The sequence below is a fragment of the Chenopodium album genome, chromosome 13 (assembly GCF_948465745.1).
Source record: "Chenopodium album chromosome 13, dcCheAlbu1.1, whole genome shotgun sequence".
NCBI lineage: Eukaryota > Viridiplantae > Streptophyta > Magnoliopsida > Caryophyllales > Amaranthaceae > Chenopodium > Chenopodium album.
In genome coordinates this window covers 52,997,592-53,057,967 of record NC_137846.1, presented here as the reverse complement: position 1 = coordinate 53,057,967, position 60,376 = coordinate 52,997,592, and the positions used below count along the sequence as shown (strand labels likewise).

At 35.5% G+C, this 60,376-nt stretch overlaps 8 protein-coding genes across 8 annotated transcripts; 1 reads left to right on the top strand and 7 right to left on the bottom strand.

The window, feature by feature from the left end:
* Positions 1 to 16,145: 16,145 nt before the first annotated feature.
* Positions 16,146 to 16,967, bottom strand: LOC145575764 (uncharacterized). Its single transcript, XM_081633572.1, has one exon. It carries the CDS (start codon positions 16,965 to 16,967, stop codon positions 16,146 to 16,148), a length of 822 nt encoding a protein of 273 aa, XP_081489698.1.
* Positions 16,968 to 18,093: 1,126 nt separating this feature from the next.
* LOC145575763 (uncharacterized) lies at positions 18,094 to 18,950 on the bottom strand. Its single transcript, XM_081633571.1, has one exon. The coding sequence runs from the start codon at positions 18,948 to 18,950 to the stop codon at positions 18,159 to 18,161; it is 792 nt and encodes a 263-aa protein (XP_081489697.1). The 3' UTR covers positions 18,094 to 18,158.
* A 2,730-nt stretch (positions 18,951 to 21,680) lies between these two features.
* LOC145575761 (uncharacterized) lies at positions 21,681 to 23,504 on the bottom strand. Its single transcript, XM_081633570.1, has 2 exons — positions 22,767 to 23,504; positions 21,681 to 21,995 (listed from the first exon to the last, which is right to left on the bottom strand). Exons 1-2 carry the CDS (start codon positions 23,502 to 23,504, stop codon positions 21,681 to 21,683), a joined length of 1,053 nt encoding a protein of 350 aa, XP_081489696.1.
* Positions 23,505 to 24,733: 1,229 nt separating this feature from the next.
* On the bottom strand, positions 24,734 to 25,471 carry LOC145575760 (uncharacterized). Its single transcript, XM_081633569.1, has one exon. It carries the CDS (start codon positions 25,469 to 25,471, stop codon positions 24,734 to 24,736), a length of 738 nt encoding a protein of 245 aa, XP_081489695.1.
* A 2,184-nt stretch (positions 25,472 to 27,655) lies between these two features.
* Positions 27,656 to 28,393, bottom strand: LOC145575759 (uncharacterized). Its single transcript, XM_081633568.1, has one exon. The coding sequence runs from the start codon at positions 28,391 to 28,393 to the stop codon at positions 27,656 to 27,658; it is 738 nt and encodes a 245-aa protein (XP_081489694.1).
* Positions 28,394 to 32,345: 3,952 nt separating this feature from the next.
* LOC145575758 (uncharacterized) lies at positions 32,346 to 33,083 on the bottom strand. Its single transcript, XM_081633567.1, has one exon. The coding sequence runs from the start codon at positions 33,081 to 33,083 to the stop codon at positions 32,346 to 32,348; it is 738 nt and encodes a 245-aa protein (XP_081489693.1).
* Positions 33,084 to 37,437: 4,354 nt separating this feature from the next.
* Positions 37,438 to 38,175, bottom strand: LOC145575757 (uncharacterized). The gene has a single exon (XM_081633566.1). It carries the CDS (start codon positions 38,173 to 38,175, stop codon positions 37,438 to 37,440), a length of 738 nt encoding a protein of 245 aa, XP_081489692.1.
* Positions 38,176 to 54,343: 16,168 nt separating this feature from the next.
* Positions 54,344 to 55,081, top strand: LOC145575756 (uncharacterized). The gene has a single exon (XM_081633565.1). It carries the CDS (start codon positions 54,344 to 54,346, stop codon positions 55,079 to 55,081), a length of 738 nt encoding a protein of 245 aa, XP_081489691.1.
* The last annotated feature ends 5,295 nt before the right edge of the window (positions 55,082 to 60,376 follow it).

The window sequence follows — 60,376 nt, the reverse complement described above, 5'->3', positions numbered from 1 at the left end:
TTATGTTTTGAACATTGCAGCTTTCAAAATTGGTTCGATTTGATGTATTCTTATTGCTTTCTATTGAGCCATTTAAGAGAATTTTATACTTAACATGATTAGTCATCTAGTTGCGCACTTCTCATGTTTAAGGGTCCTCATAGGCTTATTTGGTGTCCAGAACCATCGATTATTTTTATATGCAACTTTGTAATACTCCGCATTTTTTATCGCATAAATAATACTCCAAAAAGTTACATATAATCGAATGTAGTATATAATTCATATATGTACGTCTTCCTAGGCTTATGATAATTTTATTCCACATACTATATTTTTATCATAAGGATCCACTTTTATTCATTAAAATTAATACACTCCTTAGGTTGCATAATTAAAACACTCCATAGGTTGCATATCTATAGCAACCAAATACAAGATTAAACCTTAATCAATACAAACACAACTACACAACCATTTGTTCTAGCAGCATGGGAAAGGAGGACCCATATCAACACAAACTGCATTGTAGGGACCCGACGCACACACAACTGTACTTCCACTTTTTTCACAGCATGGTACGGACCCCCAACAACTTTCACCCACCCCTGCGCAGCCTAGTGACCCCGCCTTTAGCGGCGGCTCCTCCACGACCGCCACCACTTCTCTAATAATATCCGGCAAAGCATTGAAACCTTCTTTTTCCACCTTCACTACTTCTTCTAGTATTTCCATTTTGTTGGTCGTGGTAACTCCCTTCCTTGCCCTTGTTGGCACTACATATAATTAAAAGAATAGCATATAATTACAATATGTTATATATTGATCAAATAATGTGTGACATATTATGTTTATGTAGGTTATTAGTAAGGAAATCATGCATGCATATATATATATATGCATATGTTTATGTAACACTTTTGTTTGTTCGTAAGTAAATTATGGAATCGAAGCTAGGTTTATGAGAATTATCGATACATGATAAAAAATGAATACATTATCGAACATATTAATAAAGTTAAGCATTCTCAACTTTAATTTTGTTGGAAGAGATTAATAATAATACAAAAATTGCGCAAGTGGAGTTAGCAAGTGAGAAATTAAAATCAATAGTGAATTTGTGCTTGTGGTGTTTGCATGAGAGGATGACAATAATAATAGTGGCTATTTACTTAAGCAAAAAGTGTTGTAATTAATACTTGCAAATATGAGATGAATTGAAAGTGTTATGCAATATGCCAATATGGATAAGTATGAACCTGTCAAAGTTGCAAGCAATAAGATGATGGCAATCATGGTCAATTTCTCCATTGTTTGCGTGTAGATAGTATGCAGTATTTGATTGCAATAGATTGTGATTTAGTGTGTGATTAGCCGAATAATCTTTGTCGTATTTATAATGCACAAAATTGTTATGCTAATACTCTCTCTGTCCCTTATTTTTTGTGCTGCTCCATAGCTAATATTTGGGTCAAACTTTGAAAACTTTAATTATGAATTCTTGTGAATATAAGAAATTATATATATAGTCATATGAGATCTTGTTGGTTTTATTTTATTGTATACTTTATTAAAATCATGTTTTTTTTTTTAATAATTTTTTATATATGAAAATGGAGATATATACTACATCCGTTAAATGTTATGTGCAATTTTGGGGTATTATATGTGAGATATAAAATATTTCAAAGTTGCACATAATATCTAACGAAGGTAGTATATATGTTTTAAAACTCGCATTGATGACATAAATAATCAAATAGGGCAACATTATAAGGAAAAAGGGAGTACTTTTAAAAAAATATGGAGTATTTGTTATGGTTATCAATCAATATGCTAATAAACAACTTTAATTATTAGGTCCCACAAAAGCTTCTTTCATTCAATGTGACTGATATGTAGGACTCATTATCTTCAATTAAATTAAGATACTTATTTCGGATTTTTATTCAGATCAAAACTAATCATACCATACCAGAAAAATATCGATCAAACCAATTCATATCAGATTGCTTGACTTATTAAATAATGACATGAAAAATCATTTAGACCAGATAAATTTAGACAGATTCAGATTATATTTGAAACATTTATACTAGACTAGTCACCTTACCTCAGGTGAAGAGCGTAGTTTTTTATTTTGATCAAGTTAGACTTCTTGTTTCCTTGTTGGTAGTGTTAGCTAGGACTTAGGAGTGAAGTATTTTCTTACATAAACTGTAGTTAGTATTATTTTGTAATATGTGATACCTCGATCGGATTATTACTTCGACAATAATTAATGATGAGATTTTAATATTTTATTTGTGAAAAGTGAAATTCATGATTAGTTTATTTTTCTTGCAATAGTTTGATTCCTACACTATTTCACTTTAACTAGCTTTGATGATCTATAGCTAAGCATAAATAAAAGAATATGTGATTAAATTAAATTCGTCTCAAATTATTTTAAGTACTAGATGTTTTGTTTCCAAAAAAAAAAAAAAAAAAAAAAAAAGTACTAGATGTTTAAAATTTTTGCATATCGCTTATATATTTACATGCTATTATTAAGTGTATTATTTTTATTTTTTTTCAAGCAACACTTTATGTTTTTTTACATTATTTATGTATTCTAGGTTGACTAGGTTTGATGATTTATTATGTACTAGTGTGTAGATATATAGTTAGTTAAGGAATAAGAATTGAGGTAAGAGTGTAAAAGAAACAATAGTGTAAATTCGATCAAGTGGTAGTAAATAATTATTTTGGACGGCAACTAACCTTTTTTTTTTCCTTAAAAAAAAAAAAAAATGAAGGAACATGATCTATGTCAATCCTTATTCGAAATTAAGAAATTGAGACAATCTATTATAATCTTCAAGATGTGACCTCCGAACAATAACAATAATTTTTTTTGGTTTCTAAAAGTTTAATATGCATGATTTTGGTGTTTCAAGTGATGAGATCAGTAATTTTGGTTCCAAGTCAAATTTACCTACTTCGGGTCCCATCTAGTAATAATTAACTTATCGTTTCAACTAAAAGGAGCTACACCTTGTTAGGAAATAGGGGGATTTTTCTGTGCGGCTAGTCACATCGTTTGACAGGGTTACTCGAGTTGTTGGGGTTATTTAGTCTAGGGTTACTTGGCCAGGAGTTATTCGAGTTGTCGAGGTTACTTTGTCAAGAGTTACTCGAGTTGTCGGGGTTACTCGAGCTGTCGAGATTACTCGAGTTATTCGGTCCGGGGTTATTTGGTCAGGAGTTACTCGAGTTACTTGGTCAATCAAGGTTTACTGGAGTTACTCCTAACCGACTAACGTAACCCCTCAAGTAACCCTTGACCGAGTAAACCCTAATCGAGTAATCCCTCAAGTAACCCTTGGCCAAGTTACCCATGACCATGTAACCCCTGAACGAACTCCTCAAGTAACCCCTGATCGAGTAACTCTTGACCGAACCCCTCAAGTAAACCCCTAATCCAGCAACTTGAGTAATCCCTGACCGAGTATCCCTTAACCGAACCCCTCAAGTATCTAATTGAGTAACCCCTGACCGAACCCCTCAACTAAATCCTGACCGAGTAACTCAAGTAGCCCCAGACCGAGCCCTAACCGAACCCCTCAAGTAACCCCTGACCGAGTAACTCAAGTAACCCTCGATGACCGAGTAACTCGAGTAACCCCTGATCGAATAATTTGGGTAACTCCTGCCACACGGTCTGGCCAGCCACTAGGGGTGAGTACAACCGGGTACCCGGTTGATTTCGACGGACCCGGTCTTGGAACTGGTTGTACCGGGTCCTGTATACTTGGAACTGGTCTTGGAACTGGTTATACCGGGTCCTCAAATTTTGGACCCGGTATTGGAACCGGTGGGTACCAGTTCCAAATCCGGGTACCCAATTTCTTTTTTCTTGTTTTACTTACTATTTTACTAAAATTTTAACCTGCTATTTGAACTTGTCTTGTCTACTGTCTAGTGTCTATAGCTTGCATTGCTTCCTGTAATCTCCAAACTTAGAAAAAAAATAAAAATTGAAAAAAGGTTTTATAGCCAATTACAAAGTATAAATTAAAAGTTTTATTTTCAAAGTTCCTAAACATAATTAATAAAATAATAATGTCTTGTTAATAAAGTTCCACAAAGTCCATACAAACATCATCAAAATTTCAAGTTTACAACAAACTGACATAAAGTCCACAAACAACATAAAAACATCCTACTTTATTACAAGGTGAGATCTCTTGATTCCAAACATGAAGCACACACTTCACAAATTTCCTGTAAACAAAAAGCACATATATTAAAATATTAAATCATTAGAGTATATATATTAAATCACAACCAAAATTTGAGAAATAAAATATAAAAATGAATATTACCACATCAATTATTTCCAACAATGTCATTAACTTGTGGGATTCCACTATCACCCAATTCTGAAAAATCGTAAACAAGATAATTTAAGTAATAAACTTAGCAAGAGAAATAAAATATAAAAATAGATAATAGATGATAAATAGTAGTACTACCTTCTTCATACTTCTCGACATCCTCTAAAAAGCGCTCAATATCCACACAAATATTAGAAGCTCTTAGCCAATCTTGAGCACAAACTAAAGCTTCCACCGTCTTTGGCCCCAAACTACTACGAAATTGATCGAGTACTCGGCCGGATGTACTAAATGCGGACTCACTAGAAACGGTAGAAACTTGAATAGCTAAAATGTCCTTAGCTATTGTTGCTAACACCTTGTATTTGTCACTTTTTTCCTTCCACCATTGCAAAATATCAAACATATCCCCATCAACCCTTTTCTCCCTAACTTCTTCAAGATAGTTATCCAACTCACTTTTTTCAATAACCCCTCCTCCACCGTCTTCCTCATCAAACTCATCATAAAACTTTTTCATTTGCTCATTATTTGGTGCTATTGAGCTTTCTTGACCATTAACATTCATACTAGAATGATTAAAATCATGAACAACATTCTTGAGAGAAGAGGCAAGAATTGCATCATAATAGTCAAACAACTTTCTAAGAATGTCATACAAATCGTCACACATAACATCCACCTTAACAAAGTCACGAGGAAATTAAAAAGCTTTTTAAAAGAGTACTTCACAAACCTAAGCTTATATCGAGGATCTAAAACAACCGCAACTAACATCATGACATTTGTCTTAGTAAGATCTCCATAATACTTATCAAACTTGTCCCTCATTAGCTTACCCATAACACGAATATCTATATTTGAAGAGTTTTCCCATTCTAACAAAGAATTCAATACACCCAAAATCTCATGAAAATGCATGTTTAAAGTGACATACAAACTTCCCGACATCTTCTTTGTAGACTCATAAAATTGCTTTAAACACAAAGCCAAAACTTTAGCATTTCCCCAATCCTCTTTTGTTGGAACTCCATCCTTAAGTTCCTTACTAAAATCCGGGTCATCTTCCTTAAATCTATTAAAAGCTTTTTCAAATTTCAAAGCGGTTTCAAGCATGAGATATGTAGAATTCCATCTAGTTGACACATCAAGACATACCGAGCTTTTACAAGAAACTTTCACAAGCATAGCAGAGTGTGCAAACAATTTTGCTCTAGAAGGAGAGCTCCTCACATATCTAACAGCACTACGAATATTAGCAATCGAGTTTTTTACCGAAGATAAACCATCTTTCACAATCAAATTCAACACATGACAAGCACATCTCATATGAAAAAATGAACCCTCCAAAACAAGTTTATCAAGAAAATTAGCTTTCAAATAACCAATTGCCACATCATTTGAACTTGCATTATCAACCGTTAAAGACAACAATCGATCCTCAATTCCCCATTTAAGAATGCATGCTTCAACAACTTTTCCAATCTCCTTACCTTTATGACTATCCATTAATTGAAAATTCAAAATCCTTTTTTGCAACTTCCAATTATCATCTATGAAGTGAACAGTCAAACAAAGATAGTTAAAATTTTGAATAGAAGTCCAGCAATCAGTTGTTAAAGATACTCTTGATTTTAAACATTTAAGTGTATTCTTCAACTTCTCACTTTCACAAACAAATAGATTTTTCACATCTCTTGCAACAGTGAACCGTGAAGGTATATGAAATTGAGGAACAACAACATGACAAAAATATCTAAATCCTTCACGCTCAACTATAGAAAATGGTTGTTCATCAACAATAACCATTTTTGCTAAAGCAAGTCTACATGCATCTTGATCAAACTCCCAATTAGACATCACAGTAGAATCAGATGGAGAAGCTTTAAACATAGAAATGAGTTTTTGCTTATTGTCAATATATGTAGGGTACTTTGGACATGACTTAAGATGCTTCTTTAATGATGAAGTTCCATTATTAGTGTTACCTGTTAAAATTTTGTCACAATATTTGCATCTAATCTTGATTATTTTTTTGGTTTTCGGATCTCTAATGTCCCAAAAATGGCTCCAAAACTCAGACTTCCTCTTATCGCCAACTGTGGTTGGTTCGCTTGTTGCATTCCCAACACCGGCATCACTTTCATCATCCATAGGTTCATGACGTTCATGATCCATCACTAATATGAAATAAAATTAAAATTATACATTGATATATAAATAAATAGGAGAGTAATAATGTGTACATTCTAGCAAGTAGGTTCGGCCATTACTAGTTTACTACTAGCTTCTTAAGTAGAGTATACATTATTAATCAAATTCATTTTCATAATTAAATTCTATTTTTCTCCTTACTGCAATGCACTCACCACCACCTCCGACCACTGTCCTGACTTACAGCAGACGACAGAAGGTCAGAAGCAGCAGCAACATCAGAACAACAACAATAACAAGCCATGTTTACAAGGGACTAAAGCAGCAACATAATTAAAGTAGTACCGATAGTAATTAAGGCCTTATTGCCATTTCTATGTTGTATTGGTACTTTGGTAGTATATATAGAAGTAGTTTAGCAAATGGGACTAAAGCAGCAACATAATTAAAGTAGTTTATCGTTTACAAGTTGGTAAGCTAATCAAACATCAAACTTTCTGCCTTAGATCACTGTCATTTACTCATTTACACGCTTATTCGTTGCACTTACTCAAACTAGCAAGTAGAAAACTAACTACAAATTGACAAATTTACGGTATACATATTTACAAAAAAAAAAACACAAATTTTTAATCTAAAAAAATAGTACAATTAATCAATTATCATAAACATGCGAAACTCAAATAATTTGCGAGTAAAATAACAAAAAGAGCTTGAGAGGAGAAGAACCTTTAACAATATGAGCAAAATCTGTGAGATCTGAGAGCTTCAATCCGAGTGGTGAGAGTGTGAGACCGTGAGAGCAAGAACGGAGCCATCGTGATGGAGGGGTGACCAGTGAAGGGGTGTTTTCTCTGTTGAGGTGAGAGAGTATGTGATTCAAAGTGGAGGCTGTGAGATTTTAGGGTTAGTGAAGTGAGAAAGAATATGAGTACATTAGTATGTTGGGCTTATTTTGATTTGGGCTCTAAAAAAAGATACAAGTATTTGAACTATTCAGCAAATTAGCTCTAAAATGTCCAGTTCCAAGACCGGGTACCCGGTTATATTGGTTCCAAGACCGGGTACCCGGTATTGGAACTGGTATAACCGGGTACCCGGTGGGTACCGGGTCCAAAATTTTAGGACCCGGAATTGGAACCGGATCTAACCGGGTCCTATATTTTGGACCCGGAATTGGAACCGGTACAACCGGGTCCGGGTCCGGACCCGCCGGGTCCTAACCGGTTCCAGTTCCAATACCGGGTACCCACAGTTTTTGCTCACCCCTACCAGCCACATACAAAATTTTGTCTAGGAAATATGAGGGTAATTGCGTTTGATTAATATAGAACAAATCAATAAATAATAAGAACGAGTAAAGCAATAAAGATCATAAATAAAAAATATAAGTATTTACATTACTTGGTTCAGTTAATTTAGACTTACATTTCCCGTCAAAAAAAAAAATTTAGACTTACATTCGTTGAGCTTCTTCACTATAATAGTGAAAGAATGAGAGAATAATACAAGCAATACTTAATATTAATGGCTTAAAAGCTATAATCTAAAAATGATCACTTAAGAGGGTCATTTTATAACACAAGAAAACCACGACAAAACCTAGAATACTCCACTAATATGGCTAGAGGTGTCAAAACCGAACCCGAATTCGATCCGACACGAAATAATCCGGTTAAACTTGTTTTGAATCTGATCCGAATTTCTCCGAACCAAAAGTGAACTGATCTGGAGTTATTTCGACCTATATCCGACCCAGAATCGATTGACTATGACCCGAATTTGATCCGATCCGAATTTGACCCGACCCGACCCGATCCGAGTTAAAAGAATAATTTTGACCTGAATACATCCGATCCAAACAGATCCAACTCGAATAGACCCGACCCGAACTCCATCCGATAATCCGAATTGACATCTCTAAATATGGCTATTATAGTCATTATAGAAGAGATATAGCGGCTTTTAGAAACATTCCTTACAACATAGATGCTTAAACATGACTAAAAACACCCATCCTCAACCAAGCATGGACGTGGCAATGCCCCTTCCAATAGGCTGAGGCAGAAGCTCAAATTCTGAAATTTTTTACTATGCACAGGCGTGGCAGATCGTCAGCAAATTTGATCCAGCTTTGTTTGTTCTTTGTAAAATGACTATAATTTTCTCGTTTCTTATCGAAATTGGACATATGATCTACCGTTGAAAAGATATTGAAACAAGATTTAATCACTTTAAGATTACTTATAGATTTAGAGATATTTGCATTCAGAGTCAGCCTTAGAGAAAAAACACATGTTTTATAGGATAAAATACAAGTTTACTAGCTAATTTGATAATCAAAATAAATTAGTGAAACTGTCAACAAATCATCAACTTGTATTTTGTAAATTACAGCCATTTATAAAAAAAATTACAAATTACAGCCTAAAAGTTGTTATAAATTATAAATTGCAACCCAATTCAATTTTTTTATCGGTTTGCGTGTTGAAAAATGTTCGGTTAAGGTTTTAGGCGGCCAATTTAGCCCTTAAAGACTCAAATTGAGTTTGAAATTGACAAAAATTAATGTAAGTGCCTATGTGTTAGAATCCAACTCCTTTTGATGTATTTAGTTCCCTTTAGATGCTTTCTTAGAGTTTAGTTTATGTTTTCTAGGCCATATGTCCCATTATTGTGTTACTGTCAGTTCAGTGTTCACTAGGGATTCTATGCATGTACTACATTAAGCTCTTTAGAGGGCGAATGATTAATGAAATCTTAAAGCCTTCTACCAAGTGTTGCCTTGCTTTTATGCTTGTTTGTTGCTAGACCTTTATAGATATTGTGTCTTACTTGCATATTAGCTCCCCTCCAACCCAACTTGATGCGTTAAGGACTCGTGGTTCGGACCCGCTTGTGCCCGCTTTGAAGTATCGGCCGTCACAAGCCCCGACCACCAACACTCCGTCGCCCAGATAGACGCGAGTGCTCCTAAGGTTCTATTGCCCGCTTGTGTTGCTTTGTGCTCACAAGTCCTTCTTCCGCTCAAGGCTAGCGTTCTTGCCGCCAAAAGGCTAGAGCGCGCCGCACGTTTCGGGGCCCAAACTCCCGGACCGTGACAGTTGGTATCAGAGCCGAGGCTCAAACCTCGTCGCAAGCAACCTGTGTAGGCACCAAGGAGGGCTACACGAAGATGGAATTCGTAGAAGAAAGGCTCGCTTGGCTCGAGGAGAAGGCGGATAAATGGGCCGAGCTCCAAGTCATTGTACACGAGCAAGCCGAGCAAATTGTGAAATTGATGGCTGATAGAGATGCCCTCCGCGAACAATTGCAATTTGTTCAAGGACAAGCCGATGAAGCACTTGAGAAATGTGCTACCTTGACGCGCATTGTGGGAAGAGACGCAATGGGTGTTGGTGTGGCGAAGATCAAGCCGCCCAAACCCCGCGACTACAGTGGCGCTAGAGACGCTAAAGATGTTGACAACTTCCTCTTCGACATGGAGCAGTACTTCCGAATATGTCAACTCAGTGACGATCAGAAGGTGGATACTGCCATCATGTACTTGTCCGAAGATGCTAAGCTGTGGTGGCACACCAAGCACGCAGATATCGAAGCAGGAAGGATAAAGATTGATACATGGGCGGAGTTCAAAGAGGAACTCAAAGAACAATTCTACCCCGTCAACACAGCATTTGTTGCGCGGATGAAGTTGCTAGAGTGCCGTCAGAAGGGTTCTCTTCGCGACTATGTTAAGGAATACTCGGCGATAATGTTGGACATCACAGATATGAATGAGAAAGATCGTGTGTTCAACTTTGTCAATGGGTTAAAGGATTGGGCGCAGCGAGAGATTTTGAGGCAGAATATTGATACCCTCGCTGCTGCTATGTGTGCTGCTGAGAGATTGATGGACTACTCAGTCGGGAAGGGTCGTCAATCCGAGAATGAATCAAGTGGGACGTCAACACGCTCAAACAGTCCGTCTCCAAGCTCTCCAAAGGGTACAGAGAATGGATCACGAGTATCGTCCAACACCATTAATACATATCATAGAAGAAGTGGAGGAGGTGATGCCCAGAGACAAACATCTACCCCCTCCCACAACTCAGGAAACTCAAAGGCCGCCGCATCCTCAGCGAACACAAGGGCGATAAACTGCATACTTTGTCGAGGTCCACACAAATGGTGGGATTGCGAGCATAAAGGAGAACTTGACAAGATCCAAAAGAGATTGTCATCCATGTCCGTTCAGGAGGCCACAGAAGAGACAAGCAGCGATGAGGAGCCCACATACCAGATGGGGTCCATACGACGCCTAAGTGCTATGAGAATGATAGCACCTCAAGAAGAACCAGAAGTCCGATACCTTTCGGCAATGCGATTGATGGAGCCTGAGAAGAAGGCAATATCGAAGAAACAAGCTCGCACCAGAAACCCAGAGAAGCGGGAGATGAAGCCCATGGAGTTGGCAACATCCCAGATACACACCCGCCAAAACCAGAATCAGACATCCGGTTCAATGCAAAGAGCAACGAGCCCAGAGACACCAAAGAGACACCGAAGGAGAACCTCCCAAGAGAGAGAGAAAACAGTGGTTGAGCAAACAACGCAGGTCAGGTGCAAGGGATCACCAAGAAAATGGTCACCTAAGAGGCACCAGCCACAACTCGAAGCTCTCCACCTTAGTCTTCAAGAAGCTGCTCCCCAACAGATGATCGAGGAGGCAGCTCTCCATCAAAACCAACAAGATTCAGCTCCCAGGAGGAAATTCAGAGATGAAGCTCTCAGCATGTTGTTCGAGCAGTGCCACCCCAAAGACAAGCTCCTCAGCAACAATGAAGATCCAGCTCCAGAGTCATCGAAGATTCAAGAAGCCAGCCGCATCAACGGCACACCATAGACTCAAGATAGTTAGGATTTTCTTATTTTGGGTTGTAACTCTTGTAAGTCGACGAGGTCGTCGACAGCTTAAGTGGGGGAGGATGTTAGAATCCAACTCCTTTTGATGTATTTAGTTCCCTTTAGATGCTTTCTTAGAGTTTAGTTTATGTTTTCTAGGCCATATGTCCCATTATTGTGTTACTGTCAGTTCAGTGTTCACTAGGGATTCTATGCATGTACTACATTAAGCTCTTTAGAGGGCGAATGATTAATGAAATCTTAAAGCCTTCTACCAAGTGTTGCCTTGCTTTTATGCTTGTTTGTTGCTAGACCTTTATAGATATTGTGTCTTACTTGCATATTAGCTCCCCTCCAACCCAACTTGATGCGTTAAGGACTCGTGGTTCGGACCCGCTTGTGCCCGCTTTGAAGTATCGGCCGTCACAAGCCCCGACCACCAACACTCCGTCGCCCAGATAGACGCGAGTGCTCCTAAGGTTCTATTGCCCGCTTGTGTTGCTTTGTGCTCACAAGTCCTTCTTCCGCTCAAGGCTAGCGTTCTTGCCGCCAAAAGGCTAGAGCGCGCCGCACGTTTCGGGGCCCAAACTCCCGGACCGTGACAGTTGGTATCAGAGCCGAGGCTCAAACCTCGTCGCAAGCAACCTGTGTAGGCACCAAGGAGGGCTACACGAAGATGGAATTCGTAGAAGAAAGGCTCGCTTGGCTCGAGGAGAAGGCGGATAAATGGGCCGAGCTCCAAGTCATTGTACACGAGCAAGCCGAGCAAATTGTGAAATTGATGGCTGATAGAGATGCCCTCCGCGAACAATTGCAATTTGTTCAAGGACAAGCCGATGAAGCACTTGAGAAATGTGCTACCTTGACGCGCATTGTGGGAAGAGACGCAATGGGTGTTGGTGTGGCGAAGATCAAGCCGCCCAAACCCCGCGACTACAGTGGCGCTAGAGACGCTAAAGATGTTGACAACTTCCTCTTCGACATGGAGCAGTACTTCCGAATATGTCAACTCAGTGACGATCAGAAGGTGGATACTGCCATCATGTACTTGTCCGAAGATGCTAAGCTGTGGTGGCACACCAAGCACGCAGATATCGAAGCAGGAAGGATAAAGATTGATACATGGGCGGAGTTCAAAGAGGAACTCAAAGAACAATTCTACCCCGTCAACACAGCATTTGTTGCGCGGATGAAGTTGCTAGAGTGCCGTCAGAAGGGTTCTCTTCGCGACTATGTTAAGGAATACTCGGCGATAATGTTGGACATCACAGATATGAATGAGAAAGATCGTGTGTTCAACTTTGTCAATGGGTTAAAGGATTGGGCGCAGCGAGAGATTTTGAGGCAGAATATTGATACCCTCGCTGCTGCTATGTGTGCTGCTGAGAGATTGATGGACTACTCAGTCGGGAAGGGTCGTCAATCCGAGAATGAATCAAGTGGGACGTCAACACGCTCAAACAGTCCGTCTCCAAGCTCTCCAAAGGGTACAGAGAATGGATCACGAGTATCGTCCAACACCATTAATACATATCATAGAAGAAGTGGAGGAGGTGATACCCAGAGACAAACATCTACCCCCTCCCACAACTCAGGAAACTCAAAGGCCGCCGCATCCTCAGCGAACACAAGGGCGATAAACTGCATACTTTGTCGAGGTCCACACAAATGGTGGGATTGCGAGCATAAAGGAGAACTTGACAAGATCCAAAAGAGATTGTCATCCATGTCCGTTCAGGAGGCCACAGAAGAGACAAGCAGCGATGAGGAGCCCACATACCAGATGGGGTCCATACGACGCCTAAGTGCTATGAGAATGATAGCACCTCAAGAAGAACCAGAAGTCCGATACCTTTCGGCAATGCGATTGATGGAGCCTGAGAAGAAGGCAATATCGAAGAAACAAGCTCGCACCAGAAACCCAGAGAAGCGGGAGATGAAGCCCATGGAGTTGGCAACATCCCAGATACACACCCGCCAAAACCAGAATCAGACATCCGGTTCAATGCAAAGAGCAACGAGCCCAGAGACACCAAAGAGACACCGAAGGAGAACCTCCCAAGAGAGAGAGAAAACAGTGGTTGAGCAAACAACGCAGGTCAGGTGCAAGGGATCACCAAGAAAATGGTCACCTAAGAGGCACCAGCCACAACTCGAAGCTCTCCACCTTAGTCTTCAAGAAGCTGCTCCCCAACAGATGATCGAGGAGGCAGCTCTCCATCAAAACCAACAAGATTCAGCTCCCAGGAGGAAATTCAGAGATGAAGCTCTCAGCATGTTGTTCGAGCAGTGCCACCCCAAAGACAAGCTCCTCAGCAACAATGAAGATCCAGCTCCAGAGTCATCGAAGATTCAAGAAGCCAGCCGCATCAACGGCACACCATAGACTCAAGATAGTTAGGATTTTCTTATTTTGGGTTGTAACTCTTGTAAGTCGACGAGGTCGTCGACAGCTTAAGTGGGGGAGGATGTTAGAATCCAACTCCTTTTGATGTATTTAGTTCCCTTTAGATGCTTTCTTAGAGTTTAGTTTATGTTTTCTAGGCCATATGTCCCATTATTGTGTTACTGTCAGTTCAGTGTTCACTAGGGATTCTATGCATGTACTACATTAAGCTCTTTAGAGGGCGAATGATTAATGAAATCTTAAAGCCTTCTACCAAGTGTTGCCTTGCTTTTATGCTTGTTTGTTGCTAGACCTTTATAGATATTGTGTCTTACTTGCATATTAGCTCCCCTCCAACCCAACTTGATGCGTTAAGGACTCGTGGTTCGGACCCGCTTGTGCCCGCTTTGAAGTATCGGCCGTCACAAGCCCCGACCACCAACACTCCGTCGCCCAGATAGACGCGAGTGCTCCTAAGGTTCTATTGCCCGCTTGTGTTGCTTTGTGCTCACAAGTCCTTCTTCCGCTCAAGGCTAGCGTTCTTGCCGCCAAAAGGCTAGAGCGCGCCGCACGTTTCGGGGCCCAAACTCCCGTACCGTGACACTATGGGACCCAAGTCAATAATTTTGGTTCCTAGTCAAAATTTACGGACTACGGGACCCATCTAGTAATAATTAACTTATCATTTCAACTAAAAGGAGCTACACCCTGTTGTTAAGAAATATGAAGATAATTGGCTTTGATTAATATAGTCATATAGAACAAATCAATGAAAAATAAGAATGAGAAAAACAATAAAAAAATGAATTAAAAACAAAAATATTTTCTTGATTCGGTTGATTTAGACTAATTGATGGGCATATGATTTATCGTTGAAAATATATTGAAACAAGCTGCAAACTAAGAGGGAGTTCACTTCACAAATCCGAAGGAATTTCTATTCCAAAACCACATGACAATAGGACTACAGGAGATTTAGCCTTTTAGCGTTATAAAGTGTTTGACTATCTCAACTTTTATCAATATGAGACTTTTATATATATTATTTGGTAGGATATATTTCAACAGCTCGTTTTACAATATGGAATACGTTGCATCTTCTTGTATTAGTTTGACTGTCGTCGTCACAAGTTTTCTTTAGTATATCCTACTTTGTTTCTAATTTCTAAAAATAAATACATGAGAAATTTCATACATGTTAAACGTGAGGTACCGTGGCTTTGTTTATTAATTAAGATCTTCCTAAGGCTATGTTTTACATTGCCTCGATCTTTCGACCCAACAATTCCAAGATCTTTGAATTGAAAATGTACTTAGCTAGTATATTACATACGTTGTATATGCAGATCTGATACATATTTGATGCTATATCCTGCACCCTGTCTGCCCTGTTATGATACTAATTTGACGATTTATGTACATTGTAACGAGCTATTCTACCCGTCCGTAGTATATACGAATGGCATTGACATATATACACATATCCTGTAATTATTGTACTAAACAAAATCAAGCTGCTAGCAGCATGATTGAAGGAGCAAGGAAAGTGCTTAATGTCATGTCGTCATGATACTAATTCGACGATTTAATTAGCAAGCTATTCTAATTATCCATAATATGCACGAGTGGCATTGACATTTGTTGTAATTATTGTACTAAATACATCAAAAATCAAGTTGTTGGCATAATTGAAGGAGCAAGGAAAGTGCTTAAAGACATGGCCTTGTTGCCCTTAAACTTCATTTTCTTGAAATCTCAGTGAGCTTATGCTATCTTTACAGGCTAACGTTTATATTAAGATATATTTAGGAAATCTTTTGGGAATATTATATATAAATAAGTCAAAGCATATTTTGATCTTATTCGATCATGATCAATTGCACTTACTCTTTCAACTTGTACCAAGTGTAACGTGCCGAAGAATGAAATAAATTTCACCTTATTTTGTTATATGTTATTGCAGATAAAACACGTAATTACTCCGTCCATTACATAATAATTGATACGCTTTGACTTTTATCATAACTGTGACTATCAATATCTTTAACAAATTTGATACTCTAATAATATAACATTATGATAAATACATCTTACGGAGTACTTATTAACATCATATATAGTTTATTATATAACAACAAAAAGAAAAACCAGTCAAAGTGTCAATTATCATCAAACGGAGGGAGTATAATTACTACTTGTAGTTAATACATTCATCTCATTCAATTCGCGATTATTTGACCAAAAAATTGAAGATAATACACGAAAAAAATGAGAGATAATGTACTGTGTATATATTATATAATCTGTACAAGAACTTTCATTTACATTTTGTATGTATATGTACACAAAATTTGCATTCTGTCTTAATTACTCAAGATGTTGAGAAAAGTTGATCTAGTCTTAACTAAATGCCTAAACAAGGATTCTAAGGCTTCATCGAGAATTAGAATTTCAGAGTCCAATTTCGTCATCTGGCTCCTCAAATAATCTAAATCACTAGTGTTCTTTAGGCTTACAATTGCCTCGAGAGTAGCATCGACAACATCGAATTCACTGTTTGTTATCGATGCTTCCTTGGAACCACCTTTGTGCATCAACTTGGAAACCATAGACCATTTGCTCTTTGGCGACTCCACTTTTGTACCACCGATGTAGGACAACATTGTCTTAAAAATATCGACGGTGATTGCCTCTACATCTTTGAACATGCTTCCGATTGCATTGACATCGACATAAGTTTGCTCGACTTCAATATTTTTCAAGCACTTCTTGATTAATTTCTTGGCAGTCTTTCGAGTGTTCAAGTATTGAATAACTTCATTGCTAATGTTAAGTTCACCGTTGCACCTTCTCCTTAACACGGATTGTATGTCTTGGAGGCGTTCCCTCGATTGTACCAATACATCCCTCGATGTTCCACAAATGTCAAGAAGCCTTATCGAACCATCCAAGACTTCCTCGGTCCACTTTGATCGTTGTGACACGGCTTGTTGATTAAGTGGAAGTTGAAGCAACTCATCAACACTTCTGTACAAATCTTTAAGGTTTGCGAGTGTTTGGTTTAGTGACGATGAAGAAGAAGCAGCTAAAGAAGACCTCAATCGACACAATTGTTCATCAAATTGTTCAACAATTGGGTGAGATTTGGATGGGAAACTCAAAGAACGAAGATAATAACAATCCATTTTCAGATTTTAAGTTAAAATTAGCTTATTGAAAAAAAGGCAGAGAAGTTTATAATACAAATAGTCTTGGAATTGGTATAATGTACTTGTATTACTTATCTCTTCCTTTCGTGTCTGTTTATATACACGAAAGTAAAGCGAAGACAGCACGAATTCTACAATAAATGGCCGATCATCTTACAACGATTTCAATTTACCAGGAAGAGTTCTCGTGTGAAATGTCTCTTCCTACCGAACTTTCCAGCTAATTCGAATGGACTATATTGATTTTGATAATATAGCTCATCTCTTTACACATTGTATAGTCATATATATGACATTCGATGTTTAATCCTGCACCCTGTAACCCCGTCATGATCCTAAGTACGCGCTACTCACGAGTTAAATAACACCTTATTTATTGTTGTAGTTGACAAGTCAATTAATAATCCGCACGAATGCGTGTTTGTATATTCAAATCTGACATTCAATGTTAAATTTCGCAATCTGTATGTTCGCCATGATCCTTAGTACACGATAGTCAGTGGAAACGACGCCTCATTGACAATTCCAATAAATAATTCAATTATTCAATAAATAATTTCGATGAATGCATTATGTTTACACAAATTTAATACAAGTAGGATTGGAAAGAAGGACTAGTTAAGATATATTCAACGATTTCAAATGAATATAAAACTCGAACTTACCTACATTGTTGGATAGTAGGAGACCAGCACTATACTAATTAATATCGTACATGACCTTTTCGTCTACCAAAATTTCCTGAGTTCCTAAAGATAATTGGATTATGTACAGGTTCGCTGCTATATGAGTACATAATACAATTCAATGAGTACCTGCATTTACGCCTAACGGAAAAACATACCTGCAATCACGTAATATAGTCAGTCCAAAGATATGAAAATCCTATTCTTTATGTATAGATATTATATCAAATAATACACAAATATGAGATTCATTTTGATAGATAAACTTTCAATGCATTTCAAACTACTGTCAGTAGTAATCCCCTGCTTTCGGATATTCTAGGTGTAGAGGAATATATGGAATATTTCAACAATTAGAACGTGCAAATAAAGGATGAAAACCACAATAATTAATTAGATGATTGTATAATCGTGTATATATACTTCGTATATAATTTCATTCACTGATCAAAATTTTGTACATTTCTGTTCTAGTAGCTAGTTAATTACTAATGACATTAAGAAGAATTGCTCTGGTTTTAATTAGATGCCTGAACAAGCATTCCAAAACTTCTTCGATTTCTTGGATTTGTGACTCTAAGTTCATTACTTGTGACATATCAACATGAACTTTCTTCTTCTGGCAGATCATCAACTCGAGAGTAGCATCGACAGCATCAAATTCACTGACGAATGCTGATGTTTCCTTCTCAGCTCTTTGGCGGACTAACTTTGAGAAAGACCAGCAATTTTTCTGTGATCCACTGATGTAGGACAACAGTGACTTGAAGACATCATCTGTTACAGATTGCACATCTTTCAGCATGTTTTCGATGAAATTGGCCTCGTTAGTGTTGTCATTTTCCTTGATGTCTTTCAAGCACTTCTTGACTGTTTTCTTAGCTGTTTTTCGAGTGTTGAGGTATTCAACGACTTCATTGGTAATGTTAAGTTCACCACTACACCTTCTTCGGTGCACTGATTGAATATCCTGAAGCCGTTCTTTTGATTGTACCAAGACATCCCGAGATGTGGAACAAATGTCAAGGATCCTTAGAGATCCATCCAATACTTCCTCAACCCAATTTTCGCTTAGACTTTTTTGATTAAGGGGAAGTTGAAGAAACTCATCGACACACTGATACAAATCTTTAAGGCCGCTAAGCTTGTTGGTTAGTGATGAAGTAGATGCAGCTTGAGAAGACCTCAATCTGCACAATTGCTCATCCAATTGATCCGCAATTGGGTGAGATTTTGAAGGAAAACTCAAAGAACGGATGTGTTGAGATGTCATTTTTAAGGCTTTTTAAAATTGTTAGAAGGCAAAGAGCTTTAATTAAGATGCAAGTTTAACTTTGGTTTGATGATTTGCTCGTTCTTCCCTGCCTTTATATACTCGAAGACAAGAGAAATGGAATCTAATCATAATTAGCGAGAGATAAAATGATTAAATTTTTTAATTAATGTCTTCCTTTGGCTATGTTTCACAATGTTTCTTCCTAACCAAACCTGCCAACTAATAAATCCAAAGATGATCAGCTTACATTGCATTATGTTGGATTAATATATAGTAACTACAATATCAAATGTTAGTTCAATATTTTTATGTGCTTTTAACACCCGACTTGCTATATAATCGTGTTTGATTCTGATCTTAATATGATATTTTGTCACATACATATTATACACGAATGGAAATGACGAGGTAAGTCTCATATTATAATATACTCTTGGTACGTTGTTAAAATTTTTCCAGGGATCCACACGAGTGGCGTGTTATCAGGTATTGATTATTTTTTAAGCATCTGATCTGATGAATGAAATAATCAAGCCAACTACCTCTTTGCAAGCTATGGGAGTAAAGGACAAATTTTCGAGCTAATTTTGAAGTTTTAAAGTTGCACGGGATGATTTCTAGATAAATTTCTAGACAGGTGATTTTTTTTATTTTTTATTTTTTTTTACCAACGGTTCAAAAAGGAGGCTGGCTCCCAATTGACTCAAGACTACAAACCGAGTATTTAACTCTCTTAACCAAACTAATACAAGAATTGAAGTGGGGATTGGGGGTACAATGGATTAAAAATGTTGTTTTACTTTAAAAAAGACTCATCCAGCAACACAAATCACAACCCGACCAGAATCTCTGTTGCTGTTGATGCATTCGTTGTAAAATCACCTCATTTCGATTGAACCATGCTTTCTAGTGACTGCAAAAAATGGATAAGACCATAGTTTCTAGTTGGATGTTCTAGGACTAGTCACGAAAATCGTTAAGGCTAAGGGCAACAATATATGTCACATAATGTGATAATGGCCGGGTTAAGCACGTAGGGAACCCTCTAGCTTTTGCATTCAATTCATAAGTGATGAAGAGAATTAAATAAGGATATTAGCTCGTCTTCAAGTCATCTCCTTAGCTTAGCTTTTAAAGGCTCGCTGAATCAATCAATGCCAAGAAATATCTTCTATGACTTATCTTGTTCCCACACTATATATAGTGCGGCGAGCTCAGCCGTGCTCTAAAAATAACTGAAGTACTTTCAAGCAGCCAAAGGTTTAAATAATATTGTCCATGCCAAGGTTTAGCAGAAGACAATATGACCAACCAATTTTTTTTTTAGTACTAGTATATTGTCTAAATCATACGCTTTCATACAAACAAGGACAAGGGGGACGAACATTGACTTCCCAACTATACCAATTTTTGTTAATGGTACCTGATCAGTAGATGATCTTTTGAAATATTATGTTGTCAATTCTTCCTCGAATGTCTTTGTTTATATACATATGTCAATGTAACAGAATACAACAGGAAATCATATCAAGATATTAACATCATTTTTAATTGTCTCGACAACTTTCCTAGCCAAGTTTCTAGCCAACTTATACATAAACTATGGTCATACATGATAGTATGATACATTATATATACATCCGAGATCTTTGATGTAATATACTGTGCCCTGCATACCCTTCATTCAACAACCTTATATTATACCACCTAACTTGTCTGTTTCTAATCTTTAGCCCATTATTTTATCGAAAATTCCCATGCTTCTACACCTAATTATATTTAATACTCTTCATCTATAATTAACATGATCCATAATACGCACTTCACCGTCTTCACACGAGTGCAACAATTAAGATTTTGATAATATTGAGATACACATATTAAACAAAGAAATTGCATAAATATTCATGATCGAATTATATAATGTAGGCAACTGCATTGATGTAAGCCGTTGGAGATCAATTAATTAATATCATGGCCTTAATTGTACCGACTACTTTCAACGTCTGACATAGTGCCATTTGTGCGCTTAGAAAAATTTGCACGAGTGAGGCTGACATTTTTATTATTATAAGAGCAGACAAGCTGTCAACATGACGCGTTCAACAAACAAATCGAACCATATCTTCTTAAGGACATATTCTGGTCAAATTCTACAAAACCACACCGTTAAGATGCACATTTTATTATAAATAGAAATGTTTTAATTGGATGTTAATTGATTAATTTTGTTCAAAATCATAAAGGCAATAAGAAAATGGTGGAAAAATTGGGAATATACTTCAGTTAATGTACAGTTACTAAGGAATAATGCTAACAAAGGGTCATCAAATAGTATTTGTACTTCTAAATCTTCTATCATGATTTTCAAGTGGTTAGCTATTGTGCATTCCTGAGGCGAATAAGGCTTCTAAAAAATACTGAGTCTAGAATAAGGAATCGAAAAATCACGAAATTACACAGATTGTGTATATGTACAAATCGATTTTAGGATGTTGAGAAGTGTTGCTCTAGTCATAGGACTCTAAATTAAATGCCTAAACAAGGAGTGTTGTGCTTCATCGATAACTTTAATGTCAGAGCCAGTGTAATCATCTGGTTCTTCATCATTTCTTAACTAGTTATGTTCTGTTGGCAGATAATCGAGTCACGAGTATCATCAACAACATCAAGTTTATTGTTTCCAAGTGTGAACCAACGGTGTAGGACAGCACGGACTAAAAGATATCAAGGGCTATCGAGTTCACATCTTTCAACATTCTCCCAGGCATTGTCCTCTGTAGTTTGCTCTGCTTCCTTGATATTATTCAAGGACTTCTTGATCATCTTCCTAGCAATCTTTCGGGTGTTCAAGTATTGAAAAATTCCATTAGTAATGTTAAGCTCACCGCTACACCTTCTCCTTAGTGCTGATTGTATATCTTGCAGGCATTCCCTTGACAGTACTGATACATCCCTCGATGTGCTACAAATGTCGAAATGCCTTAGAGATACATCCAAGACTTCCTCGACCAATTTTGAGTGTACATTTTGGGATATGGCCTGTTGATTAAGGGGCAGTTATGTTGAAGCAACTCATCAACATTGGAGTACAAATCTGTAAGATTTGCTAACAAATCCCTGTAATTCCACCATGATCTAAGCAATTCCTGCGTGCGTGCACACGAGTGTAAATGACACCTTATATCAATTAGGCTTGCAAACAAAAAAAAAAAATTTAAAGAGATTAGAAGGGAATGAACCTCAACCCTTCTAAGAGTAATATACAAGGTCCAAGAATGTAGGTGACTGCCTGTCTGTAGGAGACCGTGTAATATCATACACGCCCTAACTACCGAGTTCTCTGAAGCTCTTGCAGACCATTGGAATCAATACAGCTAAATTATCTATGAATACACGAGGCGATTCAACGTATACCTCCACATGGAATAGTTCTGACAATCACCTTCTATTATTCAACCATGAAATAAAATAAAATTTATATATTGTTCCATTTCATCAATTTTATTTTATTAATTCCCAATGATTTCATATTAGATAACAGAATTTTACTTTAGCAGTAAATAATAGAATTTCTAACCGTTCAATTTTTGTTTTTGTTTTTTTTTTTTTTTTTCTTTTTTCAGGTTACTTATGGAATATATATGAACTTATGAAGCTAAAGTTATCAGAAAACAAATAAATAAATAAAATTATGAACTGAAGAACACAAATATAGAGGTAACTGTACGGATTATATTAATTTGTATAGAGCTATCATTTACAGATCAAAATTTTTGTACAAGAACAAATTTTGTTCTAGTTACTAAGAACATTTAGAAGAGTTGCTCTGGTTTTAACTAGATGCCTAAACAAGCATTCAAGAACTTCATCAATTTCTTGAATTTGTGACTCTAAGTTGACCAATTGAGACATATCAACATTTACTTTCTTTTTTTCTAGAGTAGCATCCACGGCATCAAATTCGCTGATGGATGCTACTGCATTCTTCTTCGAGAAAGACCAGCTACTTTTTTGTGATCCGCCAATGAATGACAACACGGACTTGAAGATATCAAGGGTTATTGTGTTAACTTCTGTCAACTTGCTCTCAACTGCGTTATCCTTGGTAGTTTGCTCTGCATCCTTGATGTTTTTCAAGGACTTCTTGATAGTCTTCTTGGATGATTTACGGGTTTTAAGGTATTCAACGACTTCATTGGTAATGTCAAGTTCACCACTACTCCTCCTTCGAAGAGCTGATTGTATGTCTTGGATCCTATCCTTTGATAGTGCCAAGACATCCCGAGATGTGGAGCAAATGTCAAGGAGTCTTAGAGATCCATCTAACACTTGTCGTACTAAAGATTGAGATACAGTCTGATTTTGGGGCAGTTGAAGAAACTCTTCAACACACTTGTATAAATCATTAAGGCCGCTAAGTTTGCTAGTCAAGGATGAAGTAGAAGCGGCTTGAGATGAACTCAATCTGTTTAATTGTTGATCCAACTGATCGGAAACTGGGTGAGAGTTTGAGGGGAAACTGAAAGATCGGCTGTGGTGAGATGCCATTTTAGAGTATTTTTTCGATTAGTTTGTTCAAAGGCAAAGAAATGATAGAAGTTTTGATTTAATTTGTGAATTGTTCAGCCTTCTTTGCCTCTTTATATACTATTATGTAAAGAAGACAAATGGAATCTTAAAATAAATGAGACTTAGTGATACAACATGCTCTTCATTGGGCTTGTTTCACGGTGTCTCCGCCAACTAATGTATTGATCAATGATCATAACTAATACTTTGTTAATATTACACATTAAGAAAGAAGATTTGAAGGATTTTCTGTTATACAACAACCAATACAGTATCTGCAAGATGTCTTAGTTTAAAATATCATCTGTCAAATGTTTCTTCTGTGTTTTCGAACTCCCAACTTCACAGCTAATACATTATATCTCCCTAATTCCACTGAATACGTTCATGTGGTGAGCTTAGTTTATATATTTCGGTCCAACATTCGATGTCACACGCTACACCCTGTATGTTCATCATGAGACTAAGCAACAGCTGCACACGAGTGTAAATGACCATATTATTAATGATTCTTATCTTGAATGATTTTAAAATACATAGAAGTAGTTGGTAATGTAAGAGAAGGAACGTAAACCATATTAAAAAACTAAGAAAATAAGTATAAGATCCAAAATTGAAGGCAAATGCCTGATTGTAGGAGACCATGTAATATTATGCACGCCCATTAAATCAAATTAATCAAGAGCTCCTGCAGACAAATGGAATATTAACAGCTAAATTAGCTATGAAGTTATTGTGAGACGATTCAACGTGTATCTTCACATGGAGTCATTAAATGATCAAATTCATATAATTAAATCTTTTTAGATGAAAATCAATAGTCTTTATATATATATATATATATATATATATATATATATATATATATATATATATTTTAAATTTAAATTATGTTTTTCTTATAATTTCGTATCAAGAACAGAGATATCCATTACTTTATTAAAAAAAAAAAAAAAAAAAAAAAAAAAACTTGAGTAAATTATGCATTTTTTACTGTCAAATTTTTTTTAACCTCTTAGTTAGAGCTTCAACTTTTACAAACAGTAAGTTTGGTGATTGATTGAATAAACTTGAATCTCAATTAAAAAAAAAATGTATGAACTTGAAGAATAGACACAAGTATAATTAGAGATAATTGTATGTAAGTATATTCATTTGTATGTACATTCACAGTATCAAAAATTTTTGTACAAGGATGAATTTCTATTCTAGTTGCTAAGGACATTGAGAAGAGTTGATCTTGTCTTCACCAAATGCCTAAACAATGATTCTAAAACTTCGTCGATTTCTTGAATTTCTGACTCTAAATTTACTAGTTGTGACATATCAACATACACTTTCTTCACAAGAAGAGCATCAACAGCATCAAAGGATGTTGCTGCTTTCTTCTCAGATCTTTGGCTAAAGAAAGACCAGCTACTCTTCTGTGATCCGCCGATGTAAGACAATAAGGAGTTAAAGACTTCAGCAGTCAACGCTTGCACATCCTTGAGCATGCTCTCAATGGCAACGGGCTCAACTGCATTGATATCTTTCAAGCACTTCTTGATTGTCTTCTTGGAAGCTCTTCTGGTTTTTAGATATTCAGCGACTTCATTGGTAATGTCAAGTTCACCGCTGCATCTTCTTCGAAGAACTGATTGAATGTTTTGGATCTGTTCCTTTGACACTGCCAAGACATCTCGAGAAGTTGAGCAAATGTCAATGAGTCTTAGAGATCCATCTAATACTTGTTGAGATTGAGATACGGTTTTCTGATTTTGGGGCAGTTGAAGAAACTCTTCAACACACTTGTATAAATCATTTAGACCACTAAGTTTGGTGGTCAAGGATGAAGTAGAAGCAGCTTGAGAAGACCTCAACCTGTTTAATTGTTGATCCAATTGCTCAGAAACGGGGTGAGAGTTTGAGGGGAAACTGAAAGATCGAGTGTGGTAAGAAGCCATTTTGGATATTCTTTATTAGTTTGTTAAGAGGCTTAAAGTTATAAGATAGAAGTTGATTTGTTGAATATCTCATTTTTCTGCCTCTATTTATACCAAAATAGCAGAAGACAAAAGGAATCAAAAATTAAATGACTCAAAGAGAGAACATGGTCTATCTTGGGTTTGTTTCACATTGTCTCTTCACAGCAAACTAGCCAACTCACAAAATCGATCGATCATGAAATTTTCTGGTAATATTATATATTCATAACCATTAAAAAATGAATTGAAAGGATATCATGTTAGACAACAACCAGTACAAAAACTGCAAGATGATGTCTTATTTTAATCTAGCTCCTTTCAATTGTTTTCTTTATGTCTTTTAATTCAAAATTAAACAGCAAATGTGTTATCAGCGACAAAATGTAGGTATCATGATCCTATAAATGTGGTATACATGAGTGGGAATGAGGAGTACTTATCTCTCATTCGTTGCAATGCAAACTCCATAACTCCTCTGTGTTCTGTGTGACCTTGCTCATTTGGTGCAATGAAAACTCGATCACCTGTCCATGTTCCACGCTCAGTTGCTGCTATATATGCAAGCAACAACTCCATCACCTGTTCATTTTCGATGCTCAACCGCTGCAACGCACATTCCACAAGTCAGTAACCCGTCCATATAGCCAAGCATATCATACACTGTATAGATGAATTAACCATAAATTGGCATACATATCAATTAGTGCATTATACATGACTATACATGAGCCTATGAACTTGAAGCCTTGATATACCTGTCAATATACATAGCATGTAGAAGTATGGAACTTGATAATCCGAAGATGAAAGCATTTCAGAGGCAGTATATCTCTTAGGCATTTCATAAAACACCTTATAGGCTTAATGTCTTTCCTTATCTCAAGGACAATGTAACAAATATATATGAAATGAGCAAATGACCCTTAAAGTAAAATTTTTCCTTCTTTCTTTAGCTTCCATGATATAAAAATTGTAATGGAATGATTATCTTACTTTATGAAATTAGTCACATATAAAACTTGAAGGTACAAATAAAGTTATATTGCAAATTAGCAATGCAGTTATTGGAGGAGATCATTTTCTATTGCAATGCAATTTATTATTCTTTACAGACTGAAACCTACCTCAACTAACAAATCAAAGTATTTCTTTATAAGTATTATATTGGACTTATCCTGGTCAATTTCTACCCAAACATACCCTTATGAGAGTTATACTGCAAAAAAAAACATCCCATAATTGTAGATATTAAAATTCACATGATGTTACTAGCTGTTACATATACCCATTACAATTTGTTGAAAATAATGAAGTAAAGGCTTCCACCACCAACATAACAATAACCAGATAAAGGCAACAAGATTTTGAAAATGAATTCTCAATTTCTTAGAATAGTATTAGTACTAATTAAATTTTCAGATGATCCGAATTCAAGTGCCAGCTAATTATCACACGAATGATGCTCGGATTATTAACTTAGGATATTTATATAATGGTGTAACATACAATGTCATATCATGATCCCTGTATATCCATCATGATCCTAAGCAACAGCTATGCACGGGTGTAAATGACACCTTATATCAGCAGGGGTAGCTAATATATCAATTAATGGTTTGCTATTGGCATGTTTTTTAAATAGATTTGAGTAAAATTTGAAGAATATATAGGAATCTCAACTCCTTCCTCCCTTTAGAAATGTAAGAGCTTGTGTGCATGATCCTAGAATAAAGGAGAGTGCTTGACTGTAGGAGACCATGCTATTTCATGCATTCATGCTTGGCCTTGCTACAATACATTCTGAAGCTCTCCAGCAGACATATGGAATAATACAGCTAATTAGATATGCATTCATGAGCCAATTCAACGCGTATCTTCACATGGAGTCATTATTGTGGTAATCGACCTTCATTTTATCATAATCTCTTTTAATTTTACCGTATCTATTAATTTAAGTAAATCATGCAATTTGTGCTGTCAGATTAAGTTTTTTACCCTCTGTTTTTTCAAGAGTCTGGTAACTTTGGTACAATTGAAAGAATGATTGAAAGTGTAAACTTGAAGAATACAGATAAAAATTAGAGAGAATTGTATGTATAGTATATTCATTTGTATAGTATGTTCAGGTATCAAAAAAATTTTGTACAGGGATAAATTTCTATTCTAGCTACTAAGGACATTGAGAAGAGTTGATCTTGTCTTCACCAAATGCCTAAACAATGCTTCCAAAACTTCGTCAATTTCTTGAATTTCTGACTCTAAATTTACTAGTTGTGACATATCAACATTCACTTTCTTCACAAGAAGAGCATCAACAGCATCAAAAGATGTTGCTGCTTTCTTCTCAGATCTTTGGCTAAAGAAAGACCAGCTACTCTTCTGTGATCCGCCGATGTAAGACAACAAGGAGTTAAAGACTTCAGCAGTCAACACTTGCACATCCTTGAGAATGCTCTCAATGGCAACGGGCTCAACTGCATTGATATCTTTCAAGCACTTCTTGATTGTCTTCTTGGACGCTCTTCTGGTTTTTAGGTATTGAGCGACTTCACTGGTAATGTCAAGTTCACCACTGCACCTTCTTCGAAGAACTGATTGAATGTTTTGGATTTGTTCCTTTGACACTGCCAAGATATCTCGAGATGTTGAGCAAATGTCAATGAGTCTTAGGGATCCATCTAATACTTGTTGAGATTGAGATACGGTTTTTTGATTTTTGGGCAATTGAAGAAAGTCTTCAACTGATTTGTATAAATCATTAAGGCCGCTAAGTTTTCTGGTAAGGGATGAAGTAGAAGCAGCTTGAGATGATCTCAACCTGTTCAATTGTTGATCCAATTGCTCAGAAACAGGGTGAGAGTTTGAGGGGAAACTGAAAGATCGAGTATGGATGGAAGCCATTTTGATATTGTTTTAAAGTTTGTTAAGAGGCTTAGAGTTGTAAGATAGATGTTTTGAGTTGTTGAATATCTCATTCTTTTGGCTCTATTTATACCATAGTAGAAGACAGAAGGAATCAAAAAAATAAATGAGACTGTGTGAGAGAACATGGTATTCCTTGGGGTTGTTTCACAATGTCTCTTGTCAGCAAATTAGCCAACTCACGAATCGATTGATGATGAATTTTTCAGTTAATATAATTTACTTGATATCAATTAATAAAATGAAATGAAGGATTTTTTGTTATACAACAACCAGTACAAAGCCTGCAAGATGTGTGTTATTTTAATCCAGCATCTTTCAGTTGTTTGTTCTGTGTCTTCTAAAACCTAATTAAACACCTAATGTGATTTCTGTATCACCAAGTATCTGTGAAAGTCATATGGTGTCATAGTATTTAGCAACAAAATGAGGTATCATGATCCTATATATGCGCTAAACACGAGTAGGAACGAAGAGTACTTAGTTCTCATTTGCTGCAATGCAAACTCCATATATAACCCGTCCGTGTTCCCTGCTCTTTTGCTGCAATGCAAACTCCATCATCCATCTGTGTTCCCTGCTCATTTGCTGCAATGCAAGTTCCATCACTGTCCGTGTTCCTTGCTCAATCGCTGCGATGCAAACTTAATGATCCCCTCTTCAAAGGCCCTCCATTTGAGAGGCAGATAAAGCTCCAAAGTCACATCAAGGAATCTCCTATCATGCAGACCAGAACATCATCAGAGCATTTCAAGAAGCAGTATTTCTTTCAGGCATTTCATCAAACACCTTTTAGGCATTCCCAAACTCAGGGACGACGCAACCTAACTATGCAAGTTTCCCTTAACCATGGCAAAGAATGGTATCAAAAGGGCATATATTTATGAATTTGCAATTCCCAGAACATGAAGAGAAACTGGGTATAATATAAGCAAGTTGAGGAGTTAGGGTTTTGGGTATGGATTCAATTGATGGCATTGAAACATTATGTTAGTGGGTTATTGATGAATTTGAAGATAAGGGTGGTGTCATTGGAGTGTTAGTATTTGATTGACGAGGTAAAGCGATTTGGATGGAAATTATGAAGCAAATTAGACTATGGTCAAGTAAACTTTTTACAAGTTTGTTTTGAAAGGAAAACTATGTTATGGTCTTACTCTACTACGAAGTAGGGGTGTCAATTCGAATGATCGAATAGGGTCTGATATGGTTGGGTCGGATCAGGTAAATTTTTAAAGTTAAGTCGTGCTAAATTGTTATGTCCATTCGAGTCCAAATCTGAATCGGATATTTTTTGAATCGGTTTCGGATTGGATCGGGTTGGGTGTGCTTTTTGACACCTACGCAGTGTCTAACTCTCTCTATGCCTAAAGGCTACAAGCATCTCGTTCGTCGGACAACTAATAAAAGCTACCGAATAAGCGTGCCAGGGTAATTAAATTTGGATGGAAACTTGAACGAAATCTATTATCTTTTTTTTTTTTTTTTTTGAGAACACGGAATCTATTATCTGGTGATTGGTAATCTAAAACATTATATTATACTATCAAAATGACAAACTTTCCGAAAAAAAAATCTCAAAATTTCCAGCTAATTATGATAGGGATTGGGCTAAGCTAAGGGAGAGTGTTCGAAAGAATCCTTAGATTGTTCGGAAGAAATTACAAGGTATTGGTTATAATGCTTGCAATAACGAAATGTGGTTGTACAAGATCAAATGTATCTTTGGGAGAAAGTCTAACTCGCCGTATGTAGCAACTAGCAAAGGTGAAAGGCTTGTTAGAGCGTAAGTTTAGTGGGATAAATTTGTATGATAATCACCGTGTGACAGCCAGGTACATAGGTATATATTTGGTTCATTATATTGGATGCAAAATTTTTGGAGCAAGACCCTAACCGGACTTTCTACCTGGTCGGCCTCTGGGCACAATGCAAAGGGTAGTGATTTCGATGGATTTAAAGACTTAAAATAAATCGAGTGTTTATATTACTCATTCATAAAAAATAAAAAAAAAAATAATAAAAAAAAAAAACCATATATGGTTTAAATGACATGAACAAATTTCAAATTTCATACTACCTCCATTTCTTATTATTTGCAACCAATGGCGGATCTTGAAGGTTTTGTTTCAGGGGCCAAAATTTTCTAACAATTGTATGCAATATGCATGTCTTTAAAAAAAAAAAAAAAAAAAAAAAAGGTTATAAAAATAATAAATAAATTTAATGTGAATTTGTAATAGATGGTAAGGAGTATAAAATATTTTTGGCTAAAACTAATCAAAATAACTTATTTGATTGCACCAAAAAACAATCGAATTACCGTATATTGATAAGTTGTTTGGTTTTAGCCAACAATTGCTATTTTGACATGTAATTTGGAAAAAGTGCATAATTATATTAAATGTAACAGTAAGAGAGGGGGTGGGGGGCATGGGGTTGTGGGTTGCCAGACTTTAATTAATTGGGAATGTTGCTTTCCTAGGTGAATAAAAAGAGACTTAGCTTGTTGTATTTATTGGGCCATTCTTATTGGACTAAGCGCATGCAAATATCAACCTTTTACTCCATTTTACTACAAAAAAAAATTTCCCAAATCCAACAGGGGCCAAGCCCCACTGAGCCCCTTAAATAATCCGTCCCGGTTTACAACAATTTGACATAAAGTAAAGAGGTCTAGTCGTTGTAAATAATATGAAATAGAGATAGTACTATTAAGTGTGTGAAACTTCAATATTGGTGATTTTAATATAATGATTCAATTTGCACGATTGACAATGAACTTCAGAAAATAATTGGACTCATCAGTTAAGAACATATAAGTTGCATAGTAGCTAGACAGGAGCTAAATTAAATTGGTGGAGATACTAATCTTTTAAAGGCTGACACTCAACTAACAAATCAAACCATATCTTTACATGAATTTATCCCCGGACAAATTCCACCCAAATACACCTTTATAAATTATGATAGGAAATTTATTCTATAATCTCAGAAATTAAAAAGAAATCCATGTTATCTGTTACATGTACGCCATTTATTTTGTTAATAATAATGAATGATCTTCCACCATAATAGGCTTAATAGCATACCCAGATTAAACAACAAGATATTGGAAATAAAACGAGTGATGCTCGGATTATTGATTTCGGATTATATATTATGATGTAACACACAATGTCATATCCTGCTTCCTGTATGTCCATCACGATCCTAAGCAACAGCTATGCACGAGTGGAATTGACACCATGTATCAGTAGTTTAGCTAAAATATCAATAAATTGTTTGCAATTTGCATGTTTTCTTTATGAAGATTGAATAAAATTTGAAGAATATATAGAAATCTCAACTCTTCTACCTTAAATAAATCCAAGAATAAAGGCAACTGTCTGATTGTAGGAGACCTTCTAATGGCTGCATTAATGCATGCCCTTAAAACAATATATTCTGAAGCTTCTGCAGACACAAGGGATATTAACAGCTAATAAGCTATGGATTTACGAGTCGATTCATCGTGTATCTTCACATGGAGTCATTATTGTGATAATCAACCTTCAATAATCAAAATCTCAGTAATGGATTATAATTAATAATATCATTACTTTGTATTTTATTAATATTTAAAAATAAATAAATAAAAATAAAAAAAAAACTCTTTTTACCCTATTATTTTGTTTAAGAAACAGAGAATTACTTGCCTTATCCGATAATTAACTTCACTAAGTCATGAATTCTTACTGTTAGATTTTTTTTACCCTTTGATTTTTCAGGTTCAAGAGTCCAGTAACTTTGAAACGATAGATTGAATGATTGAAATTAAAGCATAAACTTGAAGAACACAGATATAATTAGAGAAAATTGTATGTATAGTATATTCATTTGTATGTATATTCACGTATCAAAAATTTCTGTACAAGGATAAATTTCTATTCTAGTTGCTAAGGACATTGAGAAGAGTTGATCTGGTCTTCACCAAATGCCTAAACAATGATTCTAAAACTTCATCAATTTCTTGAATTTCTGACTCTAAATTTACTAGTTGTGACATATCAACATTCACTTTCTTCACAAGAAGAGCATCAACAGCATCAAATGATGTTGCTGCTTTCTTCTCAGATCTTTGGCTAAAGAAAGACCAGCTACTCTTTTGTGATCCACCGATGTAAGACAACAAGGAGTTAAAGACTTCAGCAGTCAACGCTTGCACATCCTTGAGCATGTTCTCAATGGCAACGGGCTCAACTGCATTCATATCTTTCAAGCACTTCTTGATTGTCTTCTTGGAAGCTCTTCTTGTTTTTAGATATTCAGCGACTTCATTGGTAATGTCAAGTTCACCACTGCATCTTCTTCGAAGAACTGATTGAATGTTTTGGATCTGTTCCTTTGACACTGCCAAGACATCTCGAGATGTTGAGCAAATGTCAATGAGTCTTAGAGATCCATCTAATACTTGTTGAGATTGAGATACAGTTTTCTGATTTTGGGGCAATTGAAGAAACTCTTCAACTGATTTGTATAAATCGTTTAGACCACTAAGTTTGGTGGTCAAGGATGAAGTAGAAGCAGCTTGAGAAGACCTCAACCTGTTCAATTGTTGATCCAATTGCTCAGAAACGGGGTGAGAGTTTGAGGGGAAACTGAAAGATCGAGTGTGGATAGAAGCCATTTTGATGATTTTCTTTTTAGTTTGTTAAGAGGCTTAGAGTTGTAAGATAGATCAGATGTTTTGATTTGTTGAATATTTCATTTGTTTTGGCTCTATTTATACCCAAGTAAGAGAAGACAGAAGGAATCAAAAATTAAATAAGATTCAAGTCTCTAATTAGAGAGAACATGGACTTCCTTGGGCTTGTTTCACATTGTCCCTTCACAGCCAACTGGCTAGCTAACGAATCGATTGATTATTAAGTTCTGTGTTACTATTATATACTTGATATCAAATAATAAAATGAATTGAAGGATATTATGTTACACAACAACCAGTACAAAATCTGCAAGATGGTGTCTTATTTTAATCCAACTCTTTAAAGCTGTTTGTTGTATGTCTTCTAACTCCCAATTAAACAGCTAATTTGATTCCGGCATCCTAATGTTTAAGAGAAAATCATGTGGTTATGACTTATGAGCTATAATATTCAGCGACACAATGTAGTATCATGATCCTATAAATGCGCTATACAAGACTATATGAATAGCGAATACTTATCTCTCATTCGATGGAATGCAAGCTCCATCACCAGTCCATGTTCCACGCTCATTCGCTGCAATGCAAACTCCATAACCTGTCTATGTTCCATGCCTATTCGCTGCAATCATTCGTACTACTACATGTCCTTCAACCCTTGATCTACTTATCAATGTAGGAGTAAAACATTAATCCTCTCCACAAACATACCACTTGAGATGAGGCGGAAAGGGGATACACCAATTAATTCAATAGTCAAAGAATTCCAAGAAGCAATACAAGTATCTCTCTAGGCATTTCGTCAAACACCTTCAAGGCTCTCCCAAGCTAGGCGATTATTTAACGGTTTTAAGAAATGGCCATCAAAAATTTCCAACCAATGTATCAAAAGGGTGCATATATCAGATTTAGGGTATGAATGGAAGGAAGCAATTTGAGGATTTAGGGTTCTAATCATGGATTGGATTCGAATGATGGCATTGAACTATTGAAGTCATATGTTGATGAGTGGTTGATAAAATTGAAAATGAGAGTGGTGTTAAAGGAAGAGGTGGCAGTATCGTTCAAGATGGTTGTGGAATCGTTGAATGTCGACAACTCGGTGGTGCTGGTGGAGCCGTGGAGTTTGAGGCGGCTTTGGTGGTTTAATTTACTAGGGCCTATGGGATGTAGAGCTTGCCGGAGGTTCATTTAATACTCCCTCAATCCCACACGGCCACAATATAGATCCGTTTTCTTATTTTGAATAACTAAAATACTGTTTCTAATTATATTTTTGGATAGTATATAAAGATCATTATATCCTTAATTTTTAAACTTTATTCATTTTTATTAATGTAATTTATCCACTTGTTTCTTAAATACCGTGAAAAAACACAAACAATACTATATTATGAGACGGATGGTGTGCATTATCACAAATACATGGGTGAGCAAAAAAACAAGATTTGATATCTTCACCTTAATTTTATTAAGTTCAATTAGTTATTGGCCTGTGCGATGCCTCATATAAGATTAGTGTTCAACAAATTAAAATTATAAGGTTAGTGTTCAACAATATTTAATAAGTGAATAATAATAATATAATAATAAATTTAAGATTAATGGGTACTAGTTTTTATTCATTGTCCTTTACGTAATGACATAATAACTTATATATATATATATATATATATATATATATATATATATATATATATATATATATATATATATATATATATATATATATATATATATATATATAAATATTCTTATACTTTGTATGATTGCTTGAATGGTATTGAATCTAGAAAATTAGCATCCAAGAAATCAATAACCATTAGTGTATGATTAACATCTTACAACTTAAATTGTAGAATATTGTGCAATTACTAAAGAGTTACATTCTATAGGAAAACTAAATACGCAATTGAAGGTTACACATATGAAGAGTCTTAGGATAATAAATAGTCCTAATAAATAACACATAGCGATCATGTGGCGTCAAATCATATGAAAGGACGATGACACATAGCAGTAGCATGTTATTCCTTTGAGTTTTTAATATTATTATAAATAAATAAATTATAAATTATAGATTAGTTTTTCACAAATTCTAATATGAGGCTGGCCACACAGTGTGACCAACCATAATAGGGGTTATTTCGTTAATGTTATAGGGGTTACTTGTGTTCAGGGTTACTCTGTTAGTGTTATAGGGGTTATTCCGTCAGTGTTACAGGGATTACTCGATCAGTATTTTAGGGGTTACTTTTTTTTTAAGAGATTTTAGGGGTTACTTTGTTATTTTAAAAGTGGCCACAATGTATAGCAAGTTGCATATATACAAGACGTGTTGTTAATTTTCCTAAAAAAAAATTTAAAATTATTTTTTTAAAACTGAAATTATTTTATTATCACTATTGAAAATAAATTTGGCAAATTTAAATTATTTTTACTTGAACTAATTTATTTATAAGGATTAAAGTTTATTATTACTAATTGTCTACTATATTTGTTCTTTGAAATAAAATTTATCTATATTGAACTTAAAGGTTTTTTTTTTTTTTTTTTTTTTTTTTTTGGGGAAAGAAATTAAAGTATTTTTATTGAATTATTAAATTAAAATATTTTTTTTCTTGATTTTATTTAAAAAGGTGAATAGAACAAGGTCTAAGTGGATTTGGAATTCTATTAAAAAAAAAAAAAGTAGATTTGTAATTGGAACTTTTTAAGAACATGTGGTTGCAGAAGTGAAACCTAGAGCACAAGTTTCGATTGTTGGTAATAAACAGGGAAACCTACTGCAACAAGTTTCAGTTCAGGTTTTCAAATATTTGGAATTAAAAATTGATGGGTACCCTGTCAAAATGAAAAAAATAAAAAAAAATACGATAACAAACTAAACCATAATCTCTATTATTGCTGAAATCTACTGTAAATCTACTTGTGAGTGCGTCACATTGAAGAATGAGGGGACATGACTCCACTTTATAAAGTAGAGGAGTTACCTCTAGTATCTCAATCTAATTTGTATTAGTTTTTTCCATCGAATAAAATCAGTTTCAATCCGGGCAACATCAACAACAGAATTATTACTTCCCACACAATCATTAGTCTAATTGACATGAGCACCTTTCAAATTTCATGTACTAACTACTAATGCTCTGGAAAATAGTTGGCTTCTTTATATGATTTTACTTCCTAGATACTCCGTATTTGAAACGATGGTGATTTTAATCTAAAGATTTGCACGATCGACATATTATTCCAGTTAATTTAAAACATACAAGTTGAGATAATATTATTAGCTGATACCTCAACTAACAAATCACAGCATATCTTTACATAACATTGACTTTTCCTGGTCAATTTCCACCCAAAAACATTAACAGTACACACCCTTATTGTAAGTTCTGGTGCAGAAATTCATCCCATATTTCAGAAATTATAATAATTAACTAATTATTATTAGCAACAAGATTATAGAAATGAAATTGCAATTTAGTATTAGCACTAACCATATTTTTCATATGATCAAAATTCAAGTGCCAGCTAATTATAACACGAATGATGCTCGGACTATTGGTTTTGGATTGTGTACATAATGATCTAACATACAATGTCATATCCTGCTCCCTGTATGTTCATCACAATCTCAAGCAACAGCTACGCACGAGTGTAAATGACACCATATATCAGTAGGTTAGCTAATAAATCATTTAATGGTTAGCAATTGGCATGTTTTTTAAATGTAAATAGATATTGAGTATAATTTGAAAATGTAAGCACTCGTGTGCATGATCCTAGAATAAAGGTGAGTGCCTGACTGTAGGAGACCATGCAATTTTATGCATTAATGCATGCCCTTACTACAATATATTCTGGAGACATTTGGAATACTAACAGCTGGTAAGCTATGAAATCACGTTCGACTCAAGTATTCCACGCGTATTATCTTCACATAATTGACCTTGATTTAACCATAAGCTCCTTTATTGGAAGATAAATGCATTTATTATTCCATTTTTATAAAAAATTCTTTTAAGGAAAATGATTCTGTACAAGTATTTGAAATAGAAATTGCTTTAAGAATTTCATAATCAATTCAACAAATAAACTTTAGTAAATTATATGTTTTGTACTAGTTAATTTTTTTACCCTTAGGATTTTCAGGTCTAAGAACTCTTATTAACTTTTGTACGATGCAAGAATAATGATTGAAAGCATAAACTTGAATGAAGAACACAAATATAATTGGAGAAAATTGTATGTATAATATATTCATTTGTATCATTGTATTGTATATATATTCACAGTATCAAAAATTTTTGTACAGCTATCTATTTTAATTCTAGTTACTAAGGACATTGAGAAGGGTTGATCTGGTCTTCATCAAATGCCTAAATAATGATTCCAAAACTTCATCAATTTCTAGAATTTCTGATTCTAAATTAACTAGTTGTGACATATCAACATTCATTTTCTTCACAAGAAGAGCATCAACAGCATCAAAGGATGTTGCTGCTTTCTTCTCAGATCTTTGGCTAAAGAAAGACCAGCTACTCTTCTGTGATCCACCGATGTAAGACAACAAGGAGTTCAAGACTTCAGTAGTCAACGCTTGCACATCCTTGAGCATGCTCTCAATGGCAACGGGCTCAACTGCATTGATATCTTTCAAGCACTTCTTGATTGTCTTCTTGGAAGCTCTTCTTGTTTTTAGATATTCAGCGACTTCATTGGTAATGTCAAGTTCACCGCTGCATCTTCTTCGAAGAACTGATTGAATGTTTTGGATCTGTTCCTTTGACACTGCCAAGACATCTCGAGAAGTTGAGCAAATGTCAATGAGTCTTAGAGATCCATCTAATACTTGTTGAGATTGAGATACGGTTTTCTGATTTTGGGGCAGTTGAAGAAACTCTTCAACACACTTGTATAAATTGTTTAGACCACTAAGTTTGGTGGTCAAGGATGAAGTAGAAGCAGCTTGAGAAGACCTCAATCTGTTTAATTGTTGATCCAATTGCTCAGAAACAGGGTGAGAGTTTGAGGGGAAACTGAAAGATCGAGTGTGGATAGAAGCCATTTTGATATTGTTTTTAAGTTTGTTAAGAGGCTTAGAGTTGTAAGATAGAAGTTTTGAGTTGTTGATTATCTCATTCTTTTGGCTCTATTTATACCAAAGTAAGAGAAGACAAAAAGAATCAAAAATTAAATAAGAATCAGAGAGATAACATGACCTTCATTGGGCTTGTTTCAGATTGTCTCTTCACAGCAAACTAGCCAACTCATGAATATAATCAATCGATGATGAAACTTGCTGTTAATATTATATACTTTGATATCAATAAAATAAATGAGTTGCAGGATGTTTTGTTATGCAACAACCAGTACAAAAACTGCAAAATGATGTAATATTTTAATCAAGCTCCTTTAAGCTGTTTCCTTTATGTGTTTAAACTCTCAATTAAGCAGTACAGCCAATGTGTTTTCTGTAATTCAAGTGTAACTCATGTGGGTGATCAACTATTATATTCGGCGACAAAATGTAGGTATCATGATCCTATAAAGGCGCTATACAAGACTAGAAATGAGGGTACTTATCTCTCATTCGATGCAATGCAAACTCCATCACCTGTTCTAGCTTGTTCAATGATTACTTGCTGCAATGCAAAACTCCATCAGACCCATCAACCGTCAGTGTTCCTCTGTTCCACGCTCAATCACTGCAATGCAAACTCCATCACTCGTCCGTGTTTCACGCTTAATCACTGCAATGCAAACTCCATCACCCCATTTGAGAGGCAGAAAAGGTCCAAATTTTAATTAGGAAATTTCCCATTACAAAAACCCGAAAGTAAAAGCATTTCAAGCAGCAGTATTTCTCTTAGGCATTTCATCAAACTCCTTATAGGCTTTCCCGAACAACCTTGGCCAACTAATGGAATCTACAGAGCATATGCATAAGAAATTCATGATTTTGATTTGTTAGGTTTTGGGAAAGGATTCAAACAATGGCATTTAAAGGGTGATTGATATAATTGAAGATAAGGGTATTGTAAGAAAGGCGTCATTAGAGGAGGTGCCATTTCGATGACAGGGTAGTTTGGGGTTATGAAGAATTTGGTCATACGAGAAATCCAATTTGCAAATAAAAAGTCTTGGCGAAGACCTTGGGTGCTGAGAGAGATATACACCCGGGTACACAGTGCACCCAAGGTATTTGTTTGTTCATTTGATGGTAAATTCAGTCATTATCATCGAAATGAGCAAACAATATCCTTTGGTGCACTATACACCGGGTGTATATAACAATTTATATTAGGTGTTAGGGGACATCTTAGGGGTGTTTGTTCGGTTTTCGGTTCGAATTGTGTTTCTATATTGTAAGATTGGTTTATTTGATGATGAAATATGAATTAAAAGGGGCACAATCTTATTACAAGTAATGTACACCACCGAGAGTGAGGGATAGATCAACTGATTAGAGGCTTAGAGCTACCCTCCCGATTCCAAGAGAATTTGAAATCAATTCTCATCATCCTTGTCCTTTTGACTCTTTAAAAAAACAAAAGTAAATTACAACACCAAGGAGAAAATTTCATACTCCCAAATTCAAACCATTTTTTTTTTTGTATGTGTGAAAAATTCACACTTATTTGTTGATGATTAATTTCAAAGAAAAATCTGAATATGCAAAATGTATCCCATATTGGCGGTGTACTTAAAAATTAACAACATTATAATTAGAATTATCAACCATAATGAACACCCAACTACAATAGTTGGGTAGCCATTATAAGTCTTATTGAATCATGAGCAATTGGATTGATTAATGGATAGCCAGCCACTCGGGAAGGATGGGCTAGTTTTTTATTATTGAATTTTTTTAAAGATAATTTTTTATGTTAAAAAGTTTTGGCTCTATTTTCTTCCCGTTATATTTTCTAAATTGAAATCATTTTTACTTTTTCAAATGTAATTTTTACTAAATTAGATTAATTATTATTATTATTATATTTCAAAAACAAAAGTCATACAACCTACGATAAATTAGTGGGAAGCCGAGATACAACCTGGGCTCCCACTCCTCTAACTATAGCAAAGACTACCCTACTGAAGATATGAGCTGCCGCACGAGCCCCAATATCTTGCATCGTCGAGAACCTCTGAACCCGCTTCAGCAACGCAACAGCCTCCTTCTCTAATTCCTCAAGAGAAGAAAAAGAGAAGGGAATGAAACCATATTCATTCGCCTGACAACGAGTTTCATACTTAACCCGCTTCCGATGAGCCGCATCAGCCACAACCAGTCCAGGAACAAAGTTAGTTAGCCCTGTCTATGTCAAAAAAGAAGACCCTGTGAAGTCGACACATATATCACGACCACGATCCCATGAATAAAGTAACACATTGGTAAGTCTGAGGGCTCCGTCATTCCCTCCAAACAATCCTACGTCAACCTCCTTTCTTGCTGAAATCCTAGATCTGTAGCAAATATCAATAAGGGTATCTCGAACAACATTACGCCGATATTTAATACCCACAATACCAGCACACGACACTGAGTGGTTGCCGAAAATATCCCCAGTAAAACCCCGAGAACAAGTAGAGCACGGCGTCGAGACAGAGAACAATGGAACACTCACCCGGTAGCATAACACACATCGGTATTATTATTATTATTATTGAAGTTATTTTTTTATTTATTTATTTAAACTTATTATATTGATTGCCTATCTTAATAATTCTTTAAAATTATTGATTTTTACTTAACTAATTTTGTTTGTATTGATATTATTTTATTGAACTTAATTTGTTTTTTACTCTTAAATTAGCGATATATATATATTATATATATTCACATTTTTTTAAATAGTTATTAAATTTATATATACTATATAATAAAAGGCGTTTCTAAAGATGTTAAGGTGTCACGTGACGCTCTACTCAAGGCGTTCCTAAAGAAGTTTAGGTGCCACGTGGGCCACATGACGCTCTCCTCATTTAATCCGATTTTCACTCCATGTCTAAAAATATGATACTTATAAGATTTGAAACCACGACCTCAAGTTTAAACTCCAATGTGTAAGGCACTAAGTTATTACCATATTACATGCCATTCAATAAAAATTAAATATTAATAAAGATTTTTATCATGAAAATAATGCAGTAACTTGGGGCATCGCCCAGGCCTAACACTAGTTCACATTTAAAATAGGAGCTATTAGAATACTTATTATTGTAGGTTGGTTAAAAATCAAGGGATAACACTTTTTTTTTTACAGGATATGAAGCCTGAAAAAAAAAATAAAAAAAAAATCTTTAACCTATAATAATGAATAAATCAAACATGATTATACTAACTTATCTTATATATTCCCCTTTTACTTTACATAGAGCTAGCCAATTATATGAGCCAATTTAGTATAATCTTCTATGATTTTATTCAAATGAAAAAAAAAAAAAAAAAAATCAGAAATGATTACAAAAGATTAAATTGCAATCATTTTAGATTTACAAAATGAAGATTACCTCGATTATACTTTGCATAATACCAATTTAAACTAGACATGCACGGGAAATGATTTTGGCACACCCTAAGTTGATTTTGCCACACCATACTTGAGAGCACAATTTTTTATGCTCTTCTCATATGGAGGTGTGTCAATATCAGTTAAAGGTGTGCCAAAATCAATTCGCGACATGCATCATTATGGTTCATAGTGCATGTACTATATATATGCACTACATAAACAGCCTTTGCCATATCCTCTTTCTAAGTTAGCTTGAAGTGTGTTATCAAAATTTTCCTAAGCTAGAGCTATTATTTCAAAAGCAATTAGCAAAATTACAATGAAGCTTGGTACCTCATTAGTCTCTTTGTCGTTACTTCATGTTTGTTCTCTTTTTTCTCTCTCCCTTATGTTATTTTTAACAGCACTGTAGTTTAAAATACTTATCGATCTTATAAAACTCTAGCTCTAGTTGAAAAAAAAAAAAAAAAACTTTTAAACCCGATTCATTTCACCTTATTTTTTTAAAGCCTTGTAATTTAAAATACTTCTCTTAACATTGGAATTTTACTTTCAAGTCTACATTTATAATAATCAAAGGTGATAATGTTAATTCAACGTAATAACTATATTAATTTGACTTTTAATGATAATACAATTGTTTGCATTGCAGGTATACTATTATCTAGCATGTCAGCAGAAGCAAGTGTAAATTCTTTGACGAATGTGATTGACGAGCCTATAGGGCTTGATAATGTACAAGAATGCCAAACTGATCGAGATTGCACTGGAAAATGCGGACCATCATGTCCAAAAGGATTTGCTGATTGTCTTGGTGGAAAATGTATTTGTACTTGTCCTTAAAATCCAAATATTTTTATTCTAAGAGAATGTCACATACATAAATATTTTATGTTGAGAATGGTGATATCAATTGCATAGTATGATATGATGAATAAAGGGATGAGCTGAGTATACTTAAGTAGAATGTTGTCCAAATGAGTATATTTTAATTTCTCTTATTCTTTTTTTTTTTTTTTTTTTTTTTGAAAGAAAGAAATTTAAAGTCTAAAAATATAGGATATTAGAGAAATTACAATGTATGTCTTTAAGAAGTAACTCCAGTGTTAAGCTTGGCTTGCCAAATTATGTATGTTTTCACGTCAAACTTTATTCACCACTAGTTTGAGGAGGTTATATTTACATAGAGCGTTATACTTTTTTTATGTATAGATACCCACTTAGCTTTTTTCAATTAATTTTATTTTATTTGTGGTATTGTTGTTAGTTTCAGAATCGAAGATGGATAAGAATTGGGTAAAAGCGATTTGAAATGTTAGGATTTTGGGCATGGATTCAAATGATGGCATTGAATTCATATATTGGGGTTTTTGGTTGATGAATTTGAACTGTTGAACTGTGCCTACAAGTCGAACAATTGGTGAAGGCTACTCAATAAAATGCTTAGATTTAAGGATACTATTATATGAGAGTAATGAGACCCAAAAAAAACGTACTCTATTCTAATAAGTTGAAGATTAGCCCTAATTCTTACGACTTATCAAGACATCATTATAAAGTGGTTCTCACTTCTCTTAAGATCAGAATTAACAAAGTTATGGCGTTAAAAACTCTTGCTACAATCTTATGTATAGATACCCACTTAGCTTTTTTTATTTAATTTAATTTTATTCATGTCAAAGGCTCAAAAGCTAACCCGCAACATATAAAAAGTCCACTTATGAGGCCAAAGGAGGTTTCATTTCAAAATCATTTGACAATCACAAAAGTAACACCTTGGTCTTATAACATTTTAGCTTTATCTTCTTTTCTCCATGTGGGACAACTATATGTATTGTTTAGGAAGGTTACTCCACCTCACATGTAAGCATAGACGGATCCGAGGGCGAGCCTATCCAAGCCCTGGCCCGCCCCATGCCCAGATTTTTCAGTATTAAATACTAAATTGTGGTATTTGTAAAGCAATTGATAAAAGATAGCTTAGTTGGTTAGTTATTGTTATACTAGTGCAGCAAGTCAAGGTTTCAAGTCCCACAGGTAGAGCTTGGCAATCTCTGACACGACATGATAACACGATCGAAACCGACACGACATGAACACGAAGTTACTGAGAAAAAACACGAAGTCGACATGACACGACACGAAATCAACCCGAACACGACCCGTTTAAATAAAGTGATCAAATTATGCAATTATCTTACATTTTACATAGTTTTTGATAAATTTTATGAATAATACGAAATTGACACGAGACCAAACACGACTTGACACGACACGACTTTTTGCCAGCTCTTGATTTGTGAATCCGTCTCATGATGTAAGGTCTGTTATCACTCTAGTCCCATGTAATGTTTCATGGGGTCAAAGTGCATTTTCACACTCCCCCTCACAGGGACCAATTCAATTTGACTCAGGGCACTCATTACTCAAGCCATTTAAGGTCCAAACTGTGGTATGTGGGTCTGGCTCTCTCAACAATTGCATCACATGATTCACAATTTCACATCCATATATCCAACTTTCTTACATATATGCGCACCCCAAATTTCATCGCATTATCGCTCGCTATTCCACCACTTTCTTCATCGACATCTCAATTTGTTTTTATCCATAATCCTGAATTTCTTACTTATGTTCGCCTTTTGATACCTTTAGGTGGCTAAAGTTCATGGTAGTTTCATTCTTTGATATATTTTGTTGCACCCACAAGGTGTTTGATGAAATGCCTAAGTGAGATATTGCTCTTGATATGCTATGATTTTTGGGTAGGTGTATTCTCTTTCAGCCTCATCTCAATTGGAGCTTTGTACATAGACTTCTAATTATGTGAGTTTGTATTGCATCCTTGCAGGATTGGTTATGGAGTTTGCAATGAATGAGCCTGGAACACGGTCCAGTTATGGAGTTTGCATTGCAACCGTGTAACACGGACAGGTGATGGACTTTGCATTGCAGCGACTGAGCGTGGAACACGGATGACTGATGGAGTTTGCATTGCAGCAAATGAGCAGGGAACACAGTACAAAGGGTACGGTTCTGGAATCTGGAGTTTGCATTGCATCGAAGGAGAGATAAGTACTCACCGTTCCCACTCGTGTATAGCGCATTTATAGGATCATGGTACCTACATTTTGTCGCAAGGTACTGTACTTTATCACCACATGATTTGTACTGGAACTTATTGTTTAATTAAGAATTACAAGACAGAGGAAACAACTGATATGAGCTTGATTAAAATAAAACATCATCTTGTAGTTTTTGTACTGGTTGTTGCATAACAAAACATCCTGCAATTTATTTCTTTATTTGATATTATGTACATGTATATAATATTAACAGAAAGTTTCATCATTGATCGATTCATGAGTTGGATAGTTTGCTACGAAGAGACAATCTCAATAAGCCCAAGAAAGACCACGTTCTCTCTGGAGTCTCATTTATTTTTCTGATTGTTTTTGTCTTCTCTTACTTTGGTATAAATAGAGGCTGAAGAATGAGATAATCAACAACTCAAAACTTCTATCTTATAACTCTAAGCCTCTTAACAAACTTAAAAACAATATCAAAATGGCTTCTATCCACACTCGATCTTTCAGTTTCCCCTCAAACTCTCACCCCGTTTCAGAGCAATTGGATCAACAATTAAACAGGTTGAGGTCTTCTCAAGCTGCTTCTACTTCATCCTTGACCACCAAACTTAGTGGTCTAAATGATTTATACAAATGTGTTGAAGAGTTTCTTCAACTACCCCAAAATCAGAAAACCGTATCTCAAACTCAACAAGTATTAGATGGATCTCTAAGACTCCTTGACATTTGCTCAACATCTCGAGATGTCTTGGCAGTGTCAAAAGAACAGATCCAAAACATTCAATCAGTTCTTCGAAGAAGGTGCAACGGTGAACTTGACATTACCAGTGAAGTCGCTGAATATCTAAAAACCAGAAGAGCATCCAAGAAGACAATCAAGAAGTGCTTGAAAGATATGAATGCAGTTGAGCCCGTTGCCATTGAGAGCATGCTCAAGGATGTGCAAGCGTTGACTGCTGAAGTCTTGAACTCCTTGTTGTCTTACATCGGTGGATCACAGAAGAGTAGCTGGTCTTTCTTTAGCCAAAGATCTGAGAAGAAAGCAGCAACATCCTTTGATGCTGTTGATGCTCTTCTTGTGAAGAAAGTGAATGTTGATATGTCACAACTAGTAAATTTAGAGTCAGAAATTCAAGAAATCGAAGAAGTTTTGGAGTCATTGTTTAGGCATTTGGTGAAGACAAGATCAACTCTTCTCAATGTCCTTAGCAACTAGAATAGAAATTTATCTCTGTACAAATTTTTTTGATACTGTGAATAAACATACAAATGAATATACTACACATAAAATTCTCTCTAATTATATCTGCGTTCTTCATATTTATGCTTTCCATAATTCTTTCAATCATCCCAAAAGTCTCTTGAAACTTGACAAAAACAGGGTAAAAAAAAAATTGACAGTTTGACAATGAGATACATGATTTATCTAAGTTAATATCCTTAATTATCATCTACTCTAATGATTTATCAAAATAATGAATCTCTGAACCAGAAATGCTTATAAATTCATTAAGAAATAATTTGTTTCCACTAAAATAAGTTGTTATTGAATGATACATACGCGCTGAATTGACTTGTGAATTTATAGCTAATTAGCTGTTAATATTCGATATGTCTGCAGGAGCTTAAGAATATATTATAGTAAGGGCTTTCATGAATGCATAATATAGCATGGTCTCCTGCAGTCAAGCACTCTCCTTTATTCTTGGTTCATGCACACGAGTTCTTTCATTTTTTAACGGAAGAGAGGGGTTGAGATTCCTATTCTTCTACTCGAATTCAACTCAATTTATTAAGATATATGCTAATCGATCGATACATGGTGTAAATTTCCACCCGTGCATAGCTGTTGCTTCGGATCATGATGAACTTACAGGGAGCAGGATATTCCGTTGTATGTTAGATCAATATATACAATCTAATTTTAATAATCCAAGCATCGTACGTGTAATAAAGAGGTTGCTAAACAATATCTTAAGCACTATAATTTTGATCATATGATAAATTTATTTAGTACTAATGCTAATTCCAACTGTATGACCTACTTAGTAGTTTATGAAATCGTATCAATTATTATGGAGTAATTGAAATGCAATGTCCAATTTTGCTGAGTATGTAACTGTGGTGGAAGGTTATAATTCGTTAATATATATCAACAGGATGAAAACATATTTACAGCCCTTTGAAGCTCATCTTACATTCCTAAGAGAATGACCTAGAGGGTGTTTTCATAGTCACCCTCTTAATTTAATAGGGCGAAATTTGGAGAAAATACAAGTTCTTATTAAGGATAAACAAAAATACGTTTATCTATTGACATTTTTGTAAATAAATTAAAATTTTTGTCAAATGTGGACCCCATTAATATTGATTATTTGCAGAAATGCTATGCTGATTGAGATTTTATATTGTCTTATTAACGGAATTGCCACTAGATAAACGTTTTTTGTTTATCATGAAGATGAACTTTAAATCTGGGACGATTTACATCACTCTCTTTGAGCCTATATACTGTATTAATATTTACTATGTATGTTGTAGTAGTGAATTGAAAGTGAAAATCCACTGGACTTCGTAACTTCTTGCTATTACAAGTGGTTTTGGTGATGGTTAACGCGCCGTTGAAGGTAGCCATGACATCAGATCAATTTTTATAGTTTGAGCCCTTTGAGGACATACAACTACACTAAAACCTCCCAAAAAGAGAGAATATATGTAGTGTCCCATATCGTATTTATTTTTTGTGATTTACAGCTTTATATATAAATATGTAATAACAAATGATCACCCATTTACAATAGGTGGGTAGCAATTTCAAAAATTGAGAATTTTGCCCTATCATGTTGGAATTGGAAAAATTAATGTACATGCATTCGTAAAGGATGGACCAGTTTTTTTGTTAAGATATTAAATTTTCTACTAGATATTTAAGATTTTTTAAAAATTCCAAAATCGTCTTTAAGATTTCTTCAAACTCAACTACCAAAATTTAACTTTACGACCCTCTAACCCGTATAAAATTTTTCAAAACATATACAACAACAAATAGGCCAACATCTTAAGTTCCGTTGCCGATGTCACTTATATTCCATCTCATATCTTAACTTGAGTCTTGAAAAATCAAGAATATACAAACTTTGTTAAAACAAAGACGACAACAATCTAAACATTTTTAAAATGTCCCTAAATTTTACATGTTTTGTTATTGAATAACATTAAGTATAATTTTATTTTTATTTTTGTTTTTTTTGAAAAAAAGAAAGATGTTATATTAATAAGTTATGTGTATGTCTTTTGTCTATTATATCACAAGGTGGGTTAATTTGATGATAAAACGAGCTTAAGTGTTCTTCTACGGATTCATATAGGAAGCACAAGTGCACAACTGTACAAGTATTATTGTACAACGACAACACTAGCTTATTATTATTGATTACGGTAATTTCATTCTTATGCAAAAATTGAATATGCAAAATATGTCCCATATCGACGGTGTAATTAAAAAGTAACAATTTTATAATAAGAGTTGTCAATAGTATTAATCACCTAGTTGGGTAGCCACTGAGAGCATGCTCAAGGATGTGCAGTCTCTTTTAATGATGAGATAAATGATGTCTCGAAGTTACTATCCTTAATTATAAGATACTCTAATGAATTCTTGATTTCTAATTCAAAATCGTAGGGTAATAAACACGTATATATCTGAAGAAGAAATGTTAATAAAAATGGATTAATAAATAATTTTTTTTTACTAAAATAAATTTTGATTGAATGATACATAAGCGCTGAATTGACTTGTGACTTAATAGCTAATTAGCTGTTAATATTCGATGTGTCTGCAGGAGCTTAAGAATAATTATAGTAATGGCTTTCATGAATGCATAATAATATAGCATGGTCTCCTGCAGTCAGGCACTCTCCTTCATTCTTGGTTCATACACACAAGTTCTTAAATTTTTTAACGGATGAGAGGGGTTCAGATTCCTATTCTTCTACTCAAATTTCACTAAATCTATTTAATATACTACCTCCGTTACATATTATTTGCAACGATTTGACATAAAGTAGAGAGGAAAAATGTCTAATCATTGCAAATAATATGTAACGGAGGTAGTATATACTCATCGGTCAATACATAGTGTAATTTCTACTCGTGCATAGCTGTTGCTTCAGATCATGATGGACTTAAAGGGAGCAGGATATGGCGTTGTAAGTTATATCTACTTTTAATGATCCGAGCATCGTTTATGTAATAAAGAGGTTGCTAGCTAATCAATATCTTAAGCACTATAATTTTGATCATATGATTTATTTAATTAGTACTAAAAACTAATTTGAACTATATGACCTAGTTAGTAGTTTATGAAACCGTATCAATTATTACTGAGTAATTAAATTGCAATGTCCAGCTTTGCGGAGTATGTACGTAATTTGGTGGAAGGTTATAATTCGTTAATATCAACAAAATGAATTTTAATTTTTCAAACAATGGGTTAAATTATAAACGATTTACATCACTCTCTTTGAGCTTATATACAGACAGTATTAATTTATACGACAAGTGGTTTTGGTAATGGTTAACGGCAGTTGAAGTTAGCCATGGTGTTGGATCTATTTTTATAGTTTGAGGCCATACTACACTAAAACCACCCAAAAAGAGTGAATAATGTAATGTCCCATATTGTATTTATTCTTTCTAATTTATAGCTTTAAATATAGATATTTAACAACAATGATTACCCACCTACAATAGGTGGGTAGCAATTTCAAAAAGAATTGATTTATCCTTGTCATGCTGGAATTGCAAAATTTAATGTATAGCCATTCGTAAAGGGTGGACTAGTTTTTTGTTTTTTTTTTTTTTTTTTTTTTTTTTTTTTTGGTTAAATATATATTAAATCTATTAACTATTACTAAAACAGAAAGTTGATGACATCATCCTATTCTCAAACTGTATTCATGTTGCTTTCTCATAAAAAACTTTCCCGCCTCATGCTTTATGATGTCATATATACCTTGCAGTTTTTTTTTTTTTTTTATTTACGAATTGTTATTGTTATGTTTAACAACTTCATTCAATCTTATGACTAAATAAATAATTTTTTTTAATTGAAATAAATAAATTGACATTGAGCTAAAACTTTTTAGGTACTAATTTTTTTTAAAAAATTTTTAAAAGGCTTTAATGTTATTTTATGTGTGTATGTGTGTTTTTTTTTTCTAAGAATTGTGTAAGCTACCTAGCTATGAAGAAGTCATATACTAATAATATGGATGTTTGTTACACAATTTTTTTTTATTTTTTGACAAGCATATGCAACACACTACATAAAATAATTAAAAGAAGTAAGACTAGAGTTTTGAGGGCCTTTTGGACCGCATCCCGCTGCACCAATAATAATGTTGTCGTTAAATGTCATCATTGTTTTGTTTTTCCAAGGTGCTTCAATTTATTTAAATTACAAGTATTTTTAATTTGTATTTCGAACCTTAGATATATAATTTCGTATGCATATGGTTTGATTAGATTAGATTACAGGTGATCAAAGTTAGCCCGACCTGATTTTGGATGGGTTTTGGGCAGAATTTTCTAGCCCGATTTTTTTTGGGCGGGTTTAGGAATGCGTTTTTAAGCATATTTAGTTGAGTTTTTAGGCCCGGTCTGAAAATGGCCCGAAAAGCCCGCATGGCCCAACCATTTTGGGCGGGTTTGGGTACAAAATTTCAGCCTGAAGCTTGGCTTGGCCCGAGAAGTCGACTTATTTTTTTGGCTTCGACTCGATCTAGCCCGCCCAATGATCACCTCTAAATTAGATAAGGTTGGCTTTTATTTTTATATTTTGTTACTTTGTAATATTGATGAATGATATGTTTTTATGATCTAATTTACAAGTATATACGGATAAATTTTCATTGCAATAATTTTTTTAATCCGTGCATCGCACGAGTCTAATCTATTTTTCTACTAGATGTTTAAGATTTTTTTAATTTTCCAAAATCTTCTTAAGAGTTCTTCAAATTCAACTGCCGAAATTTAACTCTACAAACCTCTAACTCATATAAAAATTTTCAAAACATATGCAATTACAAAAAGGCCAACATCTTCAATTCCCATTCTAAGGTCACTTATATTCCAAAGTCTAGAAAAGTGAAGACTATAATACAAACTTTGTTAAAACAAAGACCACAACAAGGCGCAAAAAAATTGTGAAGTCTTATTTTAAGACAAGTGAAACTACTTCAATATGATGTCATGACAATTCATAAAATTTAGGGCTAATCTTCATATCATAATATGTTTTTACATATGGCATTGTATCCAATAATCCAATTGATGTGTTTTGGGTCTCATATGATACGGTATTTGGGTGGTTTTCTGCCTTGCGATTTTCTTCTTGTTCTTGAAAAGGATTAAAAGAAGGAATACTTAACAAATATATATATATATATATATATATATATATATATATATATATATATATATATATATATATATATATATATATATGAACTATGTTTCATATCATAATAATTTTTTCTAGTAGATGTGTAAGATAGATTGATCTCTTTGAGTCTTATTTTGGGAAGAGATTATTTGTTACTGGATTTTTGAAATTTTCTAGATATATACATTCGGGTGTACCTAGAATTAAAAAAAGTAAAAAAATTATCTTAGGTGGAAATGTAAAAGTTTTTCTATACCTGTAGACACCTAAAAATGTCTCCCCGAAATCAAACCCGATGATGAACAACCTTTCACCGAAATTATTGGTCGGGTTGAGTATTTAATCTTTGGAGTGCTTAAATCCATGTTTACATTCAATACATTTCATAAACCAATCCATTTCTTAGCTCATTTCCCTACACCATAACTTGTTTTCCACTTTTCGTGTCCACATCAAAAAACCGAGAGAAACTAATTTTGTGGCCCTATAATTTTGATCCAATTATTAATTGGTTGGATAGGCCTTTTAATAATCTTTCCAACCATATATCATAAGCCCAATTCCAATTTAAAACGAACAAGATATGAGCAAAACACTAAACTCGGCCCAAAACCGACACCCTTCTACTAAATCGACCATATCTTAAAATCTAAAAATGATTTTGATCTGATTCTAATTATATTGGAAGTAGACTTGATAAGCTTTCCAATGATATATTATATGCCTTATTCTGAGTTACGGATCAAAAGTTATGATAATTTTAAAAACGCATAAAAAAAACTGGAGTTGCCGCGCAACAGCAAAATTGCCGCGACGCGGCAATATCTGACGTGGCACGGCATATAGTACCGTGTCATTTCTGCATTTTTTCACGTGCTTTTTTACCGTGACACGGTGTACTGTACCGTGCCACGGTGGACACTACCGTATCACGATACATGCGCCGTGTCACGGGATTTTCTCGTGTTTTCTCCACGTAAAACCTAGCACGTTTTATTTTCAGTTGGTCTATTTCTGTCCCGCGTCACACCAAAGTACCCCGTGTCACGGCATGATTTGCCGTGTCGCGGCATTATTTTTTAGGGTTTTTATCTTTTTAGGCTTCTGTGCGTTCCCTCTACTCATTTTCCCTATAAATACCCCCCTCCTTTCTACAGTTCGGGGCATCAAATCCTTCTCTCTTTCTCTCTTCTACACCAGAAATCATTCTCTTCTCTCTCTCTCATATTCTAAGCCTTAAATCTATATTCTTAATTACACCATTCTTCTCGTAAGTACTCCAAGGAGTTCATACTTGACCCGAGGTTCCGTCCTTAAACCAAGGCGTGAAAGGTATAATAACTGAGGGTTTGGACCAAATCAACTCTACTTTTTACTTAATTTAATTTTTATTTGATTTATATTTTTTATTGAAGTTACTAACAATTTATTCATGATGTAGAAATTTAAAGGAACGCGCGGAATGTGAGTAATTAATTTATTTAATTACTTTTATTTTATTTTAATATTGCTAGTATCATGATTAGGTTTATTTATATTTGATTTGACTAACGCTATTATTGTTAAATTGCTTCCAATATTAATGTTTATTCTATTATATTTTTTATGATCACCATATTGCATGTTTAAAGGGAATATGTAATTGAAAATCACGACTAATAAGATAATTTGGACAACCGGTTTAGGTTGCTGTTTAATCTTGTTATTAATTAAAGTGATCACTAATATTTTAGAATTATATGTTGCATCAATATTCAACCAATTTAGCTTAATAATAGTTTGGAGCAAATTGAATCTTTGTATACATGCCTTTGAGATCACATGATTCACTTTTCACTATAAGAATCGAGTAGATGCCAATACGGGCGAATGTGACTCCATGACTCACTTCGTACCATCATCCCTGATCCTCCTTTCGTGGTTCCGAACCATATGGAGTTAGTAATCTCATGGATTATGAATGGGGTGTAACCTTCACGGGTCAATCGTTGTTGCCTATCGTTGTCCCTTTATTCGTGGTTGCCTTAAATGATCCGTGAACGGTTTACAAGTTCCTTAAAAACTTGTTGGCGGCTCCCTACTTTCCTTGTCCCTAATCGTATTATGTCAATTCCACTTCTTACGAGTGCCAAACATATTCACAACATGCTTTTACGTAGGCGCGCTTCGAACGACGCCTACAATACCACAATGTGGGTTAATTTGATGATGAAACGAGCTATAGTGTTCTTTACGGATTCATATAGGAAGCACAAGTGCACAACTGTACAAGTTTTATTGTCAACAACACTAGCTTATTATTATTTGATTAAGGTAATCTCATTCTTATGCAAAAATTGAATATGCAAAAAAAAGTCCCATATCGACGATATAGTTAAAAAGTAACAACTTAATAATCAGAGTTATCAATGATAATGATCACCCAACTACAATAGTTGGGTAGCCATTATATTTCAAAGCCATGATTATCTCAATTGATTAATGAATAGCCATCCGTCAAGGGTGGTCTAGTTTTTTTTTTTTTAACCCAATTCCAAATATAATTATGTATTTTCATTACAATTATTCCCATATGATGAATAAATGTTGCAGCAAAAAATTAAAGCATAAAAGATGGACCAAGGACGGGTTATATATGGAGAAATGGAGTTTGCATTGCAATGAATAAGAAATAAGTACTCGTCGTTCCCACTCGTGTATAAGCATACTTATAGATTCATGATATTACGAATTGTCGCATAGTTGATCACCACATGAGTAACACGAAAACTTGGTGATGAAAAAAACACATTGATTGAGAGTTTAAAGACTTACATGAAGGAAACAACTCTAAGAAGCTTGATTAAAATAGCAAACCATTTTGCAGTTTTTGTCATGCTTGTAGTATAACAAAACGTACATCCTGTAATTCATTTCTTTATTTTACATCAACTACTTGTGTATAATCTTAACGATCGATTTGAGAGTTGGCTAGTTTGCTGTCAAGGGACAATGTTAAATAAGCCCAAGGAAGTCCATGTTCTCTCTAATTAGAGACTTAGAGTCTTATTTAATTTTTTATTCCTTTTGTCTTCTCTTACTTTGGTATAAATAGTGCCAAACAAATGAGATATTCAACAAATCAAAACTTCCATCTTTCAACTCTTAAGCATCATAACAAAACTAAAAAAAAAATATTTAAAATGGCTTCTATCCACACTCGATCTTTCAGTTTCCCCTCAAACTCTCACCCTGTTTCTGAGCAGTTGGATCAACAATTAAACAGATTGAGGTCTTCTCAAGCTGCTTCTACTTCATCCTTGACCACCAAACTTAGTGGTCTAAATAATTTATACAAATGTGTTGAAGAGTTTCTTCAACTGCCCCAAAATCAGAAAACCGTATCTCAATCTCAACAAGTATTAGATGGATCTCTAAGACTCCTTGACATTTGCTCCACATCTCGGGATGTCTTGGCAATGACAAAAGAAAGTATCCAAGACATTCAATCAGTTCTTCGAAGAAGGTTTAGTGGTGAACTTGATATTACCAATGAAGTCGCTGCATATCTTAAAACAAGAAGAGCATCCAAGAAGACAATCAAGAAGTGCTTGAAAGATATGAATGCAGTTGAGCCCGTTGCCATTGAGAGCATGCTCAAGGATGTGCAAGCGTTGACTGCTGAAGTCTTTAACTCCTTGTTGTCTTACATCGGTGGATCACAAAAGAGTAGCTGGTCTTTCTTTAGCCAAAGATCTGAGAAGAAAGCAGCAACATCTTTTGATGCTGTTGATGCTCTTCTTGTGAAGAAAGTGAATGTTGATATGTCACAACTAGTAGATTTAGAGTCAGAAATTCAAGAAATTGACGAAGTTTTGGAATCATTGTTTAGGCATTTGATGAAGACAAGATCAACTCTTCTCAATGTCCTTAGTAACTAGAATAGAAATTTATCCTTGTACAAATTTTTTTGATACGTGAACATATTATATACAATTGAATATACTATACATACTATTCTCTCTAATTTTATTTGTGTTCAAGTTTAAACTTTCAATCGTTCTTTCAATCATAACAATGTTACAGAGTGCTAGATTCTTGAAACCTTAAAATTCGAAGGACAAAAATAATCTAACAGTACGAAATTCATGATTTACTGAAGTAAATTATTATTCATTAGATTTAGATACTGCAAGTAACTTTCTGATTCTAATATGAAATCCTAAGGCAAAAAAAAAAGTTTCTCCTAAGAAAAAGATATGTATAAAATAATTAATAGAATTATTTTCCATCAAAAGAGATTATAATTAAATGAAAGTTGTTTATCAGAATGACTCCATGTAAGGATACGTGTTGAATCGACTTGGAATTAATAGCTAATTAGCTGTTAATATTCGACGTGTCTGCAAGAGCTCTTCAGAATATATTATAGTTAGGAATGCATGAATGCATAATATAGCATGGTCTCCTGCAATCAGGCACTCTCCTTTAAAATCAAAAAGATGAGAGAAACCCCTAGTGAGAGAGAGTCCCCATCCCCTTCTAAACAACAGCCCCCTACTCAACCTCCGAAAACGCCTGCTCCACTCCCAAACTCCTCTGTTTCCACCCCTCAAACGCCTGCTCCTCCCACAAACTCCCCTGCTTCTACCTCCATTATTCCACCTCCACCTCCCAAATCCTTCCTTGATATCCTTCAGAACAAACAAAACCATCCCTTGGCTTCTCAGCAAGCAGCTACTTCCCCCCCTGCCTCCTTTAATACAGATAAGGATCTTTTCGTTCCAATTGATGTTCAGGAGTATGAATCTCTCTGCTCGAACTGGATATCTTCTATCATCTCTAAACCCTGTGGTAAGTCGTTTTCTTCAGACTTTTATGTAGACAACCTTACCAAAATCTGGAAACCAAAGTCCCCCATCTCCACCTTCCCTGTTGGTAAGGGGTTCTTTATCTACAAATTCAAGCATCAAGAAGAGGCTCACCGCATTCTGAATTCAGGCCCTTGGTTCATAAATGGAACCTTTATCTTCATAGAGAGATGGAAGCCAGGGTTTAAACCGTCTATGGCTCCTCAAAACAGGTCGGCAGTGTGGATTGACTTACCTGAACTCCCTGCTGAGATGAATAACATAACGATGTTATCAAAAATAGGAAATGTGATTGGAACCTTTGTCAAAAGGGATAATTCAAGAGGTATTAATTACCTTCGAACAGCGAGAATTTTGGTCTTAATCAATGAGGATCTGCCAAAGAAAAACCATATTTGGCTAGGAGCAATCAAGCAGGAAATTTGCTACATCCAAATACAACAAAAACAAGCAGCAACAAAAAGTCAGAAGTTGGTCAACCTTTCCAAACCACCAGAAAACTCCACCTCTTCAACTCCCTCCACCAATCAAGCCCGCCCCGCAAGCTCCACCTCCACTGACACTCAAATTACCTCCCAGAGTGACACCTGGCAAGTTGTTGCTACCAAAAGAAACTCCATGTCGTTACCTGCTGGACAAAAGAGATTGCAAAAGTGGGTCCAGCAGGATAAAGGTGCCAAGTCTAGCTCGTTAGATACGACAAACAAGTTCCAATTGCTTCAATTGGAACCTCAAGTTAGTGGGACCACCAAGTTTGGTAATTCTTCTGAAATCCCCCTTATTTTTCTGAACCAAAAATCCTTCCAAAATCCTATTTTCATCCTCCCAATCCCCTTTCTGACCAGAGCCGCCTGACATTGCATTGTCACTTCACCCCTTCTCCTTTCTCCTTCCCGATATCCGGCACTTTTCAAATTCAACCCCCTCTCTCTACAACTATGCTTTACCCCGACCATTTTACGCACAATCCCATCTCATCCTCTCTCCTTCTCAAAAAAAATGGAAAAAAGACAAAACAAAAGGGAAAAAACCCAAGCCCTCATCCGTGCGATCCAGAGTCGCCGGAACCACCCCCGCTCGGTGACGGTCACCCTATCGTCGGCGCGGAACCTAATTACATCAACAAAACCTCAATTCACCCCAGCAGAATCCCTATTCAACCTGCAATCGTTCTATGTTCAAGGAATTCTGGGTTCCTGGCACACACTCACCCCGGGGGTGGTGCGGGAAATCCTACTAGATCCGGCGGAAACAGCGCCGATGTTCTGCAATCTGAAAACGGGGGACGAAGTGGATCCCTGTGTGCTGGTTCCGGCTCATATCCCGTCCTTGGCGGATGTAACTCTGATGTGCCCCCCTCTCGGAATCCTCCTCAAATGGTGGATATCGGAGCTCCAGAAAGAGTACTCCCTGATGTTCATGCCGTGGGAGCTACAAACTCTGGCAGATCCGCAGCCCGTGCTTCCCAAAGAAAGAAAGGCGCTGTCGATTACAAGCGACTGGCTAGTGGTTCAGTCCGTCGCCGGAACAAACAATGTGAAGTGGCTCCACCTAACTCGCGAAGCCTCTCAGATTCAGCTGCACTGTGATTGGGGGACGAACAAAGAGACAAACCAAGAAATGCTGGGTATAAAAATCAAGACCAACACGCTGGAAAAGTTCAGTCATTACTCGGGCCAATATGTTACAATCGACAACAATGCGGCCTTCGAAACGAAGGAGGAGATTTGCAAATTTCCCGCGATGAAGCCGGGGATGTCAATTCTTCTATGGAATGCTAGAGGGATAGCGCGCCGGGGATTTAAAAAGAATTTCCGGCAGCTTTTGAAGGATCAAGATCCAAAAATAGTGATTCTTACTGAAACCAAGGTTAGTAAGTCGGGAGTGGAGGAAATCATCGAGAACTTGCCTTTCAACTCATTTGAGGTTGTGGATCCGGTCGGATTATCTGGAGGCATCCTTATAATGTGGAATAGTGGAGTTAATTCTATCACCACGATCTCCAAAGATCGTCGGTTCATCCATGCCATAGTGCAGGTAGCAAATCAAGCCCCCTTTTTTATTTCCATAATATATGCTAGTACGTGCTTCAAAGGGAGATTAGAATTGTGGGGGGAACTTGTAAATTTAGCGCCTACTATAAATCTCCCTTGGCTTGTTTGTGGTGACTTTAATGATATATGCTTTGCTCACGAGAAGTGGGGTGGGAATCCCCATCCCATAACTCAAATGAGAGCATACAAGGACACAATGGATATGTGTAACCTGGTGGATTTGGGCTATACTGGCCACAAATATACTTGGTTTAATAAAAGGAGAAATTCTCCAATTTTCGAAAGACTCGACAGATTTTGGGCCTCCCCTTCTTGGATCCAGCTTTTTCAAGAAGCGGTAGTCCAAAATCTACCGAGAATGTCGTCGGATCACAATCCGTTGTTACTTGTTCTTGAAAAAGGGTTCAAATCCAGGGAGAAAACCTTTCCGGTTTGAACCGATGTGGTTTCCGCTCCCAGAATTCGAACCCTTTGTTTCCAAGCAATGGACTGATATCTCTTCCATTTTGCCTTATAAGCTTAATGATCTTTCTAAGTCCATGTCTAGTTGGGCCTCCACAAATTTTTCTCCTATTAAAAAAAAGATAAAAAGAGTTAAAGCAAGGATTGAAGGGACCCAACTAGCTTTTCAAAATATCCCTCAAAATGCTTTTCTATTTGACTTAGAAAGATCATTATCGGAAGAGTTAAATACCCTTCTTGATCAAGAAGAAATGTATTGGGCGACTAGAGCAAGAACGGATTGGCTAATTAATGGAGATAAAAATACAAAGTTTTTTCATCTCACCTCGACAATCCGAAAAAAAAGAAATAAAATTTCAGCTCTTAAAAATGATGTAGGGGAGTGGATTTATGATCCTTCCCAAATTCATGACCTTATTGTTCACCATTTCTCCTCGCTCTTCAAATCTAACAATATACCTCTTCCAACCCCCCCAACTTCTCTGGAACACTTCAATTGCTCCCTGCCCCCTACCTTGATGGAATTCAAGGAGGCAGTCTTCTCCATTGGGCCTTTAAAAGCTCCTGGAGAGGACGGCTTCCATGCCATTTTCTTCCATAAATTATGGGATTTTGTCCACCAAGATTGCTTCAATCTAATTTCCTCCATCTTCCAGTCCAAACATTTACCTCCTTCCCTAAATAAAACTGTCATATGCCTTATCCCAAAAGTCCAAAGCCCATCCCACATTTCAAGCTTTAGGCCCATAAGCCTTGTCAATTGTTGTTATAAATTCGTGTCCAAAATTTTGGTGAATAGAATTAGACCTCATCTAAATTCTATTATCTCCCCGAACCAAAATAGCTTCCTTCCGGGTCGTGGCACCGAAGTTAACTACATAATTGCAACCGAAATTATTCATTCCATGGGTAAAAAAAGAGGGGGAAGAAAGGGGGTTTTTGCTCTAAAAATTGATCTCGAGAAGGCATATGATAGGCTTGAGTGGCCGTTTGTAAAGCATTGTCTTCTATATTTTAATTTCTCCCTTGACACGATTGATTTAATTATGAGTTGTGTCACCTCTGTCTCCTCTTCTATCCTTATAAATGGTAACCTGTCTAAATGTTTCTCTCCTTCTAGAGGCCTCCGTCAAGGGGACCCCCTCCCCTTATCTTTTCATCATTTGTTTGGAATACCTCTCAAGAATGATCCATAAAGAGTGTGACCTCAAAAATTGGAGCCCTTTCCGTTTTAGGGGGGGGGGGAACTTGCATCTCCCACCTTCTATTCGCGGATGATGTTCTTTTATTTGGCCAAACCGACAAGAAAACACTCAAGTCTCTTACCACCACCCTTTCCTCCTTTTTCAATCTTTCCGGCCAAAAGATGAATCCTCAAAAAAGTTCAATTTTGTTTTCCCCAAACACCCCTAAATCCATGATAGATGAGTTTGAACAAGAGTTAGATGTCACGGCCACCAAGGATTTAGGAAAGTACCTAGGCTTCCCTCTTTCTTCAAAAAAATCAACCAAAAGAAATCTCCATGACTTGGTGGACAAAATTGGTAGCAAGTTGTCCTCTTGGAAGAGTAGAACCTTATCAAAAGCCGGAAGACAAATTCTTATCCAATCTACCCCCCAAGCAATCCCTAGATACCTTATGCAATCTATTTGGATGCCTTAATATGTTCACAAGAAGCTGGACTCAATCTGCTCCAACTTCCTTTGGGGAAGTTCAAGTGACAAAAATCATATAACATGGGTTTCCTGGGATAAGGTTTGTATGCCTAAAGACATGGGTGGGCTGGGCTTTATTAGGCATCATCATCTAAATTCTGTTTCTCTTGCAAAGCTTTGTTGGTTGGTTTAT

Coding starts and splice junctions, on each gene's coding strand:
- LOC145575764 (XM_081633572.1), bottom strand. CDS start 16,967: ATGGATTGTTATTATCTTCGTTCTTTGAGTTTCCCATCCAAATCTCAC.
- LOC145575763 (XM_081633571.1), bottom strand. CDS start 18,950: ATGACATCTCAACACATCCGTTCTTTGAGTTTTCCTTCAAAATCTCAC.
- LOC145575761 (XM_081633570.1), bottom strand. CDS start 23,504: ATGGCATCTCACCACAGCCGATCTTTCAGTTTCCCCTCAAACTCTCAC. Junction 21,996..22,766: donor CCAGAGCAACTCTTCTAAAT/GTTCTTAGTAAC, acceptor CTTAATCAACAG/GCCATATCCCAAAATGTACA.
- LOC145575760 (XM_081633569.1), bottom strand. CDS start 25,471: ATGGCTTCTTACCACACTCGATCTTTCAGTTTCCCCTCAAACTCTCAC.
- LOC145575759 (XM_081633568.1), bottom strand. CDS start 28,393: ATGGCTTCCATCCATACTCGATCTTTCAGTTTCCCCTCAAACTCTCAC.
- LOC145575758 (XM_081633567.1), bottom strand. CDS start 33,083: ATGGCTTCTATCCACACTCGATCTTTCAGTTTCCCCTCAAACTCTCAC.
- LOC145575757 (XM_081633566.1), bottom strand. CDS start 38,175: ATGGCTTCTATCCACACTCGATCTTTCAGTTTCCCCTCAAACTCTCAC.
- LOC145575756 (XM_081633565.1), top strand. CDS start 54,344: ATGGCTTCTATCCACACTCGATCTTTCAGTTTCCCCTCAAACTCTCAC.